Here is a 72,089-nt window from a genome sequence, read left to right as displayed (position 1 = left end):
ACGGCGGAAAGCTGAAAATAAAACTTTATGCACCAGTAAAAGTGGTGTCCAATCCTGTTTTCTTCCGATTTGCAAGAGGACACGTAAATTCAGGAGTCAAGTGATATATATATATATAGGCTCTGACTTCCTTGGGACGAGTTTCACTGATTGCTCTCCCAGTCGGTCCTTGCTCCCAGCGTCAGACAATTTGTTGGTAATTCCCAGATTCCGATATGCAAATGTGGGAGGCCGTAGTTTTGTGCTTGTTGCATCTAGGCCATGGAATGCTCTTCCTTTACACATTGAAACCCTGCCCAATCTATTGGCCCCGGGGAAGGCTTTAAAACCATTGTTCTTCTCTTCCTGTAAAATTATCTTCCTTTGCTTCTCTCTAGCTTTTGTTTACACAGCTAGTTCCAAGATGCCCTTTTTAGGTATATGACCACTTTATAAGATTTTTTTTAACATACTATATATATATATATATATATATATATATATATATATATATATATATATATATATATATATATATATATATATATATATATATATATATATATATATATATATATATATATATATATATATATATATATATATATATTACCTACTGGCAGTCGCCAGTAGGTAGTTATAGTTAGGACCTATTTTCCATAGGAAATCCGCAACATTCTATTTGGAATAACGTTGGCGCCGATTGACGAATCTTTGCGAAAATGTCCAAACTTTTGGCCAGCTCTGGTCTGCTCCTATCCTGAATATTTCACGGTGATTCGTCAAGTGAGGGCCGAGAAAAGAGGGGGGTCCCAAAACGCGTTTTCCCCATGCATTTTCCCATAGGACCTGTTGACGCAGCTACAGCCCGAACTGCTGAACAGAATTACACCAAATTTGGCAAAAAGGTAGTCCTCAGTTCAGACTTGTGCCTTTTGCTTAAATGGTGTAAATCCGTTCAGTAGTTCCTGAGAAAGGTTGAGTTAAAAAGATAGATATATCTGGGTGGAGTCTAACCACACATCTCATCGTGAGATCTGATTGGCTGTCAGTACTTCATCCAAGAAGGGTTGGCAGCCATCTTGGGACCAATATACATGATAGCACCTCATTAAAAAGCATTGCAGTTAATAGAAGGTTTTAAGACTTTAGTTACATTAGAAATCATTTGTTGATGGTACCATACTCATTTTAGGAATTTTGGTATGTTCTAAGGTGACTTTACCAAGTGAAAAAGCCTTCTGCTGTGATATCATGAATCATGTTTGAGAGAAACCTATTTTCTCATGCTTTTCCCACAGAGGTTTGGAAGGTGATCTATAAGCTAAACTGAGAGCATATTTTCTGTAAATTCACATTATCTTTCTCAGTCATGTGAGAATGAAGTCTGACATTCTCAGTAAAACATGTACATCCAACAAGGGCAGAGACTGTCAGTTGATTCCTTTGTGTTCTACCGCAGCTTCCCAGAGTATTCTAAAGAACAACTAGAGTGCTAACAGTCCTACTTATGCCAAACGTATTGCAAACCTGAAGCCATCTTGATTGGAATAAAGTGGTAACTCTTAAAACATTTAATTTAAAAAGGAACAAAATGAGGGGGTTCATTTTGCCATAGAAAGTATGATTAGTGCTGCAGAAAGAAAAATTAGGGCACATTTTGAGTGACTTCTCAAATCCTCTTCTATTTCATAAAAAAATTCTGACATGAAGACTGAAACATGCACTTTCAATACCAGCAGCAGACTTCCCTGGTGAGCAGTAGCTTTACTACAGTGATCTAATAAGCAACTAGAGTGCTAACATTCTGAATTTATGGCAAATGTGTGACACATCTGAATGCCTTCTTGATGGAACCAAAGTAAAAAATTGAAAGTATTTCCTACTGAGGAGGCAGCAGTAAATGAGGAAATTAGGAAACTTCATAACAAATAAACCTCCCAAGATGGCCACCAGAGACAAAAGAGCCCAAATGTAGCCCAAATATCACCCAGATGTAGCCCAAGTTAAGCCCAATGACAGAATGTCCCAGAGTGTTCTAACGAACAACTAGAGCGCTAACAGTCTTACCTATGACAAAAGTATGGCACACCTGAAGCCATCTTGATTGGAATAAAGTGGTAACGCTTAAAACATTTAATTTACAAAGGAACACAATGAGGGGGTTCATTTTGCCATAGAAATTATGATTAGTGCTGAAGAAAGAAAAATTAGGGCACATTTTGACTTCTCAAATCCTCTTCTATTTCATAAAAAAATTCTGTCATGCAGACTGAAACAGGCACTTTGAATACCAGCAGCAGACTTCCCTGGTGAGCAGTAGCTTTACTACAGTGATCTAATGAGCAACTAGAGTGCTAATATTCTGAATTTATGGCAAATGTTTGACACATCTGAATGCCTTCATGATGGAATCAAAGTAAAAAACTGAAAGTATTTCCTTCTGAGGAGACTGCAGTAAATGAGGAAATTAGGAAACTTCATAACAAATAAATCTCCAAGATGGCCACCAGAGACAAAATAGCCCAAATGTAGCCCAAATATCACCCAGATGCAGCCCAAGTATAGCCCAGTGACAGAAGTGTGCAAAACACTTATTTTTTATGTATTTGCAGTTTTATATAGTGCAGACTTGTCAGGTATTGGAGTGCTTTACATGAGCATTGGTTACATCACACAAGATCAAGTTCATTTTGGTTGTAGACATGGGGAGATTAAGTGATTTGACCAGAATCACAGAATGTTGAGCTGAAGCAGAAACTCCAACCTGGTTCCGCAGTTGCAAAGTCTGCAGCTCTGGAAGTAACACCACATCCAATCAAGTGGTAAACTGGATAAAAAAACATAAAGATTACAAATAATTACAAGTTCTTTGTCGCTATTTGAAAACTCAGAAAATATGTCCTCATTTTAGTTTTTTAGAGCACCAACCATAATTTTGATGCAAATAAGACCCTCTCATATATGTAATTTCTAAATTATATGCTCGAGGTATTACAGTTTTGATTACATCAAGATGACGTCAGGTGTTCCACACTTTTGTAATAAATATAGAATGTTAGCAATCTAGTTGATCATTGGGATACTGTTGAGAGGCAGAGGCCAGGGGCACGGACTCTGAAAATTGAAGGCAGGTAGGAGAGTGCAGAGGCAACAATTTGACCACACTGGGCAGGCAGGAAGGGCAGTGGCAGCACAACAGACTATGGAGGGCAGTGGAAAGGGGGGCAGGGGCAACAAGCCAACAAACAGGACTGGCAAGAGAGGCTGTGGCAATATAATAGACCATTGTGGGCAGAAGGAAGAGGCAGTGGTAGTACAATCATACATGCCAACAGACCCGTTTCAGCCAGGAAACGTCCAATGTTTTTAAGCTCAAATAGGCTTTTTTTGATCTGTCTCCTGTCTACAATCTCCTCTTTTTAAATGTAACTCAAAGGGGAAAATCTCCCTCTTACCAAGTTCAAAATGTTCTCAAGTATGGTACATTGGATCACGGTAGGCATGAGTAATTGGGGTAGGGACATGGACTCGGATAACAGAGGACAGGAGGGACATGGAGAGGTGCACCAAACTGACCCTACAGGGCAGGCATCAGGTTTTGCAGCAGCACAATACAACACACAGGGCATGCGGGACGGGAGTGCAGCACAACAATCCATAGAAAGCAATAGGGAGGGGACAGGACCATGCACATGGACAACAGAGAACAGAGGGGAAAGAGGTAATTGTAGCTAGCTGACCATAATGGACAGACAGGAGAGAAAGCTGCAGCATAACAGACCTTAAAGGGAAGGAGGGATGGATCAGGGGCATTACAATGGAACAGACAAGCCAGGAGGGACGGAATAGGGGTCTGCACATGGAAACAGAGGGCTGGGGCAAGGGGGCAGGCAGGAGCAGCAAGATGACCATGGAGGTCAGGCAGGATGGGCACTAGAAACAAGACACACCATGGAGAGCAACAGTGAGACTATGATGGCATACACACAGACCATGGAGGGAAGGTGGGAGGGGTTCAGAGGCAGCTAGCTGACCACACAGGGAAGGTGGGAGGGGCCATGGCAGCACAGAAGACCATGCATGGCAAGCGGGAGGGTTAGTGGCAGCACAATGGCTATGATGGGCAAGAAGGAGGGTGCAGGGGCATGTACAAAGGACCATGGAGGATAGAAGGGAGGGTCAGGACCTGGGCACAGACAAGAGAGTTCAGGGGAAGGGGCCTCACAACAGACTGCGTGGGGCAGGCAGAAGGAGCAGTTGCAGCACAACAGACCAGGGAGGGCAGAAGGGTGTGGCAGTAAAATGGACCATGGAGGACAGGAGGAAGGGGATAGGGGCTTGGCATGTGGACAGGCACGGTGGAGGTGGCAGGGACAGGTTACAGTCATCTGACAATGCTAGGCAGGTGGGAGGGGAGTGGCAGCTCAACAGAACACTCAGATTAGATAGGAGTGGCTGGCCCATGGAACATGGTGGGCAAAAAGGATGGAGCAGGGGCCTGCACAAAGACATCGGAGAACAGGGGGAAGGAGAATAGGGGCAGCAAGCTAAGCACAGAGGCTAAGCAGGAGGTCAATGATGGGCCATAGAATTGGGCAATGGAGGGCAGGAAGAGTGGACTGGTACATCATGCTAAATGGAGGGCAGTGGCAGCACATCAGACCATGCATGGCAGGAGGGAGGAGGCTAGTCCATGGATTCAGACAACAGAGGATACGGAGGAGGTGGATGGGGCAACAAGCTAACTGTTCAGAGAAGGCGGGTATTAGGAACTTTATTGTTTTTAAAATGTGTGTCTGTGCGAACTACTTCAAATTTGAACAAGTATGCAGCATAATCTCACGTTTATTCAGGAAGAAGAGGACATTTGTGACTGTGATTCCGGGCTCACTTGGCAGAAACACCCCCTGACCCTCCACCCCCCATCGCAACATGTAATGCCCGTGAAAATGGTAGGTGGACACAGTGTTATATAGAACATAGTCCTGAGAGCACGATTGAAAATGAAAACTAGATATAGTATATGGTATAAACTATGCAACAAAAAGTGTGATATAAGATGAACTGGGGCATGAAATATAATATGCAATACATTGTGCGCAATGACAGATTCATTGGAGAGCGTGAGATAGCACAGGCACTAGCGCGTGCTATGCGATATGCACCTTGGAGTGTAATATGCACAGGGCAGTGTTGTGTAACCTAAGTAGTATCTAAAGTTGTAGTATAAAATATGTGCTGGGGAGTGTAACTTTGCATATGCACTGTGACAGAGATATGTATCCCAGATTGTAATATGTATGGCATAGCGCTGTGCGTTATAACATAGGCATCGAGGAAGGCACGTTAAATGGGGCAATATAACCCGTCCGAAGGCAAGTGTGGCATGACATATTCACTGGGTGGTGTTACAGTGCACATGGGCTAGAGAGTGTCATAGCATATGCACTAGCTGGTGGAATACAACACAGAGGTGTGTGGCACTCGGCGGGCATTGGTGGGTGTAACACAGCATTGGGCTCAGCAGGAGCACGCTGTGACTCTCAAGTGAGGTTTGTCTCCTTTCCAGAGAGTAAAATAAAAAGTATTACACATCCGTCAGTGGATGTGTGTTTTATTAACCGTGAGGGTGGTTTCTTGCATAGTTTGGTCGAATTTTTGTCGAATCCCCTTTGAATGGCTTGGTGTGCGTGTGTATTAAATGTGCCCGTCAATAGCTACCCATGTTTGTATAAATAAACGACAAGGGTCTCTACTTAGAGAGTACCCACCGGCGGGGGCGCCGGGATTAGGCATGGTAGGGCGTCAGACACGTCAGAGCTTCACTAGTGGTGTAAATACATTCCACGTGGATTCATTGTATGCATAGTCACCTTTTAATGAATATCACGCAAATCGTCATGGTGATAGGTACATACGGTTTGTCCTGCATGTCCTAGGTGTTTCTATAAATATATATTTCTTTAAAATAATAAAAAACAAAGGTCGGCCCCGGGGCTTGGGGTCCCTGGGGCCATAAGTGGCCTGAGGAGGGGGGCAACGCAGCCCCCCTCTTAAAGATTTTTTTTTTTAAATGGCCATAACCCGGGGGTTGGGGTCCCCGGGGCCGATTAAGGCCTTGGGAGGGGGGCCCTGGGGGATGGGGTCCCCAGGGCCAATAAATTAGAAAAAGAAGAGGGGCCACACAGCCCTCCTTCTTAAAAAAATAAAATGAATAAAAGACCGGCATCGCGCTGGAGGCCATGCCCCCTCCTTGCAGCACTCTGCAAATGCACCCCCTGGCCAGTTGTAAGTTGGGGAATTAATTCCCCTTCAATACTGAGGGTCCCTGAGGGCCAACTAGCCCAACAGGAATCTCCAGTATGCGTCAGGGAGCTGTGTTGCAGACAGGTGTTCTGAGGCCATGCTTCTTTTTACACCTCTATGCAACGCAGCTCTGTGGCGCTTACTGGAGGTACATAGTGGGCTAGTTTGACCCTAGGGACCCTTAGGATTCAAGGGGACTTAATCTCTCAACTTAGAACGGCCACAGGGCGCGTTTACACAGTGGTGAAGGGAGGGGAAGGGGCCTGAGGTGACGTGTGCAAACACACCCTATGGCGCGTTTTAAGTTGGGGAAATAATTCCCCTTCGATCCTGAGGGCCCCTGGGGGCTAACTAGCCCACCATGTGCTTCCAGTAAGCGCCACTGTGCTGCGTTGCAGAGAGGTGGTCCAGGACATGCCACTTTTGACACCTCTCTGCAACGCAGCTCTGTGGCGCTTACTTTAGGTACCTAGTGGGCTAGTTGGACCCTAGGGACCCTCAGGATTCAAATGAACTTAATCTCCCAACTAAAAATGCCCACAGGGCGTGTTTACACAGTGGTGAAGGGAGGGGACGGGGCCTGAATTAACGTGTGCAAACATGCCCTGTGGTGCATTTTAAGTAGGGAGATTAAGTCCCCTTGAATCCTGAGGGTCCCTACGGTCCTACTAGACCACTAGGTACCTCCAGTAAGCGCCACAGAGCAGCGTTGCAGAGAGATGTAAAAAGGGGCACGGCCTAGACCACCTCTCTGCAACGCAGCGCAGTGTCGCTTACTGGAAGCACTTGGTGGGCTAGTTGGCCCCCAGGGTCCCTCAGGATTCAAGGGGACTTAATCTTCCAAATTAAAATGGCCACAGGGTGTGTTTACACAGTGGGGAAGGGAGGGGAAGGGGCCTGAGGTGACGTGTGCAAACATGCCCGGTGGCGCGTTTTAAGAGGTAGTTTTAATCCCCTGCCCTATTATATACTATGGGCTTACAGAGGAGGTCATGCTAATCACAGGGGACGCCAACGCATAGTGTTCCCTAGTGTATGTAAACGTTTATGTTCATCCGTCACAAAAATTAAAGGCAGCAAAAGAGCTGTTACTCGAGCTACAGAGAGTAATGGAAGAAGAATCGACCTCATAGTCCTGGCTGGCGACTTCAATATGCACCTCTTAGGGACTACCAAGGAAGAAGACTCAACTCAGGACCTCTCAAGAGCATGGGGAATTACAACACAATGCCAAATGCAGCCCACTCAGCCACCAAGTATAGCAACAAACTTACTTAGGGGACTAGAACACCTAAATATGAGAGCCCTGATTGGACGAAATTCCACCAGCAGCTACATACCACTCAACTGTTACATCATCACATCTAGACTTTACCTTTATGACATTGTCTCTGTTTAATAAAATAGTCACCTTCAAGATCGGTAACAGTAATCTTAGTGACCATCTTCCACAAGAGTTGAATCTTCTAGCAAGAGCTTGCCAAATCCCAGAAACCAGTAATTCCATCTTGACGGAGGAAACGACCAACCTAAGAAGAATACGATGCAACTCTAATAACATAGACAAAATAGCAGCAGATGCCCAAGCCCTTTATAATCAAAGCCAAGCCAACTCTATCCATCCAATTGAAAGCTGGGTATCATTTACCAAATCTATAGGAGAAAAATATTCACAACGCAACGGCCAGAAACAAGGGATAGTGATAGCTGCTTCAATTGATGTATATAATAGTCCTGTCTCTAAAAAACTAAAAAAAACTATAAATCAAACTTTTAAGTGATTGCATAAAACCCCAAACAATCGGACACTGCAAGGCACACTCGGGGAGTTAAGGACAACTCTAAAAAGAAGGAGTTGGGCGAAGAAGAGAGCAAAAGATAATGACCTCTGGGCAAAACGTCATGTTTGACGCAATCAGAAAAATAGTGCTAAATTTTGGAAAACAGTCAACAAATTGCAGCACCCCAATCATCAAGGCAGTAGTTCCAACATCACTGAAGCTACCTGGGTAGACTACTTAACTAAACATTTCAATGACCAAGAACCTGAAACAACAGTCCCCCTGGTTATCCTGAGTCACGCCATTAAAATAAAAAAATAAAAAATATTCGGGAGGGCAGAAGCCAAAAGCACAAATGTGACGCGGGCACTGGACCACCTATCCTGTCACAGCAAGAGGTAGCTCCTCTGCCAAGCCATGACTGGCAAAACTGTCTAGAAGACCTGCAAAAAGAATCCTTGGTCGAAGATATACGTAAACAAATTTCCAGAGGCAGACATGCAGGAGCGCCGGGCCCGAATGGCATACCACCGATGCTATATAAGCAGGACACAGACTTCTGGAGCAACGAACAAGTCCCAGTAATAGGACACGCCCTAAGAACAACAGAAATCCCAGAGTCATGGCGAGGCTCTATTATCAGTCCTATATTCAAGCAAGGATCGAGATGCGACCCAAATAACTACCGCCTGATAGCCTTGATTGACACTGAGGCTAAATATTATGCAGGCATAGTCCTTAAAGATCTGGTCGCCTGGTCTAAAAGAAACAACATTATACCAATGACCCAAACGGGTTTTCGTCAAGGGCAAGGAACTACAACAAACATCATGAACTTAACCATGCTCATGGATGCAGCGAAGCAAGGTAAATACCCCCTATACCTTTGCTTCATCGACTACTCCGCGGCCTTCAATCACGTAGACCACTCCATACTTTGGTTAAAGCTGAAAGAATGGGGGATTCCGCTAACCCTTCTAGACCAACTCGTACAGTTGCACACCGACACATGGGTCAGAATTAAATTAGGCGCTGGAAGGCACCTCTGAAGAAAAATCACTACAAGGAAGGGCTTAAAGCAAGGATGTGTTTTGGCCCCTCTGCTCTTCAGCCTCTTCCTGGCGGATCTGCCAGCAGAACTGAGTGCTTGCTCCTCACATTTCCCGAAGCTAGGAGCCACGGCATTGACAAATTTACTTTACGCTGACGACCTAGTGCTGATTAGCAGAACTAAGATAGGACTTCAGCATTTGTTAGAATTCACCCACAATTTCTCACATCAGAACGCATTAAAATTTTAAAAAATCAAAAGTTATGAGCGTAAACCACCGTAAGAAGTCAAATTTGAGTTGGTACATGGAAGGCAAATGCCTGGACCAAGTAATTACTTATAAATACTTGGGCGTACTCCTAGATAAAAACAACTCCTTCAAACCACAACTTGAATCTTTACAAAGGAAGGGAGTAATGTCGTGTTTGGCATTAAACCCCTGAAGAAATTGTTGCCGGATTTAACACTTGACCCCCTTGTAAAGGTTCTACGAGCAAAATTACAACCAGTAATCACCTACGGGAGCGAATCCATGACAGGAAGAGGTGCCGCTACCCTCGACTGTATAATCGCAACCTCCTACCGGGCGATATTTCAGCTCCCCAAATATGTTTCACAAGCCCAAATAAGGCTGGAATTCGGAATCCAGAAACAGGAAACAGAAAGGCAGGGAGCTTTCTTAAAGAGTTGGCACAAAATCAGAGCTGCTGAAAGAGGGTCCTTGAACAACCAACTTTGGCTAGAGTTGTCCCGCACTGGCAAACTACCAATTAATGTCTACCTATAGAACTCTCTGCAGGCCCTTGGCCTGGCAGATGCCTGGAACACCCCAATGGGCCACTTGGCTTTAAAAAAAATAGTAACAAAATCGACAAGGCTCATATCGGCTATAGAGGACAAGAAATTGGTATCCAAGAGAGCTCACGGCTGGGCCGTGCTTAACAACTACGATGCTCTAAAACCCCAGCCTTACCTCAAGGTCGGAATCAAGCTCGAGCCCAAAGAAAAATTTCTAAAGTTAAGGCTGGGAGTCGGACCGATCAATCCGTTCTTGCCACTGTAGGAAAGAAGAGGGCCCGATTACTTGTGCCGCTTGTGTGCGAATGATACTGAGACTTTGATTCATAATATATGCACATGCAAGAAGCTAGATGACATACGGAAAAGTCTGTTAAAACCACTATTTAAGCTGCGCGGAGTAAGGTCCTGCAGACAGGCAGTGATGATGTGTTTTAATCCCTCCTTAGTGCAGCTAAACTGTTGCCTTTAAAATTTTTTTGATCTGACAGCACAGAGACTGAAAAACTTGTGCTGCCAACAGCAGAGACCTACTAACGACTAGGCCTGGGCGAAAATGTCATTCCGTTCGCGGAAATTGCGATAATTTGACCTTTTCGTGTTCCGCGGAGAGCGCGAAAATGTCAAAATTTCCGCATTCCGCAGCTTGGCGATAATTTGTTTCTTGCTCGCGCTGTAAAATAATACATTCTCGCGCGCGCGTGATCGCCTCACCTGAATCCCTGCGTTCGACGACAAGTTTTCTTGATCCGGTCGCGTTCTCCATGAGATGTTGTATTGTTTTTAGCCATTTGCGCTGTCTCACAACAGTTCGCGCCCGCAGTGACGTCATGCGTTGCGCGATCACGTCTTTCTTCTCGTGATCATGTACCGCGAGACAACTGAAAACAAGATGGCCGCGCCCGCGAGCAACCACATGGGTAAGTTGGCGAGCCGCAACCATGCAGAAAATCTGGCGAACATGCGGGGAAAAAAACTTCTGCATCTTCGCGATATTTCCGTGTGTTTGCGATAATTTTTAACATTTACGCGAAAATTTGCGAAAGTGGATTTCGCAAATTCCGCCCACCCCTACTAACGACTACAGCAGACTCTGAACTGGTTCGTTCCACAGGTTTAAAAAATTATGCAGTTCACACAATGTGTTTAAATGGGCCTGCAATCTTGTAACAGCAGTGTTTCTATATTTGGAACAGTTTTATGTTTTTTAACTCCAATATAAAGGTCACTTTTAATTTTGTACTAATTTTTAATAGTTTTATCTAATGTAACCTCTTTTGATATCAACATACAATGTCCTGAATGCAACAATTTTAATTAATCATGCATAATAAAAATTACTTACCTATTTACTTAGTGTATGTAGGTGTTTTCACTGTATTCTGAGTGTCTTTTAACATAGCACTGGCTCTAGGACTGGTTAGTCAGACTCAGTTACCACCAGTATCCGTCTGAAAAAGTTGAGGGTACAGGATGATTTTGCAACAAGGCTTCTTTCTGCTCTTCTGTTTGTTCTTTCTGCATGTTATCCTTCTTCCTGCACTTTTCTTCGTCTTTGAGGACTTCTGTTGCTTCTTTCTGCATTTCTTTTTTTTCTTTCTGTGCGATTTTTCTTCTTTCTTCACACGTCCTATCTCTGTAGGCATAGTTAGAAATTAGCATTTAAAAAACCTTTGAAATTCACTGAAAAAACCATAGATTTCAGGCACGTTATAGTTAGGAATTAGCATTCAAAAAACCTTAAAAATTCACAGAAAAAACCATAGGTTTCAGGGGCATTTTAGTTAGCTGGACTTTTCACTCGTACAAAACCATTGAAATTCCCATGTTATTGTTAGTTTAGCTAATTATAACTCGCGCGCCCGCAATGCACTGCTGATGACGTCACATAATACATCACCCATGAAATTGGTTAGTGACATCACTCATGACATCACTGATGACATCTCAAATTACATCACTAATGACATCACTGATTACATCATCCTTGTGATAGAGTGGCAGACCTCCTCTCCCTCTAATATAACCTTTGATACACACATTCAAAAATAGAAACTAACATTTTCAAAACAATGGACATACAAAATACCAGTTACAACAACCTATTCAGTAATTCTAAGATCCTCATCCACTCATTCACCAATAGTCCTATACAGTCACTCATACATGTACTCACTCATCATATGTACTCATACACCTATACATCCTGTTACACAATGCCACTCATCCATGGAGTTACTCACACACATAGTCACTCATGCTAATAAAGAATGAAACATCCATGTACTTGCATATACAGTTATACACACACCACCACACTTACTTCTACAGAAACTTACACATACTTAGTCTTTTATACAATCACTTATAGAAACACATACTTATTCAGACAGGAACTCTTCCAATCTCTCACTCTCACATATACTCACTTATATACACCAATAGTCACATACACTAGTTTAAAACATATGTAGTTACTCATAAAGACACTATTGAGACAGTCATTCACTCACTAACACACCCATGCACACACTCATCCACCCATACAGTCCTGCACACATGCTGTCTTCAACACATACAAACAGTGAGTCACTCATTCATGCACCTATGTACTACGTCATACCCCCCATCGAACCATACAGACACTCATACTGATAATCAAAAAACCAACTAATAACCTATATAGACACTCATGTAGCTACTCACCAACCCATGCAGCCACTTATACACAAAGTGAGAGACTGATACCGATATTTACATATTTAAAGATTACTCACTAAGCCATGTATTCACTAAGATACACTTAATCAGTCAGTTATACAATCAATTTTTCAAAAACAAATCATCCATTTAGACACTTATATACACATGTATTCTTCCATCGACCTTCAGATATACATATATAAAACAAATGTAATTTTCAGAAAAACACACATTCACTGGAGATGTCATGAGTGATGTCATGAGTGATGTCACTGACCATGTCATGAGTGATGTAATATGTGACGTCATCAGCAGTGCATTGCAGGCGCGCGAGTTATAGTTAGCTAAACTAACTATAACGGGGGAATTTCAATGGTTTTGCAAGAGTGAAAAGTCCAGCTAACTATAACGCCCATGAAACCTATGGTTTCTTCAGTGAATATATATATATTGGATTTTCCACCCCTTACCTACCTGGACAAACAACAGCATTCTGGGAACTGTGGTTCACAGGCACCGTGTGAGCTGCAGCAGGTGAGCGAAAGGCAATTGCCTTGGGGGTGGAGCGGATCACAACCAATCATCTTGTGGCAGGACATTGAAATGCACGAAGTCAGTCACACCTCCTGAATACTGTTGGCACTGAGGAAGGCCGTTCCAGCCGAAATGCATTCGCCGTTGTTGTACTTTTGAATAAAGATGCACCCGTGGTCTCCCCTACTGTGGCCTCTTCTCTTTTCTTGGAGGAGTTTACGGTGACATTTTAGCGCGCTCTCCAGCAACGCGCTTCTGGGGTCCCCACATCGTCAAGTGGTCTGGTTTTCGCTGGTCTCTGCTGCGGCAGATTTCTTTTGGTTCCAAGTGATTGGATGAACCAGTATCCACCTCCAGGTCCAGGAGAAGAGAAGGCGGCGTTGGAGTTATTACTCCACACTGGGTGGTATGGACCGCCATTCCTACCCCCGCCGGATGGATTCCTGAACCTTTGGGGGTTGATGCGGATGGGGACGCTGGGGGACGCTTTGTTTCCAGTAGTTTGAAAGCAGGAAATTGGTCTTGGTGACATCGTGGTGCCCTGCATTCCGCGCAATCATTGGATTTTCCACCCCTTACCTACCTGGACAAACAACAGCATTCTGGGAACTGGGGTTCACAGGCACCGTGTGAGCTGCAGCAGGTGAGCGAAAGGCAATTGCCTTGGGGGTGGAGCGGATCACAACCAATCATCTTGTGGCAGGACATTGAAATGCACGAAGTCAGTCACACCTCCTGAATACTGTTGGCGCTGAGGAAGGCTGTTCCAGCCGAAATGCATTCGCCGTTGTTGTACTTTTGAATAAAGATGCCCCCGTGGTCTCCCCTACTGTGGCCTCTTCTCTTTCCTTGGAGGAGTTTACGGTGACATTTTAGCGCGCTCTCCAGCAACGCGCTTCTGGGGTCCCCGCATCGTCAAGTGGTCTGGTTTTCGCTGGTCTCTGCTGCGGCAGATTTCTTTTGGTTCCAAGTGATTGGATGAACCAGTATCCACCTCCAGGTCCGGGAGAAGAGAAGGCGGCGTTGGAGTTATTACTCCACACTGGGTGGTATGGACCGCCATTCCTACCCCCGCCGGATGGATTCCTGAACCTTTGGGGGTTAATGCGGATGGGGACCCAGGGGGACGCTTTGTTTCCAGTACTTTGAAAGCAGGAAATTGGTCTTGGTGACATCGTGGTGCCCTGCATTCCGCGCAATCATTGGATTTTCCACCCCTTACCTACCTGGACAAACAACAGCATTCTGGGAACTGTGGTTCCCAGGCACCGTGTGAGCTGCAGCAGGTGAGCGAAAGGCAATTGCCTTGGGGGTGGAGCGGATCACAACCAATCATCTTGTGGCAGGACATTGAAATGCACGAAGTCAGTCACACCTCCTGAATACTGTTGGCGCTGAGGAAGGCTGTTCCAGCCGAAATGCATTTGCCGTTGTTGTACTTTTGAATAAAGATGCCCCCGTGGTCTCCCCTACTGTGGCCTCTTCTCTTTCCTTGGAGGAGTTTACGGTGATATGTATATATATATATATATTCACTTAAAAAACCATAGGTTTCACACATGTTATAGTTAGCTGTACATTTCACTCGTAAAAAACCAATGAAATTCCACGTTATAGTTAGATCAGGTAACTATAACTTGGCGCCCACAATAAACTGCTGATGACGTCACATATTACATCACTCATGACATGGTCAGTGACATCACTCTTCACATCAATGATGACATCTGAAATGACACATTGTGGATTGCGGTCGCGCAAGTTATAGTTACCTGATCTAACTATAACGTGGAATTTCATTGTTTTTTTACGAGTGAAATGTACAGCTAACTATAACATGTGTGAAACCTATGGTTTTTTAAGTGAATTTGCAAGGTTTTTTAAATGCTAATTCCTAACTATAACGTGTGTGAAACCTATGGTTTTTTCAGTGAATTTGTACGGTTTTTTAAATGCTAAGTTATGTATTTATTTTTTATTTTTTTTTCTGGTTTTTCACTGTGCGCACACCCTGCGCGCACGGTGCGCTTCACGCACCGTGCGCGCGCTGTGGGCAGTTCATACCGTGCGCGCCTCGCCTTTTTTTACACAGTAAAAACTTTTTTTTCTCCCTTGCGGGTCCTTCAATTTATTTAATAAATGTGATTGTTATTTCTTTTTTTTTTTTGCCATGCGCGTACGGTAAGCTTACCGTACGCGCACTCCGCGATTTTTTTTTAAAATTATTAAATGTATTTTTCGTACTTTTTGGTCCTTCGTGGACCCCCTGACAAACGCTAGGGGGTCTGCAACTCTCTTCGTTGCCCCCTTTTCACGTTATCCTTTGTTTTTCAGTGCGAGAGACAGAAAATGGCAGCCGACACTTTCTGATTTCGACCGATTCGAATGTTTACAGTCATGTAACCACCAATCAGAATTGAGCTTGCGCACGGCACCGTACGCGTACGGTAAGCTTACCGTAAGCGCACGGAGCGCGCTCACAGACATATATATTGCTTTAAATGCTTTTTTCTCAGGAACTACTGAACAAATTTACACCAGACCTACAAAAGGCACTTCCTTGACCTTATGGCTACCTCTCTGCCAAATTTCAAGTAATTCTATTCAGCCGTTCGGGCTGTAGCTGTGTCTAAAGGTCCTATGGAAAAACGCATGGGGAAAACGTGTTTTGGGACCCCCCCTTTTTCTCAGCCTCCGCTTGACGAATCACCCCGAGACTCTCAGGGTAGGAGCTGAGCGGAGCGCCCCATTAGTTTTGAAAATTTCGCGAGGATTCGTCACCCGGCGCCAAAGTTATTCAAAATAGAATTTTGAGATTTCCTATGGAAACACGGTCCTAACTATAACAATCTACTGGCGACCGCCAGTAGATAATCAAACCAGGAAGCTGTTTTTCATGCAGTGACAGCAGTCGCGGACAACGGCAATAAATGTATTAAGGGGTTGTACCCGAAACGCGTCGAGTTGCTGAAAATTCTGCTTAAATAAATTTATTGCTGAAAGTTTACCGTTGTCCGCGACTGCTGTCACTGCATGACAAACAGCTTACTGGTTTGATTTACGAGGCTCGCCTCCTCGTCGCGGACCGCCGTCGTAAGAGGAAAGGGAACAGCGTTGTTCGAGTGGACTGCACAAGAACACAGGTTAGGATATATATATATATATATATATACATATTACCTACTGGCGGTTGCCAGTAGGTAGTTATAGTTAGGGCCTATTATCCATAGGAAATCTGCAACATTCTATATATAGAATAACTTTGGCGCCGGATGACGAATCTTCGCGAAATTTTCAAAACTCGTGGCCCGCTCCGGTCCGCTCCTATCCTGAAAGTCTCAGGGTGATTCTTCAAGTAGGGGCTGAGAAACAAGGGGAATCCCAAAACATGTTTTCCCCATGCAATTTTCCATAGGGACCTTTAGTCGCAGCTACAGCTCGAACTGCTAAACGGAATTAAACCAAATTTGGCAGAAACGTAGACCTTGGTTCAGAGTCGTGACTTTTTCTTAAATGGTGTAAATCCGTTCAGTAGTTCCTGAGAAAATCAAAAGTAATCTCATCGTGAGATCTGATTGGCTGCCAGAACTATATCCAAGAAGTGTTTGCAGCCATCTTGGGACCAATTTACATGATAGCACCTCATTAAAAAGCACTGCAGTCAATAGAAGGTATTAAGTCTTTAATTACATTATAAATCAGTTGATTCCTTTGTGTTCTACTGCAGCTTCCCAGAGTGTTCCAAAGAACAACTAGAGAGCTAATAGTCCTACTTATGATAAACGTATGGCACACCTGAAGCCATCTTGATTGGAATAAAGTGGTAACTCTTAAAACATTTAATTTAAAAAGGAACAAAATGAGGTGGTTCATTTTCCATAGAAAGTATGATTAGTGTTGTAGAAAGAAAAGTTAGGGCACATGTTGAGTGACTTCTCAAATCCTCTTCTATTTCATTAAAATATTCTGACATGCAGACTGAAACATGCACTTCCAATACCAGCAGCAGACTTCCCTGGTGAGCAGTAGCTTTACTACAGTGATCCAATGAGCAACTAGAGTGCTACCATTCGGAATTTATGGCAAATGTGTGACACATCTGAATGCCTTCTTGATGGAACCAAAGTAAACAAGCATTGAAAATGCAATAGGTCTCACCCTCATTTAAGTTAAAGCAATTCTGTTTGTAATTAGGTGGCTTTTTAGCATTGGTTTTATTAGTGGTTTTCAAACTTTCTTGTACATAATTTGCATATGCATGCATATATGTATATGTATGAATGCATTTAGTTTTGTATTTATATCGATATGCCGATTAAATATATGTTTATATACGTATGTATGTATATATGCACATACACACACACATATATATATATATATATATATATATATATATATATATATATATATATGTATATATATATATATAAATGCATATGCATATATATGCATATATATGTGCATATGTATTTGTGTTCAGAGAGGTAGAGAGAGGTAGAGAGGTAGAGAGGTAGAGGTAGAGAGGTAGAGAGTAGTAGAGAGAGAGGTAGAGAGAGGTAGAGAGGTAGAGAGTAGAGGATGAGTAATAGAGAGTAGAGAGTGAGTAGTAGAGGGTAGTAGAGAGTAGTAGAGAGAGTAGCAGAGAGTGAGTAGTAGAGAGTGGTAGAGTGAGTAGTAGAGAGTGAGTAGTAGAGTGAGTAGTAGAGAGTAGTAGAGAGTGAGTAGTAGAGAGTAGTAGAGGGTGAGTAATAGAGAGTGAGCAGTAGAGAGTGAGTAGTAGAGTAGTAGAGAGTGAGTACTAGAGAGTGAGTAGCAGAGAGAGAGTAGTAAAGAGTAGTAGAGAGTGAGTAGTAGAGTGAGTAGTAGAGAGTAGTAGAGCTGGAGTAGTAGAGAGTGAGTTGTAGAAAGTAGTAGAAAGTAGTAGAGAGTGAGTAGTAGAGAGTAGCAGAGAGTGAGTAGTAGAGAGTGAGTAGTAGAGAGTAGTAGAGAGTTAGTAGTAGAGAGTAGTAGAGAGTGAGTAGTAGAGAGTAGTAGAGAGTAGTAGAGAGTGAGTAGTAGAGAGTAGCAGAGAGTGAGTAGTAGAGAGTGAGTAGTAGAGAGTAGTAGAGAGTTAGTAGTAGAGAGTAGTGGAGAGTAAGTAGTAGAGAGTAGTAGAGAGTTAGTAGTGGAGAGTAAGTAGTAGAGAGTGAGTAGTAGAGAGAGAGTAGTAGGGAGTAGTAGAGTAGTAGAGAGTGAGTAGAAGAGAGTAGTGGAGTAGTAGAGCGTGAGAAGTAGAGAGTAGTAGAGAGTGAGTAGTTGGGAGTAGTAGAGAGTGAGTAGTAGAGAGTGAGTAGTAGAGAGTGTGTAGTAGAGAGTGAGTAGGAGAGAGTAGTAGAGAGTGAGTGTAGAGAGAGTAGTAGAGAGTAGTAGAGTAGTAGAGAGTGAGTAGTAGAGAGTAGTAGAAAGCAAGTACTAGAGAGTGAGTAGTGGAGAGTGAGTAGTAGAGAGTAGTAGAGAGTGAGTAGTAGGGGTGGGCGGAATTTGCGGAATTAACCTTCGCAAATTATCGCGAGAATGTTTAAAATTATCGCAAACAAGCAGAAATATCGCGAAGATGCGGAAGTTTTTTTCCGGCATGTTCGCGAGATTTTCTGCATGGTTGCGGGTCGCCAACTTACCCATGTGGTTGCTTGCGGGCGCGGCCATCTTGTTTTGAGTTGTTCTCGCGGTGCATGATCGCGAGAAGAAAGACGTGATCGCGCGACGCATGACGTCACTGCGGGCGCGAACTGTCGCGAGACAGCGCAAATGGCTAAAAACAATACAACATCTCATGGAGAACGCGACCGGATCAAGAAAACTTGTCGGCGAACGCAGGGATTCAGGTAAGGCGATCGCGCGCGCGCGAGAATGTATCATTTTACAGCGCGAGCAAGAAACAAATTATCGCCAAGCTGCGGAAACCGGAATTTTTGACATTTTCGCGCTCTCCGCGGAACGCAAAAATGTCAAATTATCGCAATTTCCGCGAACGGAACGAAATTTTTGCCCAGGCCTAGTGAGTAGTAGAGAGTGAGTAGTAGCGAGTAGTAGAGAGTGATTAGTAAACAGAGAGTAGTAAAAAGTGAGTAGTAGAGAGTAGTAGAGTGATTAGTAGAGAGTGAGTAGTAGAAAGACAGTAGTAGAGAGTAGTAGAGAGTGAGTAGTAGAGTAGTAGAGAGAGAGTGGTCGAGAGTAGTAGAGAGTAGTAGAGTGAGTAGTTGAGAGTAGTAGAGAGTGAATAGTAGAGAGGGTTGTAGAAAGTAGTAGAGTAGTAGAGAGTGAGTAGTAGAGAGTGAGTAGTAGAGAGAGTAGTAGAGAGTAGTAGTAGAGAGTAGTAGAGTAATAGAGAGTGATTAGTAGAGAGTGAGTAGTAGAGAGTAGTAGAGAGTGAGTAGTAGAGAGTGAGTAGTGGAGAGTGAGTAGTAGAGAGTAGTAGAGAGCGAATAGTAGAGACTGAGTAGTAGAGAGTGAGTAGTAGAGAGTGAGTAGTAGAGAAAGAGTAGTAGAGAGTAAGTAGTAGAGAGTAGTAGAGTGAGTAGTGGAGAGGGAGTAGTAGAGAGAGAGTAGTAGAGAGTAGCAGAGAGTGAGTAGTAGAGTAGTAGATAGTGGGTGGTAGAGAGTAGTAGAGAGTAGTAGAGTGAGTAGTAGAGTAGTAGAGAGTGAGTAGTAGAGAATAGTAGCGAGTGAGTCGTAGAGAGTGAGTAGCTTAATTTAAAAGGAACACAATGAGGGGGTTCATTTTGCCATAGATATTATGATTAGTGCTGAATAAAGAAAAACATTGGCACATTTTAAGTGACTTCTCAAATCCTTTTTTTTTCATTAAAAATTCTGACATGCAGACTGAAACATGCACTTTGAATACCAGCAGCAGACTTCACAGGGGAGCAGTAGCTTTACTACTGTGATCTAATAAGCAACTATAGTGCTAACATTTCGAATTTATGGCAAATGTGTGACACATCTGAATACCTTCTTGAGGGAATCAAAGTCAAAAACCTGAAAGTATTTCCTACTGAGGAGACTGTAGTAAATGAGGAAATGTGGAAACTTCGTAACAAATAAGTCTCCCAAGATGGCCCCCAGAGTAGAGTAGTAGAGAGTGATTAGTAGAGAGTGAGTAGTAGAGAGTAGTAGAGAGTGAGTAGTAGAGAGTGAGTAGTGGAGAGTGAGTAGTAGAGAGTAGTAGAGAGCGAGTAGTAGAGAGTGAGTAGTAGAGAGTGAGTAGTAGAGAAAGAGTAGTAGAGAGTAAGTAGTAGAGAGTAGTAGAGTGAGTAGTAGAGAGGGAGAATTCGAGAGAGAGTAGTAGAGAGTAGTAGAGAGTGAGTAGTAGAAAGAGAGTAGTAGAAAGTGAGGAGTAGAGAGTAGTAGAGTGAGTAGTGGAGATGGAGTAGTAGAGAGAGAGTAGTAGAGAGTAGCAGAGAGTGAGTAGTGGAGTAGTAGAGAGTGTGTGGTAGAGAGTAGTAGAGAGTAGTAGAGTGAGTAGTAGAGAGTAGTAGAGAGTGAGTAGTAGAGACTAGTAGCGAGTGAGTAGTAGAGAGTGAGTAGCTTAATTTAAAAGGAACACAATGAGGGGGTTCATTTTGCCATAGATATTATGATTAGTGCTGAAAAAAGAAAAAAAATTGGCATATTTTAAGTGACTTCTCAAATCCTTTTCTATTTCATTAAAAATTCTGACATGCAGACTGAAACATGCACTTTCAATACCAGCAGCAGACTTCCAAGGTGAGCAGTAGCTTTACTACTGTGATCTAATAAGCAACTATAGTGCTAACATTCGGAATTGATGGCAAATGTGTGACACATCTGAATGCCTTCTTGATGGAATCAAAGTAAAAAACCTGAAAGTATTTCCTACTGAGGAGACTGTAGTAAATGAGGAAATTAGGAAACTTCATAAGAAATAAGTCTCTCAAGATGGTCAGAGACGAAAAAGCACAAATGTAGCACAAATATCACCCGGGTATAGCCCAATTATAGCCCAATGACAGAAAGTCCCAGAGTGTTCTAAACAACAACTAGAGCACTAACAGTCTTACTTATGACAAAAGTATGGCACAACTGAAGCCATCTTGATTGGAATAAAGTGGTAACACATAAAACATTTAATTTGCAAAGGAACAAAATGAGGGGGTTCATGTTGCCATAGAAATTATGATTAGTGCTGCAGAAAAAAAAATTAGGGCACAGTTTGACTTCTCAAATCCTCTTCTATTCCGTTAAAAAATTCTGACATGCAGACTGAAACATGCACTTTGAATACCAGCAGCAGACTTCCCTGGTGAGCAGTAGCTTTACAACAGTGATCTAATGAGCAACTAGAGTGCTATCATTCAGAATTTATGACAAATGTGTGACACATCTGAATGCCTTCTTGATGGAACCAAAGTAAACAAGCATTGAAAATGCAATAGGTCATGCCCTCGTTTAAGTTAAAGCAATTCTATTTGTAATTAGGTGGCTTTTTAGCGTTGCTTGTATTAGTGTTTTCAAAATTGCATGTACATAACATGAATATGTATGCATATATGTATATGTATATGTATGCATGCATTTATATTTGTATTTATATAGATATGCAGATTATAAATATGTTTATATATGTATGTATATATATATAACACATACATATATATAAATGCATGACCGAGTGACTGAGTGATTATTGAACTTAAAGCTCTGAATAGAACAGTTCCCTTTCAATTACGACAGAGGGATTACCGCAATGGACAATACCACACTCTAATTTCGAAATTGCAAAGAAATCCTAATCTCATCATTAAGAAGTCAGACAAAGGAGGGAATATAGTGTTATGGTCCCGAAATGACTATCTGGCAGAAGCCGATTGACACTTATCTGATACTTCCTGTTACAGACAAGCGACCAAATTTGAAATGAGATCTGCGGAGGATAAAACAGGTAAAAAAATCTACCTTTGGAAGAGAACTGGTTTGCCAACTAAAGAAGAAATGAACTTTTTAAATATCGAACATCCAGTCACCCCCATGTTATATTTTCTACCAAAGGTACACAAGAAAATAACTCCGGTACCTGGTCGCCCCATTATCTCTGCTCAGGGCAGTATGAATGAAAATCTATCTAAATATGTTGATTTTTTTCTGCAGCCTCACATGACCTCTCTACCGTCTTACATTAGAGACACCACAGATTTTCTGAATAAAGTAAAAGATATTTCATTGTGTTCTGGTTATCTGTTGGTAGTGATGGATATTGAATCCCTCTATACGAGCATCAATCATTGTCATGGTATGAATGCCACAAAATATTTTCTGGAAAATAGGGATATCAACATGAAAGACCATAACAGCATGCTTCTAGAAATGATTGAACTTTGTCTATCAACTAACTTCTTTCTATTCCAAAATGTTATTTACTATCAGGCGCGCGGGGTGGCAATGGGGGCTTGCTTCTCCCCTAGCTACTCATGCTTGCATGTAGGTTGGTGGGAGAGGCATGTCCTCAGAACAACTCACCAGCGCTGGTGGAGCCATGTGGTCCACTGCTGGCGTTATATTGATGACATATTCTTAGTCTGGAATGGTTCTAAGGATGATGCAATTAGATTTGTAGATGATATTAATTTCAACGATTTGAACCTCAAGTTTACTGCCTCTATTGATAGCCTCTCTGTTGAATGTCTTGATGTTTTGGTGTATATAGACAAAAATACACTTTGCACTAAGTTACACAGAAAAATCACTGCAGGGAATTCAATTCTACATGCTGACAGTGCACATCCACGTCATCTTATTAACAGCATACTATATGGCGAATTCATTCGTATCCGAAGAATTTGTAGCTCTGAAACTGTCTCTACTGAATGCCAGAAGGCAGCGTTCTGTAGATTTTTGGACAGGGGCTACAAAAAACATCTCTTGACCCGTGCCCTTAATAAGGCTAACTCTGTACCTAGAGTTATTTTGCTACAACCCAGCATCAAAACTGCAATGAAAACTCTAGAACCAGATACACAGTCTATTCGCCTGATTACGACATTTAGCTCTCAAGAAAATGCTATTCGCAAGATCATTTATTCAGAATGGCCTATCATTTTAACTGATAACATTCTTGGCCCCATCCTACCTAAATTACCATGTATTACCTTCAGAAAGGCTCCTTCCATGAGGGATGCCCTTGTGAGAACCATGCCTGCAGTTAATACTAAGGGCACTTGGCTTACTAGGACTGGGTTCTTTAAATGCAACTCTTGCCATGCTTGTACTTTTGTTACCAATAGCACTCACTACAAAACAGCATTCAATGACAAAGAGATAGCTATTCAAGGACATTTATCTTTTCGTACTGAGTATGCTATTTACAAACTCAAATGCACTTGCAATCTGGAATATATTGGAAGTACCAAACTTCCTGTGCACAAACGTATCTTACAGCATGTCAGGGCCATTGTTAATTCTGACCCTAACTATCCGGTTGCTAGGCACTTCAAGTCCATCCATGACAATAAATTGAAGGATTTGGAGTACACTGTCATAGGGTCAGTTGCCAACCCCGGACAGGGTGGTAATCGAGATAAGCTATTGAGACAACGAGAGTCTCACTTCATTCTAGCCCTAGTACAAGAGTCCCCTATGGCCTTAACATCAATGAAGATCTGCACAACTTTTTATGATTGATTTACCCCCCTGATGTATCTTCTACTCTTTTCGTGCATAATGAATGAGTTTTGAAATTTAGCCATTTATTTATTGTGTTTTTTCTGTCTCAACATCTTCGGACTGTAGTAGAGAGAGAGTAGTAGAAAGTAGTAGAGTAGTGGAGAGTGAGTAAGAGAGAGTAGTAGAGTAGTAGAGAGTGAGTAGTAGAGTGAGTAGTAGAGAGTAGTTGAGAGCGAGTAGTAGAGAGTGAGTAGTGGAGAGTGAGCAGTAGAGAGTAGTAGAGAGTGAGTAGTAGAGAGTGGGTGTAGAGAGTAGTAGAGAGTGAGTAGCAGAGAGAGAGTAGTAGAGAGAGTAGTAGAGAGTTAGTAATAGAGAGTAGTAGAGTGAGTAGTAGAGAGGGAGTAGTAGAGAGAGAGTAGTAGATAGTGAGTAGTAGAGTAGTAGAGAGTGAGTGGTAGAGAGTAGTAGAGAGTAGTAGAGAGTGAGTAGTAGAGAGAGTAGTAGAGAGTAGTAGTAGAGAGTGGTAGAGTAGCAAAGAGTGAGTAGTAGAGAGTGAGCAGTAGAGAGTGAGTAGTAGAGAGAGTAGTAGAGAGTAGTAGAGTAGTAGAGAGTGAGTAGTAGAGAGTGAGAATTAGAGAGTGAGCAGTAGAGAATGAGTAGTAGAGAGTAGTAGAGAGTGAGTAGTAGAGTGCGTAGTAGAGAGTGAGTAGTAGAGAGTGAGTAGCATAGAGAGAGTAGTAGAGAGTAGTAGAGAGTGAGCAGTAGAGTGAGTAGTAGAGAGTAGCAATGAGAGAGTAGTAGATAGTGAGTAGTAAAGAGTAGTAGAGAGTGAGTAGTAGAGAGTGAGAATTAGAGAGTGAGTAGAGAGTGAGTAGTAGAGTGAGTAGTAGAGCGTAGTAGAGTACTAGAGAGTGAGTAGTAGAGAGTAGTATATAGTGAGTAGAAGAGAGAGAGTATTAGAGAGTAGTAGAGAGTGAGTAGTAGAGTAGAGAAGTAGAGTGAGTAGTAGAGAGTAGTAGAGAGAGAGTGGTAGATAGTGAATAGTAAAGAGTGAGTAGTAGAGTGAGTAGTAGAGAGTAGTAGAGAGAGAGAGTAGTAGAATGTGAGTAGTAGAGAGTGAGTAGTAGAGAGTGAGTAGTAGAGAGTAGTAGAGTAGTAAAGAGTGAGTATTAGAGAGTGAGTAGTAGAGAGTAGTAGAGGGTAAGTAGTAGAGTGAGTAGTAGAGAGTAGTAGAGTAGTAGAGAGTGAGTAGTAGAGATCAGTAGAGAGTGAGTAGTAGAGAGTGAGTAGTAGAGAGTAGTAGAGAGTGAGTATTAGAGAGAGAATATTAGAGAGTGAGTAGTAGAGTGAGTAGTAGAGTGAGTAGTAGAGAGTGAGTAGTATAGAGTAGTAGAGAGTAGTAGAGAGAGAGTAATAGAGAGTGAGTAGTAGAGAGTAGTAGAGAGTGAATAGTAGAGAGAGAGTATTAGAATGTGAGTAGTAGAGAGAGTAGTAGAGAGTGAGTACTACAGATTGCGAAGTAGAGAGTGTTTAGTAGAGAGTAGTAGAGAGTGAGAAGTAGAGAGTGAGTAGTAAAGAGTGAGTAGTAGAGTGAGTAGTAGAGTGAGTAGTAGAGAGTGAGTAGTAGAGAGTAGTAGAGAGAGAGTAGTAGAAAGTGAGTAGTAGAGAGTGAGTAGTACAGAGTGAGTAGTAGAGTAGTAGAGTGAGTAGTAGAGTGTAGAAGAGTAGTAGAGAGTGAGTAGTAGAGAGTAGTAGAGTGTGAGTAGTAGAGAGAGAGTAGTATAGAGTAGTAGAGAGAGAGTAATAGAGAGTGAGTAGTAGAGAGTAGTAGAGAGTGAGTAGTAGAGAGAGTAGTAGAACGTGAGTAGTAGAGAGAGTATTAGAGAGTGAGTACTACAGAGTGAGTAGTAGAGAGTGAGTAGTAGAGAGAGTAGTAGAGAGTAGTAGAGTAGTAGAGAGTGAGTAGTAGAGAGTGAGTAGTAGAGAGTAGTGGAGTAGTAGCGAGTGAGTAGTAGAGAGTAGTAAAGAGTGAGTAGTAGAGTGAGTACTATAGAGTAGTAGAGAGTGAGTAGTAACGAGTAGTAGAGAGAGAGTAGCAGAATGTGAGTAGTAGAGAGTAGTAGAGAGAGAGTAGTAGAAAGTGAGTAGTAGAGAGTGAGTAGTATAGAGTGAGTAGTAGAGAGTAGTAGAGTAGTAGTGAGTGAGTAGTAGAGAGTGAGTAGTAGAGAGTAGTTGAGTAGTAGAGAGTGCGTAGTAGAGAGTAGTAAAGAGTGAGTAGTAGAGTGAGTAGAAGAGAGTAGTAGAGAGTGTGTAGTAGAGTGAGTACTAGAGAGTAGTAGAGAGCAAATAGTAGAGAGCAAGTAGTAGAGAGTGTGTAGCAGGGAGTGAGTAGTAGAAAGTTTTAGAGAGTGAGTAGTAGAGAGAGTAGTAAAGAGTGAGAAGTAGAGAGAATAAGAGAGAATCGTAGAGTAGTAGAGAGTGAGTAGTAGAGTGAGTAGCAGAGAGTAGTTGAGAGCGAGAATTCGAGAGTGAGTAGTGGAGACTGAGCAGTAGAGAGAAGTAGAGAGTGAGTATTAGAGAGTGAGTAGTAGAGAGTGAGTAGTAGAGTAGTAGAGAGTGAATGGTAGAGAGTAGTAGAGAGGAGTAGAGTGAGTAGTAGAGAATAGTAGAAAGTGAATAGTAGAGAGAGTTGTAGAGAGTGGTAGAGTAGCAGAGAGTGAGGAGTAAAGAGTGAGTAGTGGAGAGTGAATAGTAGAGAGAGTAGTAGAGAGTAATAGAGTAGTAGAGAGTGAGTAGTATAGAGTGAGTAGTATAGAGTGAGTAGTGGAGAGTGAGTAGGAGAGAGTAGTAGAGAGCAAGTAGTAGAGAGTGAATAGTAGAGATTGAGTAGTAGAGAGTGAATAGTAGAGATTGAGTAGTAGAGAGTGAGTAGTATAGAGAGTAGTAGTAGAGAGTGAGTAGTAGAGAGTAGTAAAGTGAGTAGTAGAGAGTGAGTGTTGGAGCCGGCCTCGTGGTGTGGTCCTGTTCCCCTCGCCAAGCCGCACGAGGTCTCCTGCACCTCGGGGCTCCTCCATTTTGGATTGTACGTGACTCTGCGCACCAGCCTACGTGACCCCGCTCAACCCGGCCTCGGCCCCAGCAAGCCCCGACATCAAGGCACCAACAACTGGCCAGGGGGTACCACGTGAACACTTCCCCACTCCCGGCGGAGGGCAGTATCGATGGGACCCCCAACCGTCCTCCCACACCTAGGTGCGATCGCCCCACAGCTCTCCTGGGCCTGGCGCCTCTCCTGCTGAGCGTCTGGCCGCTCCCGACCCGGCCTCTCCGCCCCCCCCGGGCGCAAGGGTCCGGACATCAAAGGGCTCCAGATCTATATCTGGGGCGACCCTGCAACAGGACAGCAGTTGTATCCCGGAGTCAAGAGCCCTGCTGATCGGATCGCGGCTGACCCTATGGAGAAAGACTCACCCTGGAACCACGCTCTGAGCCCTGCTGACTACGTCGCGGCTCCACCGTGCTTAAAGACCTTCACAAACCTTTTGGGGCCCTGCTGACGCTGTCCCGGCCCGACCTTGTTGAACTTGCCATCAGAGCCCAGCTGACTGTGTCGCGGCTCGACTGAAGCGGAACTACCACCCGAGCCCTGCAGACACCGTCGCGGCTCTCCACGTCCGAGCTGCTTTGAGACCAGCACCTGCCGCTCTGGTCCCTGGAGCCTTCGGCCTAACGCAAGGTCTGGCGCAGAGCTTCCCCGTACCAGGCTGGTACTAAGACTGTCCCGCTACCCTGTCCCTACAAAGACATTGAGACTCTTTCTGGATCTCTCGATCCCCCTGTAAATATTTCGAATGTGCTACTATTGATAAAGTACCAAGATAAGCAACTGATACGGAGTCCTGTGTGGTGGTGTTACTGGGCCTAGTACGATCATAGGAGAAAGACCTCTCCTAGGAGGCTTCTCAGCGGCGCTCGGCTATAACTTTGCGGTAGGAAGGTGCCCCGGAGTGGTCCCCCTGACTCCCCGGTGGTCCTCCCTCCAACATTTGGTGGCCAGCGATGGGATCCGAGCCAGACGCAATCGTACAGGTAAGTAACGCACCCGCTGCCTAACCAGACGGAAAAAGAAAGAGAACCATGAGCAGCCAAGAAACAACCGTGGCCGCAACCTTCCAGCAAGAAAGGCTGGAAGAATACACCCACAAATAATTGAAACAATTCTGCAAGGACAAAGGGATCCCAACCACAGGATTGGGCACCAAGGAAGAAATGCAAAAAGCCCTGAAAGCCTGGGCAGAATCCGAGGCCACTCCACCCCGAGGCGAAGGGGCCTCGGCCCGGGACGAAAACCTGCTGCCGACCATGACCCCGGCAGATGGGGGGCGAAGCATCCCGGAAGCCGGCCTATCCCACGAAGAAATGCGAGAACGGGAGAGGGTCCGGACACACGAATTGGAACTTGCACGACTCCGGCTGGACGGTAAACTCCTGCTGGCGGAGAAAAAGTTGGCCTTGGAGCAACTACGGCTGCAGGAGGAAATCGAAGAAAAGAAACGGCATCGAGAACTAGAAGAGAAACGGCTAATCCTCGAGCACGAGAGGGGCCTCAAGGAACTCGAACTGAAATCCAAAACGGGGGAGACCAGCCCCCCCGGATCCCGGGACGCTCTGCCACTGACCGAGCCAAAGGTTCATATCCCCAAGGATGTCGTCAAGGAGTACTATCAAAACAACGACATCCAGCAATGGTTCCGAGCATACGAGGTAGCCATGACCTCCCATCGGGTACCCCGGAAGGATTGGGGTGCCGGCCTATGGGGGAGGTTCCTCAGCGAGGGCCGGGATACCCTGCTGCAACTCCCCAACGCGGTAATGACATCGTACGACCACATGAAAGAGGCCCTACTCACCGGCTACGGACTATCAGCCGAGATGTACCGGCAGCGCTTCCGGGACTGCAAGAAGCTCCCCGGTACCACATGGGTCGAATACGTGGACTTCTTCAGCAGAGCCTTTGAAGGGTGGATAAGAGGGAGCAAGGTCACCTCGTACAACGAACTGTTTGACCTCATTATCTGGGAGCACCTCGCCAACAACTGCTTTGTCGAACTAAGGCAACACCTCCTTGACAGCAAGCTGACCGAGCCCCGGAAGCTCGCTGCCGAAGCTGACCGATGGGTAAACACCCGGGTCCCCCGGAACCCAGTGGGGGACTACCAATGGAGTACCACGGGACCTCCTCGCCAGCGGGGCGGAGGAGGAGGGTCCCACCGCAGTCGAGAATTCCCGGCCGGGCCGCCCCGAAGCCCGCCACGAGGCCAAGCCACCAACCACACGTCCCCAACCCTGGTCCGTAGGGGGACCGCCATCGCCAGGCCTGGACCCCAACCAACAGTGACCTGCTTCGGCTGCCAACAGACAGGCCACTATGCGAGCGACCCGGCCTGCCCCGTGAACCGACGAAACGGGACCGCTGGGCCCCCTCCCCGACAAATAGCCGCCGCAGCCCTGGGAGAAGGAGAAGAAGAGGAGGAAAACCGCGACGTCGGGTCCCCCGAGTGGGAACCGGCTGCCATGTCACTTGTATGCCTGGGCACCCGAGAAATGGTGCCCCGAGCCCCCATCCCGAGCAACACCCAGAAGTACCAGCAGTGGGTCACCATCAATGGGCAACGGGCCGAAGCCCTCCGGGACACTGGGGCCAGTGTGACCGCTGTCCGCTGCCACCTGGTGACCCCCGAACAGATCCTGCCGCATGTCCTATGCCCTGTCCGGACCGCGGACAACACCGAAAGCATGTGCCGGATGGCCCGGATCCCCTTCAAGTGGGGAGGAGTGTCAGGCACCCTGAAAGTAACTGTCCGCGACGACGCTCCAGTGGACTGCCTCCTGGGGAACGACCTGGAAAGCTGCCCCTGGGCCCAGGTGGAGCGCCGAGAGCATCTGGGGATGCTAGGGCTGCCCGAATGGGCCTGCGCCACCACCCGGTCCATGACCGCCCAACCAGCCACTGCAGCGGCCCCCAACGAGCCTGCGGGTCCAGAACTGCCACCCTCCTCCGGCACGGAGGAGCCTGACGATGAGGCCGGGCCATCCGAACTTTCCCCCGACGAGGCCGCCTCCCTCAGCGAGATCCCCGAGCTGGCCCAGAGGCGCCACGACGGGGGCCCCACCCGCGAACAATTCCAACAAGAACAGAAGGCCTGCCCGTCCCTCGAGGGGGCCCGACAGCAAGCGGCCGCCCAGGCCACGGGGGACCCCACGGGAACCCACTGGATCAATTGGGACAATGACTTGTTATATAGCGAACAGAAAGTCGCCGAACTAGGAGCCGGCCGTGTATTGGTGGTTCCCCTCCGATTCCGAGAGTTCCTCCTGAACCTGGCGCATGACGTGCCCCTCGCAGGACACCTCGGGCGAGACAAGACCTACAGCCGCTTGGTGACCCATTTCTATTGGCCCCGAATGCGGTGAGACGTGGACCACCACTGCCGGTCCTGCCAGACCTGCCAAGCCAGCGGGAAGACTGGGGGTCGAGTCAAGGCCCCCCTCCAACCATTTGCAGCCGTCCACACCCCGTTCGAACGGGTAGGGATCGACATCGTGGGGCCCCTCGACCCCCGAACCGCCCTGGGCCACCGCTTCATCCTGGTACTGGTCGACCACGCCACCCGATACCCAGAGGCCATCCCCCTCCGCACTGTGACAGCTCCAGTGGTTTGCCGGGCCCTGATGGGCATCTTCTCCAGGGTGGGGTTCCCCCGAGAAGTGGTGAGCGACAGGGGTACGAACTTCATATCGAAATACATGAGATCCCTCTGGCAACAATGTGGGGTCACCTACAAGTTCACCACCCCTTACCACCCCCAGGGGAACGGACTGGTCGAGCGGTTCAACAGAACCTTGAAGGGAATGATCAAGGGCCTGGAAGAGCCCCTGAGGAGGAGATGGGACGTCCTGCTGCCATGCCTCCTGTTCGCCTATCGAGAGGTTCCACAGAAATCCCTGGGCTTCAGCCCCTTCGAACTGTTGTATGGGCACCCCGTCCGAGGGCCCCTCAGCCTGGTCAAAGAGGGCTGGGAGGCGAGCGTCCAAGATGCCCCCCCCGACGTCTACAGGTACCTCTTGACCCTGCGGAACCAGACTCGGAAGTTCCGGGCCCTGGCAGAAGCCAACCTCGAAGCCAGCCAAGAAGACATGAAACGCTGGTATTACGAAAATGCCTCGACCATTGAGTTCGAGCCGGGCCAGCAAGTCTGGGTCATGTCGCCCGTGGACCCCTGCGCCCTTCAGGAGAAATGGACCGGGCCCTTCAAGGTGGTTGAGAGGAAGAGCCCCGTCACCTACTTGGTCGACATGGAGTCCCCAAGGAACCCCCTCCGGGTCCTACACGCCAACCGGCTCAAACCCCACTTTGCCCGAACCGAACTAAGCCTGCTGCTGGCTACTGACGATGGGGGCGAAAGCGACTCCGAGCCCCTACCCGACCCCCTGGGGTCATCGGACCAAGTCGGCTCCCTGGAGGGCATCAAACTCTCCACCACCCTGACCCCAGAACAGCGCCATGACTGCCGGCAGCTGCTGCAACCCTTCGCTGCCCTCTTCTCTCTCACGCCCGGGGTGACCCCCTGGTGTGTCCACGACGTGGATACCGGGGACAGCCCCCCTGTGCGACACCGCGCCTACAGAGTGCCCGACCGGGTCCGAGCTGCATTCAAACTGAGGTCTCCAAGATGCTCGCCCTCGGAGTCATCGAGCCATCCGACAGCCCGTGGGCCAGCCCTGTGGTCTTGGTGCCGAAGGCCGCCGCCCCCGGCACCCCCCCGGAACTCAGATTTTGTGTGGACTACATGGGCCTAAACGCAGTCACCAAGACCGATGCCCACCCCCTGCCACGGGCAGACGAGCTGATCGACCGCTTAGGGGCCGCCCGCTACCTAAGCACTTTTGATTTCACCGCTGGGTACTGGCAGATCAGGCTCACCCCCGGCGCCCAGGAACGATCCGCCTTCTCCACCCCCGATGGGCACTACCACTTTCGGGTGATGCCCTTCGGTATGAAGAACGCCCCAGCGACCTTCCAGAGACTGGTGAACAAGGTCCTGGCCGGGCTAGAAGCCTTCAGTGCGGCCTACTTAGACGACATTGCAGTCTTCAGCAACCACTGGGCCGCGCACCTAGGACACCTCAGAGAAGTCCTGGCCGCTCTCCAAAGGGCCGGGCTCACGATTAAGGCCAGCAAGTGCCAGATCGGTCAAGGATCAGTGACCTATCTGGGCCATCAGGTGGGGAGTGGCCAGGTGGCGCCCCTCCAGTTGAAGGTCGATGCCATCCAGGCGTGGGAGCCCCCCGCCACCCAAACAGCTGTCCGGGCCTTCTTAGGCCTCACAGGCTACTACCGGCGATTTATCAAAGACTATGGCAGTATTGTGGGCCCCCTCACGGAGCTCACTTCCAAAAAGCAGCCCAAGACGGTGCACTGGACACCCCGCTGTCAGACCGCTTTTGAAACCCTCAAGGCGGCAATGTGCGCTGTCCCTGTACTACAGGCCCCTGACTACGGCAAGGAATTCGTGGTTCAGACAGATGCCTCGGAGTACGGGGTTGGGGCGGTCCTCTCCCAGATGGACACCGAGGGCCTCGACAGACCTGTGGCCTTCAACAGCCGCCTACTGCTGCCCCGAGAACAGAGGTGGAGCACCATCGAGCGGGAGGCCTTCGCCGTGGTATGGGCTCTCAAAAAGCTCCGGCCCTACTTTTTCGGCACCCACTTCAGAGTCCAGACTGACCACCGGCCCCTGCGGTGGCTAATGCAGATGCGGGGCGAGAACCCCAAATTGTTGCGATGGTCCATCTCGCTGCAAGGGATGGACTTCACCGTAGAGCACCGGCCCGGCAACGACCACGCCAATGCCGACGGCCTATCCAGATTCTTCCGCCTCGGCGAGGAGAACCCCCAAGGAGATGGGTGACTCTCCCTGCCTTCAGCTGGGGGGGACGCTTGTTGAAGCCGGCCTCGTGGCGTGGTCCTGTTCCCCCTCGCCAAGCCGCACGAGGTCCCCTGCACCTCGGGGCTCCACCATTTTGGATTGTACGTGACTCTGCGCACCAGCCTACGTGACCCCGCTCAACCCGGCCTCGGCCCCAGCAAGCCCCGACATCAAGGCACCAACAACTGGCCAGGGGGTACCATGTGAACACTTCCCCACTCCCGGCGGAGGGCAGTATTGATGGGACCCCCAACCGTCCTCCCACACCTAGGTGCGATCGCCCAACAGCTCTGCTGGGCCTGGCACCTCTCCTGCTGAGCGTCTGGTCGCTCCCAACCCGGCCTCTCCGCCCCCCCGGGCGCAAGGGTCCGGACATCAAAGGGCTCCAGACCTATATCTGGGGCGACCCTGCAACAGGACAGCAGTTGTATCCCGGAGTCAAGAGCCCTGCTGATCGGATCGCGGCTGACCCTACGGAGAAAGACTCACCCTGGAACCACGCTCTGAGCCCTGCTGACTACGTCGCGGCTCCACCGTGCTTAAAGACCTTCACAAACCTTGTGGGGCCCTGCTGACGCTGTCGCGGCCCGACCTTGTTGAACTTGCCATCAGAGCCCAGCTGACTGTGTCGCGGCTCGACCCAAGCGGAACTACCACCCGAGCCCTGCAGACACCGTCGCGGCTCTCCACGTCCGAGCTGCTTTGAGACCAGCACCTGCCGCTCCGGTCCCCGGAGCCACCTTCGGCCTAACGCAAGGTCTGGCGCAGAGCTTCCCCGTACCAGGCTGGTACTAAGACTGTCCCGCTACCCTGTCCCTACAAAGACATTGAGACTCTTTCTGGATCTCTCGATCCCCCTGTAAATATTTCGAATGTGCTACTATTGATAAAGTACCTAGATAAGCAACTGATACGGAGTCCTGTGTGGTGGTGTTACTGGGCCTAGTACGATCATAGGAGAAAGACCTCTCCTAGGAGGCTTCTCAGCGGCGCTCGGCTATAACTTTGCGGTAGGAAGGTGCCCCGGAGTGGTCCCCCTGACTCCCCGGTGGTCCTCCCTCCAACAGTGAGTAGTAGAGAGAAAGTAGTAGAGAGTAGTAGAGAGTGAGTGGTAGAGAGTACTAGAGAGTAGTAGAGTGAGTAGTACAGAGTAGTAGATAGTGAGTAGTAGAGAGTGAATTGTAGAGAGTAGTAGTAGAGAGTAGTAGAGAGTGAGTTGTAGAGAGTAGTAGCGAGGGAGTAGTAGAGAGTGAGTAGTAGAGAGTAGTAGAGAGTGAATAGTAGAGAGTGAGTAGTAGAGTAGCAGAGAGTGGGTGGTAGAGAGTAGTAGAGAGTAGTAGAGTGAGTAGTAGAGAGTAGTAGAAAGTGAGAAGTAGAGAGTGAATAGTAGAGAGTAGTAGAGAGTAAGTAGTAGAGAGAGAGTAGTAGAGAGTGAGTAGTAGAGAGTAGTAGAGAGTGAGTAGTAGAGTGTGAGTAGTAGAGAGTAGTAGAGTAGTAGAGAGTGAGTAATAGAGAGTAGTAGAGAGTTAGTAGTATAGTGAGTAGTAGAGAGAGAGTAGTAGAGAGTAGTAGAGAGTGAGTAGTAGAGTAGTAGAGAGTAGTCAGTCAGTGTCAGTCAGTGTCAGTCAGTGTCAGTCAATAAGTGTCAGTCAATCAGTCAGTGTCAGTCAGTCAGTGTCAGTCAATCAGTGTCAGTCAGTTTCCATCAATCAGTGTCAGTCAGTGTCAGTGTCAGTCAGTGTCAGTGTCAGTCAATCAGTGTCAGTCAGTGTCAATCAGTCAGTATCAGACGGTCAGTGTCAATCAGTCAGTGCCAGCTAGAGCAGCTCTGCTGACCTGGTTCTCTGGCTCTAAAGCAGCTCTGCTGACCTGGTTCTCTCCATCTAAAGCAGCTCTGCTGACCTGGTTTCTCTGGCTCTACAGCAGGTCAGCTGACCTGGTTCTCTGGCTCTAGAACAGCGCTGCTGACCTAGTTCTTAGGCTACAGAACATCTCTGCTGATCTGGTTCTCTTGCTCTACAACAGCCCTGCTGACCTGGTTCTCTGGCTCTAAAGCAGCTCTATTGACCCGGGTGTATGGCTCTGAAGCAATTCTGCTGACATGGTTCTCTGGCTCTAGAGCAGCTCTGCTGACCTGGTTCTCTCCCTCTAAAGCAGCTCTACTGACCTGGTTTCTCTGGCTCTACAGCAGCTCTAGTGACCTGGTACCTTGGCTCTAAAGCAGTTCTGCTGACCTGCTTCTCTGGCTCTACAATATCTTTGCTGACCTGGTTCTCTGGCTCTAAAGCAGTTCTGCTGACCTGGTTCTCTGGCTCTAGAGCAGCTCTGCTGACCTGGTCCCTTGGCTCTAAAGCAGCTCTGCTGACCTGGTTCTCTTCCTCTAAAGCAGCTCTGCTGACCTGGTTCTCTTCCTCTAAAGCAGCTCTGCTGACCTGATTCTCTCGCTTTAAAGCAGCTCTACTGACCTGGTTTCTCTGGCTCTACAGCAGCTCTGCTGACCTGGTTCTCTCGCTCTAGAGCAGCTCTGTTGCCCCGGTTCTTAGGCTCTAGAGAAGCTCTGCTGACCTGGTTCTCTGGCTCTAAAGCAGTTCTGCTGACCTGGTTCTCTGGCTCTAGAGCAGCTCTGCTGAACTGGTCCCTTGGCTCTAAAGCAGCTCTGCTGACCTGGTTCTCTTCCTCTAAAGCAGCTCTGCTGACCTGGTTCTCTTCCTCTAAAGCAGCTCTGCTGACCTGATTCTCTCGCTTTAAAGCAGCTCTACTGACCTGGTTTCTCTGGCTCTACAGCAGCTCTGCTGACCTGGTTCTCTCGCTCTAGAGCAGCTCTGTTGCCCCGGTTCTTAGGCTCTAGAGAAGCTCTGCTGACCTGGTTCTCTGGCTCTAAAGCAGCTCTGCTGACCTGGTGCTATGGCTCTAAAACAGCTCTGCTGACCTGGTTCTCTGGCTCTAGAGCAGCTCTGCTGACCTGGTTCTCTGGCTCTAAAGCAGCTCAGCTGGCCTGGTTCTCTCCCTCTAAATCAGTTCTACTGACCTGGTTCTCTTCTTCTAGAGCAGCTCTGCTGACCTGGTTCTATGGCTCTAAAGCAGCTCTGCTGACCTGGTTCTCTGGCTCTAGAGTAGCTCTGCTGACCTAGTTTCTCTGGCTCTACAGCAGCTCTGCTGACCTGGTTCTTGGCCCCTAGAGCTGCTCTGCTGACCTGGGTCTCTGGCTCTAGAGCTGCTCTGCTGACCTGGGTCTCCGGTTCTAGAGCAGCTCTGCTGACCTGATTCTTAGGCTCTAGAGCAGCTCTGCTGACCTGGTTCTCTGGCTCTACAACGGCTCTGCTGACCTGGTTTCTCTGGCTCTAGAGCAGCTCTGCTGGCCTGGTTCTCTGCACTCACGATGCACGCATCCGACCTCGCAAAAATATATTTAAAAATAATATAAGTTTATTATAAGTACAAATATATTATTTTTAGGAATATCTTAGATAATCTCTTGCCCTAATATGTATATTACAGACACATACATATCATTTTGGAACATAATTTTTTTTTGCGGGAGTCGTGCACCCAGCGCGCCCCAGCACGTATATGACGTCACGCGGGGCCCACAACCGTGCAAGCATCTTGTACCGTGATGCGCATGTGTCGCGAATGCGCGGGAGCAGGAGTCACGGACTGGTCGCATACCAATCGCTCACATCACTTAATATTAAATGTATATGATGTAATTGAAAACCACGCAGCTGTTGCACACCATACGCGGATCCTACACCACTTTTCGAATATGGCGGCTAGAATGTGCGCACCCACCGTGATGTGTACGCTTTGAGTGCGCGACTCCGAAAAAAATTGATTTTTTTAAAAGAAAATAATATCAATTTATTAAAAGAAAAAAAGAAAACAAGAAAATTAATCAATATTTTAGTTTGATTTTTGTTTTTACTTTTTTTGTGCAATTTTCAGAAAAATATATAATGTTATTTAATGAATACAATATTTATAAATAAACAGTTAAAAAACTGTAGAAAATCATTACAAAAAAATAGGTATAACTACTATCACATTTAAAAATTTGCATTTAAAAAACCTTTGTAATTCACTGAAAAAAACTTAGGTTTCAGAGATGTTATAGTTAGAAATTAGCATTTAAAAAAGCTTTGAAATTCACTGAAAAAACATAGGTTTCAGAGACGTTATAGTTAGGAATTAGCATTTAAAAAACCTTAGAAATTCACTGAAAAAAACATAGGTTTCAGGGGTGTTACAGTTAGCTGGCCATTACACTCGTACAAAACCATAGAAATTCCTCCGTTATAGTTAGTTCTGCTAACTATAACTCACGCGCCCGCAATGTACTGCTGATGATGTCACATATTGCATCATTCATGACATGGTCAGTGACATTGCCTGTTGCGGTTCTGTGGCGGACGGTCTTTGCGTTCGCTGCGGTCGCAGTCTTGATCCCACCTCCATCGTAATCTGGTGGTGGGAAAATTGTGTTCCAATATGGGAAGGACCGCCACCGCCCAGCAGGCGGTGACTGTCCTTCTGCAATTGAAATCGGGCCCCAAGTCCGACTCTGTTCAATATTTATGTCACTGACCTAGCACGAGTAATCAAATCGTTTAGATTGGATCTCATGTCATATGCAGATGACACTCATGGGTGCTCACCAGTCATTAAAACAGGGACACAGTTTCGGCTAGCTTTCACAATGGCATGCTGGCCATTATTACCTGGATTTCAAGGCACTGCCTTAAATTGAACGCATCCAAGACAGAAGTTATGGTCTTTGGAAATGTATCCCTGGAGTGGTCTGCAGGCTGGTGGCCAAATATATTGGGATCACACCCAATCCCGGTCACTAAAGCCAGGAATTTAGGTGTTATGCTGGATGATAAGCTATCTTTTCATTATCATGCTAATGCAGTAGTCTCCGCATTCTTTTATATCTTAAGAATGATAAAGAAATTGCTGCCATTCATCCTGGCTGGTGCCAGTGGAAAGCTTATTTCCACCCTGGTGATGTCCAAAGTTGACTAGTGTAATAGCCTTTTAATCAATGCACAGGAAAGGGTCCTTAGTAATCTGCAGTTTGTGCAGAATGCGTTTGCTAGATACTGTCGGGCACTCCCAAATTTAAGTCCATTTCTAATGTGGGGCGACAGTTCCAGTGGTTGCCCATAAGAAGCAGAACTAAATTCAAAGCTCTCTGTATTGCCTATAAGGCCATTCAAAATACAGGACTGGAATTCCTGAAGAAGTAATGTTAGGCATACACTCCCATCAGATATCTTCGTTCTGCAGGTGCTAATCTTCTTGTCGTCCCTAGAATCAAGAGAACCAACTGTGGCAACAGATGTTTCGTAGTTGCAACTGCTAAATTGTGGAACTCTCTTCCCCAACAGATTAAGGCTAGTCCTACTCTGCTATTATGCAGGAAACAAATAAAAACATGGCTTTTCAAGTAATAGGTTTCTTTACTGCCTTAAGCCTACCTTCTGCAGCACATAGCGCCCAGAAACCTACAGGTATTTGCGCGCTTTATAAGTTGTTTTAAATAAATAAATCAAATTTAGTAGCTTAATATAAATACAATAAATATTCAGGAATCAAGGACTTCACAGAATGTGATTTTCCAAAATATGCCTAAACTGGCCAAAAACTTTTCCAAACTACATTAACTGTAACTCATGCCCCATGTTATTTGTCACAACACAGTGCATGGTAGAGTGGCAAGGGATTGTTAGTGTTGTCTGGTTAGCGAGCTGAAAATAGTGTGTAAAATGGTCCACTACTTATAATAATTTGAAGGTGGCAGATAAATTGCAAATTAATTTTTAAAGTTTGTGTAGTTTAAATTTGGTTTGTATTGGAAAAATAAATTTTCCCAACTATAGCTAAGTTTATACCTTTGTTTTTTAAATTAATTTTCACAGGTTTAAGAAAAAATGTGTATTAAAAATGGGTTTTCATTCATAAAGTCCTGTGTTGCAAGTGGAAAGTTGATATGTGGAGTGTTGTACAGTACAGTTCAAGAGAGTATTGTAAAGTAGAGTGTACTAGCATATTGAACACCGTAGTAAACGTTTTATAGTGTAGTGGAATGGTGTCTCATATAGTTGAGTTAAGTATTGTAGGCTGGAGTAGTGAGTTGTACAGTGATCTGGCATTTTGAACAGTAGAATAGGGTGCCATAGACTGTCATAGCGTTGAGTAGAGTGTTTTAGAGTGAAATTAGGGTGAAATAGAGTGTCACAGAGTGCAGTTTCGTCAAGTGGAGTGTCACAGAGTACAGTGGAGGAGAGTGTTGTAGAGTGGAGTGCCGAGCCATGTGCTGGAGTGGGTATTGCAGAGAACAGTTGAGTGGCATGTCGTTGAGTGTCATAAAGTATAGTATAGTGGTGTAGAGTGGAAGGGCATATAGAGGAGTAGAGTATAGTACAGTGCTTTCAAGTGGAATTGCGTAGAGTGGAGTAGAGTGTCGGACAGTGCAGGAGCGTGGAGTGGAGTGTAGTACAGTGGTGTGGAGTGGGATTAAGTGTAGCAGAGTGGAGTGGAGTATACTGGAGTGGGGTATTGCAGAGTAGAGTAAAGTGTCATAGAGCGGAGTGGCGTACCATACACAATAGTGGTGTGGAGTGCAGTGGAGTGGAGTAGCATACAGTTGAGTAAAGTGTCATAAATTAATGTATCGTGTTGCACAGTAGAGTGTAGTGGGGTGTCGTACAGTATTGGAAAGTGATGTTGTCTACAGTAGAGTAGTGTGGCATACCGTCTAGTTGACTTTTGTAGAATGGAGTGGTGTGAAGTACAGTACAGTACTGTAGACTGTGGTACAATTGATTGGCATACAGTGTTTTAGATTGCAATGGCTTGGAGTGGCCTGGAGTGGCTTACAGTGGAGTATAAAGTAGAGTTCTGTGTCAGAGAAGAGTGAGTAAAGTGGCGTGCAGTGGCATGCGCAGAGTTGTGTACAGTGTTGTATAGTGGACTAGAGTATCATAGAGTAGAGTGTTGTACAGTAGCATATGTAGTACAGTGTTGCCCAGTGGAATGTAGGGATATAGACAGAAGTAATGTGTTTATAATTTGTTGCTTAGGGGTGCATAAGAAAGATGTTTTTTGTTTGAGGTGTTGTGACAGTTTAATTTTGTGAGTCAGAGAGCATGCACAGCTCTGGGATTGTTATGAAACGGCTGTGTTTCAAAGGCAGACTAACAGACTAAGATCACGTTTGTTTGCACCATTTAGTGCTGCAGGGATAAATATACACATATTTATATTTTAAGAAATCGACAGTAATAAACGTTGCACCTTTTGTTTCATTTTTTGTGCAGCAGTAAACTAAGCCTTCGATCCTGGACCTCCAATCTATAGATCACAGACCCAGAAGCAGCAGCAGCAAGCGCTTAGCATGGCTATCATGTCTGGAGATCTTAGCACACAAATTGCTAGAGACCGCCAGGGCAGGCAATGGCATTGCTCGTGGCAGTGGCCGAAATGAGTGTTGATGGACACGCAGCCCCGAGGCAATGAAAATACCGTCTGACAGATTATAAGATCACGATCAAAGTATTTTTCAACTGCCTGAGATGAATTAAAACACTTTAGGGCTTGACTAAGCCCACAGTGCAAGCTATGTTTTTGACACTTCGGCAACGAAACCCAATCCATGTATTCTCTAGGCACTGAAGATAAGCACTAATGAGGTCTGCAGTGCAGAGCGGGCAGAGCGCTCCATCAGTAATCTCTTTGCAAGGATATTTAATTCCACAAAGCAATGTTTGTTTGTTTTTTTATGGACGAGGAGGCTGAGAAATTTTTCCCATGAAACTGTGCATATAGATTCACGATACAAACCACAATCCTTTCATATGAAAGTATGAACTTGCAGCTAAAATCTTAACTACTCCTTGAAAACATTTTGCAAATTATTCTGATTTCTTGATGTGTTTTGCATTGGGCATAGTAAATATTGTTGGTGCTACTTCGCCTATCACAGAAAGATAATACTTTAAATATTAAAATGAACAATATTACCAACAGTTGCTGTTCGTGAGTACCAGATTTCAATAAGTTACATTTAACTCAAACGGTTACAGATTATTTTTTTGTTTTATAGTAATATGTTTTTTTTATTATATAGGAACCGTAAAAGCACACGGGCAGCCGTTTTTATTTCATATCTGAATAAAATAAAACAGGGCAATTTGTTCTCAAGTTAAATAACTGTTATAGCTCAATACTGCATCGTTAATAGTATGCATCTGTTTCAATTGTAGAAAGCTGCCCAAAATAGGTAGATACAGCTGCCTTTAGACAATGAGCGGCATCAAAAAACAATGTTATCTGGCACTATTTTATATGCTTTATGGTAAGTTAATGTAATGCTTGATGTGAACACCTTTCACTACCGTGCAATGAGAGCAGGTGTCTGGAGGTCGTAATGTGTAACTAGAATATTTGGGGCTTATTTATGAGCCCTTGCGTCACTTTTTGTGATGCACCAGCGGTGTAAAAAGTGAGCCTTGTTGCACCATATTTACAAAGTGACGCATCTACCTAGATGCATCACTTTGTAAACCCCTGCATCACATTATACCTGCGCCAGATATAATATATGCGGGGGGCGTTCCGACGCAAGAAAGGGTCGTAGAAGTGAAGCAATGAAATCTTTGAGCTTTCACTGCGTCACTTCTAGGACACAAATGCGTCAATATCTTACGCCTGCCTCACAGCAGGTGTAAGACTGACGCAGCCACATTTCACATGGTACTTGCCCATGTGTAATCATCCATTGCTGGAGTTGCGTCACTTTTGTGACAAACTCCAGCAATGCGTCATTTTTGCGCCTACAGATACGTCAGAAATACTGTTGAATCTGTAACTCCTTGCGACATGATGTGTCATACTGTAAATATGATGCATCATTGGTATCGCAAGGAGGGCACAATGAAAAGTGAGGCATCGCTGTTTTCTCGCAGCAATGCATCACTTTTCATAAACGAGGCCCTTTGTGCATATTTGTTGTGTGGATCTTTGTTGTGGTGATGTGTTCCGTTGTTTTGGTGCTGCCGTGTTTTCGTGCTGCACTAATACAATGTTGAGTTGTACTGCAGTTTTTATGCTACTTTCTGTTTGAATACATTTTATAGTGTTCTCAGTTTGTTTAATTGTATTGTTCTGTGGCAGTGCATATTAATTTTGAGTGTTTACTTTAGATATGTCAACAAATTGTACTAGGTCTTGAGACAAGCAGCCATTTAACACTGTCACTCGAAATTGCAACTTAACTTAGCGCTCCCAGTGCTCATTTTAAGTGACATTGATATGCTTTGAACAGTGACCAAAGTATTTCCTAATATGTAATTATGGGCCAGTTGCCTATGGGGCAAACAAAGTGATATTTTGGCCAGTCTCACGTCTAATTTAATATTGTTTCTACTAGAGATTCATCTCTATGTGTTTAAGGACAGGCTAAAGCTGTAGGAGAGTAGGATCTCCTTCACATGGTTAACCACACTTTCTGCTGCTGTAAAACTGTTTTTCAACTTTAGTCTGGCCGGGGACCTGCTGTTCAGGAACCCAGCCTAGCTACTTCCACTCTAAATTGATTCCATGTACCTTAGGTACATCACAGATTGGATTCTGAGGTGCCCTTACAAGTTCCTAGTATATGGTATACTATATACCCAGGGCATAGGCTACCCCAGAGGCCTCCCAGGGGCTGAAGTATGTATTATGCCACCTCTTGAAAGCCCTCCAAAGTGACATTGCAGGTCTGCTACTGCAGCCTGGGTAAGGTGGTGCATGCACCCCTTACTGAGATATAGGGTCACTATATCTCACCTATCACTGCACAGAGAAACCTATCAGTCACCCCTAAGGCATTCCTAATCAATCCTGAAGGCAGGGTGCTTGGTTATATGTGAGAGGGGGCCCAGGCATGAGCTGAGCTCCTCTGCAGCCTTCGGAATCTATCCTCCGGGGTTATCAGTAGTGCAGCCTGACCATGTACTCTAAAGTGCATTATAACTAAATGGTTAATGCTAACTTTGGACTGGCTGCACGTAAACATGTCATGTTTGGTCCCTGGCATCACAAAATGGATGCTGCAGCCCCAGACATGGGTCTGGCCTCCTGATGCTGACTGAAACTCCGGCAGGGGATGCCTGGACAATAGGTTTCCTGTCAAAGGGAGGCGTAACCACCTCCCAGACAGGCTGATGAGTATTGGGGCTGGGTGGGAGCACTCTCACAGTGCTTTGAAGGCCTGCACTGGGGGCACATTTGGTGTACCCATGCATAGTCCAGCTCAAACCAGTTCAGGGGCTTCCAGCCCCTGCTCTGGCGCGAAACTGGACATAGGAAATCGGTGTAGCCACCCCTTTTTCCAAACCCTCCCATAGGTGGGTCCCCTGAGTTAGTCCAACCCCTTTCTTAGGTATAAGTGAGGAACCCCTGCCAACAGGACTTTAGATATCCCTGGAAGAAACACTGCAACTGAATTCTGGAACTTAGATGTTCTACTCAAGATTAAAGGACTAAAGAAATCTCCCTTGGGGTCAAGGAGTGACTTCCCTGCTTGGCAGGCTCCAACGAATCATTTGCCAACTGCATCTCCGAAGCTCCCGATGGACTCTGAAGTATCTGCAGCCCAGATTTCCAGACTTCACAGAGGCCGACTCAAGTACCCAGCAAAGCTGAGACCCGCAGCTCTTGTGAGTAATGTGGATCCGGAACTCCTGGTCACCATGCACATTTGCAAGTGCATTGACTTCTCGACGTCTCTTGAATTCATGCTTTGGGTTACTTGTAGCCCCCACCTCGAGCAAAGAATCCACTGAAGATTGTTGGCCTAGTCACCTCGAGTGACCCGTGGGCTGCCATTTTGTGATTCCTCTTGAGGTCCCTTCGCGATCGCTGGTCCGTCGACTGGTGGGTCGCTGTGAAGGCAACTCTAATTTTCCTTGGGCTTCCCTGGTTGCTCCAGACGTGCCCTGACTCCCCACCAAGTGGTGAGTCCCTTAGACCTTGTTGGTCTGCACCGAAGCATCTTTCTCCTTTCTGCATGGGTTGCTATTGCCAAGGCTTGTTGTGTCCAATCCTGGCACCAACACTGCAGCACTTGACATCCTTCATGGGATAGCTCGAATCCAGCTCCTGGTTGTCCTTGACGCCTCCTGGTCCTCGTGGCTGAAGAGAGTCAAGCTTTACCTTCTTCACCTGAAATCACCCAACATCGGTGGGCATTCGCCTATCGTGCCCCTGGTCACTGGCTAGTGACCCAGACTCTGTCCCCACTGCTTTCAGGTTCTTCTTGACTTCGATCCAGGCTTCGATCTCTTCGGACACTTCTTTTCCAGCTCCTATTGACAACAAGGACATGACCCGACACCATTTGACACCTATGCACCCGGCTTCCCTGGGTGAGGTTACCCGAGTACTCCGATGCTCCCGTGGGTGTTGACCCTAGAACTTCCTAAGTCCAAAAGGGTTTGGTCCTAGCTCATCTCTAAGTGTCCCTAATCTTTAAAAATCTAACCAAGACTTTCCCCATAGAAGCTAATGGGAGCTAGCGGCTGTGTTCTCACACTGCACACGGCGCCCGTGGGTCCCCTGTGTCACTACCTTGGGTGGTTCCTTGGGGTCCCAGCGATTCTACAGGCTCTAGGCCTTGTGTCTAGTTAAGTTGTGGTTCTTATGCCACTATTTTAGTATATGGTTTGGCTCGCCCCAAGGGCCTGATGTGTATTTGTGCTATTTTACTGTAATATCTGAAGTGTAACATATGTGTTTTGACCTCTAGTCTCATAAAGAGACTAGTACGGTGTGTTTAGAAATAAAAACATATATTTTATATATATACCTGGTGTGGTTGCCTTTCATTTAGACATTCAAGAGATTATAGACTGGTAAAACAAGCTGCTTTACATTCCTTCAAAACTTAGCCTGAAGGCTGCTCTCCATAGCTACCACTAGGATAGCTTTCAATAAAGGTTGTCTTTAACCTATCATCAATAAGGGGTTGTTTGGACTGTGCAAGGTGCGCACTATAACTAGTGGACAGCATATTCCAGGCCAACTTCTCATAAAAGGTATATATTGCCTGTTAAGTCTACGCTCTTTTGGGGAATTTCCAGGGAAATGGTGGGTTTTTGTCTTTTTATAGTCTCAGCATTGAGTGCTAGAGGCTAGATTGTTTTATTGCATCACTGGTATATGGATCTTACCACGTTAGAGAGAGAGTAACACTTTTTCTTAGCTTCTTAAGCACAGTTCAAGGATAGAGGTCAAGTAATGTTTGTTTTATTGCCATTTCCTGGACCACATTTGCTGCACTTTTCTCGCTGCAGAGGCAAGGCATGGCGAAAGAATCTTGAACGTACTCAAAAGCGCAGGCCGCATCCCAAAGCACAGGTCTGTTCTACAGCGGTTTCCCAGCCCGCATTTGCTGCACTTTTCCTGTTGCTGAAGCTGGTGTGGGACTTCATCCCCCAGCTGACACGGGGCAAGGTGGGGCCAAACACTCCTAAACATGCTCAAAAGTGCAGGCCGCATGCTGCAGCGTAGAACTGGCCTGGGCCAAGACGGGCCCATCTTCACACCTCATCGCCCAAAAGACGCTAGCCTCTTTTGTTTAAGATTTACTGGTCACTGCTATCTGACACTATATCAGTCCGAGAGGAAATCCCTGATTCATGGAGTGGTGGGTGGAGATAATCTACAAAGAGGGCGATGCTTGTACCCCTTCTGACAATAGGCTTATTTCCTTATAGATAAATTGTAGAAAGTTTTTGCAAGACAGGTCCTCCTTATATCACTAAATTGGATAGAAAAATAACATATCTTGTCTCCGCTCCAAGCTTGCTGTCATACAACACTAGGACCTCTGATCAGGATTTCAGCTTTGCCCTTCTTTATTGGAAATATGCATTGCTGTTAAAACAAAGATTATGGGCCTCATGTAGGTAGCCAAATACCGGTCGGTAACGGCCGATTTTCGGTAAATATGCCGTTACCGACCGGTATTCAGACAAGTGAGATGTAGGAGTCCAAAAACGACTTTTCGGTAAATATGAGGCGGTAAATACCGAATCATATTTACCGAATTCTAAAATACCGAATCAGATTTACCGAATACATACTTAACGAATCGGTAAATATGAAGTGGTAAATATGAAGTGGTAAAAATTAAAATGACATGTAGGAACACTCGGTAATTAAGAAATCCAAGAAAATCGGTAAATAAGAGTAGGTAAATAACACGGATTGAAAGCAGGTGGTAACCATCAACAGTGCATATTAGCAATCCCAAAATGCAACAGCGTGGACAACATGGCCGCTATGTATGTCATTGCAAGGCGCCTACGTCTACAGGCAGCAGGACTGAGGGTTTGGCGACGGGAGGAACGCATCTACAGACAGCGCATCACACTATTCCACCTGACTGATGCTGAGATACATGAGAGGTACAGGCTACACCCCGAAACCATCATGGACTTAATCAGGGACCTTCACCCACTCCTGGACCAGCCAATAAGAAGGGCGCACGCCATACCCCCACATGTGCAGGTGCTCTGCAGCCTACATCTGCTGGCATCCGGCAGTTATCAGGTGGTGATAGCTGCGGTGGGTGGTGTATCCCAGAGTTGCCTGTCACGTTTCTTCAGGAAGTTCCTGGATGCCATGATGCAGAGAATGCACCACTACATCAGCTTCCCCAACACACAGGCTGCACTGCAGAAAACAAAAACAGACTTTTATCACATGGCACAGTTCCCCCATGTCATCGGCTGTATTGATGGTACACACATCCCAATCTGTCCACCAGCTGACACAGAGCACATCTACAGGAACAGGAAGTCCACCCACTCCATCAATGTGCAGGTGATCTGTGATGCAGGGAACATCATCACAGATATTGTTGCAAAGTTTCCTGGGAGCACCCACGACTCGTACATCTTCCAGAATAGTGGGATCTACACACGACTGAGTGCCGGAGAATTTGGAGAGGGATACCTGCTAGGTGAGTAACAGTGACGCCCCTTGCAACCTGCAAATCATAGTGGAAAGAGGCATGTGACTGATGTTTCCCTTCAACTCATATAGGCGACAGTGCATATGCATGCCGGTCATTCATCCTCACTCCCTACCTACACCCAGCAACCCAGAGTGAGAGACGATACAACGTGGCACACAAAACAACACGCAATGTGATGGAGCGCACGTTTGGACTACTGAAGAGCAGGTTCCGCTGCCTCCACAAGAGCGGAGGCGCACGCCAGTACACACCCATCACCTGCTGCAAGATTATTGCCACTTGTGCAATGCTGCACAACCTTGCCACGAAAAAAGGTACAGATGTGGAACTAACATATTTCGAGGACAACGAGGATGAGTCAGGCCAGCCACAGGGCAACGCAGCTAGAGTGCCAACTGCAATCGATGGGAGAGAGAGACGGGCAGAGATCACATGCAACTATTTCTGAGTAAGTAAGGGGACACAGCCAGTTGTGATTAGTCATGACGTGGTTTTAATGTGGCACCACGCCATGAACACATGAACAAGCCAATCTGGCAATATAACATCTATACAAGGAGTATGTCCAGGGTTACGTCACCCATTGGGAAGTGGCTAAGCAGGGCCACATCAATGTTTGCGCATACGCGCTGCAGTGGTGGATGGCACGGCCTGTGCATCCTCACTAGAGCCAACCCCAAGCCGCCTGCTGCTCCTGCGTGCTTCTGGGATGGGGGGTGTGATGCTGCTCCTGCTGCTGGTGTCGATGCTCTCCGCAGCATCCCCTGCAGCAGTTGTCGACGCCTGACTAGTCAATAGCACCCCTAGTGCACTTGTCACCTGCACCATCCCCCGAGACAGGTCGCTGCAGCAGTGTGTTAGGCCCTCCTGCATCGTCACAGAGCGCCGGCACAGTAGAGAAGTCGCAGTTGCCAGACGGTTGAGTGCCCTGTTGGTAGTGTCCCTTCTCTGCCGTTCCCGGCGCCGTGCCTCGATGTCAGCATCCAATTTGCTGCACAACTGGTGGACTGACTGGGACATGTCCCGAATGCCCGCAGCCATGCCGCTGATGTTATTGTCCATGTTGAGTAATGTAGTTTTCATTACCCGCATGTGCCTCTGGACTGTCATGACTGCCTTTGTTTGCAGGTGCTGTTGTTTCAACATTTGGCCCTCGAGACCCAAGAAGACACCATGGCCGTCAATGGGTGCTGGTGGACTCTGGACACGCGACCTGCGGCGCCCTCTTGCTCCCGTCTGTGCTGCCTGTGAGGTGTGGGGCACAGTGGCATGGCTCCCTTCCTGGGGCCTGGTGAGTTCTTCAGGGCCCATGCTGTCGTCTGACGAGGTGTCTAAGGCTCGTAGCCTGGCTGCTGGACGCCTCCTCATTCCCACACCTGCAAGCGGAGATGTGGCCGGTGAATCAAACATGAGTGGCGATGCTGGCTCTGGGTGAGGTGATGCTGGCTCTGGGTAAGGTGATGCTGGCTCTGGGTGAGGTGATGCTGGCTCTGGCTGCGGCGAGGCTGCCTGTGTTGGTGGTGCGGCTGCCAGTGGGCCTGCTCCCTGGTCTGAACTTGTGCTGGCTAGAGGTGATATTTGTGGCCGGTGTGCCGTCTCTCCTGCAGCATGCCCTGTCCTGCATGATGTCACATCTGTGGACAGAAATACAACATTGGCTCAGTGTCCCCGAAGGACTGCATTGAAAGCGTCACAATAAATAATTCCACATTCCAAAATGTCCTCTGTCTCCTTGTGCCTCGAGTGCGTGACATGCCTTGTTGCCCTGTAACATTTACGTCATGGTTGGTGTTTCCCTGACTACATCTCCCGGAATGCATTGCCTGTCTGCACTGACACGTGTGGACTGCAGTGTGATTCTCGTTTCACATTGGGGGATGTGGGATAGGGATAGGGGGTGCTACATTGCTGTGCTTTCGTCTTACCTTGTTGTGTGGCGGCTCTGGCAGAGCTGTCGGCGTCCCCAAGACCCACGACGCTCTCTTGCTCGATTGTGGCCCCCACCAGCTCCTCAAGTTCGGTGAGGGCAGGTGCCCTGTTGGTTCCACCTCCAGTCTGGCTGGCCTCCTTCTGGATGTCGCCCATCTTCCTCTTGGTTACAATCCTCAGGTCATACCAGCGCTTCTTTAGGACCTCTATGTCCCTGTGGGTCACTCCCACGGCATTCACATGGGCCTGGATGGCCAGCCATATGTTGCGCTTTTCAGCCTCAGGCACTTGCAGGGATTGCCTTCCAAACAGCTTCTGGTGCTGCTTCACCACCTCCTCCACCAGCACCTGGAGTTCCTTGGGGCTAAATTTCAGCTTCCTCCTCCTTTCCCCTCCGTCTTTCTGTGTTCTCTGGCTGGACATGATGTTCGTTTTCCCGCTCGCACAGGCACCGGCTCCCTGCCTCTCCTCTGCACTCCAAGCCTCTCCAGGGTCGGCTAATTATGTACACCTGCCTGGGTGTGGCCACTTCCTGGTTGGGTGGGCTGTGGTTGCACGGGATTAGCTGTTTCGTCAAGTCATGTGATTTTATTTACCGATTCCGTACATACCGATTCGGTATTTTCCGATTCGGTAAATACCACCTCGGTATTTTCCGATTCGGTAAATACCACCTCGGTATTTTCCGATTCGGTGAATTCCGATTCGTGATTACCGAATGTTACCGAATCGGTAACTGTTACCGAATTTTTACCTACATATAACTTACCGATTCTAATTTACCGATTCGGTACGGCTCGGTATTTAAGAAACGGTAAAATTTATTTACCTACATGAGGCCCTATATGTGACTTTGGTCGATCTCACAGCTGCATTTGATCTTGTTCCCCGGGAATATCTATGGAGAGTTTTAGTTGAAATGGGGGCTCAAGGGAATTTACTCAATTATATAACGAGGCTGCATGATAGAACCATGCTCAGATCTGCGGAGGTAGCAAGGGAGAGCTGACAGACCACATCCCAATCTTGAGAGGTGTGTGCCAGGGGTGCGTTCTTGCTCCCACCTTGTTTACATTATAATTAAATGATGTGGTGAATGAATTTATGGATTGCCAAAATGGCTCGCCCATCCTAAACGTTAAGAAGGTCCCCATGCTTCTTTTTGTGGACGACTCACTTTTAATTTCTAAAATCCCTATGAGACTCCAGCTCATAAATGATAAGTTTATGGATGTCTTTAGCTGAATGTGACATAAACTAAATAAATTGTGCTAGGGATTGGTGTCATCAGAGGTTTTACAGTGAGGGCAGGCAATGAACTCTTGGAAAGAGGTCACTGCTTCGATTATTTAGGAATCACATTTTCAGATACGTTTGAACCCCAACTTAACAAAAGTGTATTGGTAACTCAACATAGATCTAAGGCAATTGTACAGCTGCTCAAAAGAATGTGTTCTAGTTCCATATACCTTGCACTTGAAGTTGACCACTCCAAAGAGCACAGCACTGCACTTTTGGGGTGCTCAGGCATGGGGTTGAGTCAGTGACACCCAGACATTGGCTTTAGCAGAAAACAACTTTGTTAGATATCCTGTCTCAGTACCAGTAGTACTCCCCTTATTCTACTTTTATGACTTAGGTATTAACAGACTTTCAGATCTGGCATCACTGAAGCCCTTAGTTTATTGGGTACACTTCTGTTCTACACCGACGTTAACTGAATATAGGGATTATCTTGGGGAATTGGTGAACATTAATAATGATATGCAGTTTCATTGTCACAAACATGTATCTAGTTGGTTCAAAATGCCGAACGCGCATAGCGCGCTTTTCTTTATCGCCTGCTATCGCTGGAATATCTCGCCAAGCTAGTGCTGTATTACCAACGCTCAGTGCTATGGCGATAAATATTCCAGAGATAGCGGGGCAACTGGCCAAACATCGCCTAAAAAACAGCGATGTCCCTCCCAAAACGACAATGATCTTGGTGATAAGGCCCTATGGCCTTAAACCCATAATCCACCTCCCATGTTAGGTATGCCCAACACAGGAATTTAGCAGACGTTAAATTCCTGCGTTAGGCCAGAGGTAGCGCGATTATTATCATCGCTACCCCTCCTTACTAATATCGCAAAGCTGACTTTGCGATATTTTCCCATGATGTTTCTGTCAGACATGCCAACTTTGCATCTCATTAACGATGCGTAGCGAGTGGTGACAGAAACAGGAGATAAATCAAGGATACACGCGCTATCGCGTCCTTGTTTATAATGCGATAGAAGTATTGCCGCTTTTTGCCCGAAAACGGGCGCTAAAGCAGCTATAGATCTATCGCCAGCCTTAGATAATATGCCCCCAAGTTTTTTCTGAACTGTTTATGGTTAGATTGTCTGAGTAACCCTGATACCTTGCACCTTGTATATGTTGCACTCTCTGACATTGCACTGGCTGTTTTGCAAACTTAATGCACTTATATGACTGAGCACTTTAATACGTTCGGCAATGGCTTCCTCTCTCAGGCTTATAAATTAACTGCAGTAAATTTGTACAGTTTTATATTGCGTTGAGGAATATTAAACCTGGCTTTGTTTTAGATCAGCTAGTATGCAAACATAATGCTTGGCCACACCATTAGTGAATAATTCCTGGTTCTCGCATGAGAAGATTTTGTTGCATAATTATTATTAACAGCCAATTTAGGAGCAAATCTGAAATTTTGCATCGTGTACATTTTGCACTTTTTGAAATGGCACTGACAGATTGTTAAACTTAATGCACTTATATAACCTTGCACTTTAGCAAACCCTGAAATTTCTTCTTATTTCAGACGTATTGATCAGCTGTTTTAAGGATATGCTGTTTTTGAAATTATGACGAGGATTTATAAAAAAAAACCTTTTCATTAAAGTTATATTGATAAACACAGAAAGCCTTGCTCAAACTATTGTATGTTGACAGAAATAACGTATGTCAATGGACAGCATTAACCACTTCATCATTCTCCCCCTCCATTGCCTTGTTAACATGCGGTTGCAGTCTTAACATTTTAGACGAATATCTTACCCGATCGCTCGGAAATACAGAGTTGCAGATAAAACCTCGCTTTTCATTCCAGTGGCACTACGTTTTAGTCCATTTCTGGGGGCATCCATGGCCTTCAAAGACCATTTTTTTTACCAGCATGCACGGGTCCATATCTTGCTTCCAGACCTTACAGAACAATTTGGGGTTGTCTTATGAGAAGCCTCTTTTGCACAATTACAATTTACAACAATTTTTTTTTAAACTCTTATATTTACCATGTGGTTATCCTATATCAATCAATCAATCAATCATAGTACTTATAAAGCGTGCTATATACCCGTGAGGGTCTCAAGGCGCTGTCGGGGGGAGGAGGGGTGCTGCTACTGCTCAAAGAGCCAGGTCTTGAGGAGTCTTCTGAAGGTTAGCAGGTCTTGAGTCTGTCGTAGTTGGGTACGGAGGGTGTTCCAAGTTTTGGCGGCAAGGAAGGAGAAGGATCTGCCGCCAGAGGTTGTTCGTTGGATGCGGGGGACGGTGGCGAGGGAGAGGCGGCAGAGCGGAGCTGGCGGGTGGGGGTGTAGAAGCTGAGTCTGCTGTTGAGGTAGGCTGGTCCGGTGCTGTGGAGTGCTTTGTGAGCGTGGGTGAGCATTTTGAAGGTGATCCTCTTGTTGACGGGGAGCCAGTGAAGTTCTCTCAGGTGGGGGGTGATGTGGTTGCGGCGGGGGACGTTGAGGATCAGTCGGGCGGAGGCATTTTGAATGCGTTGCAGTCGTCACAGGTGTTTGGCCGGGATTCCTGCGTAGAGTGCGTTGCTGTAGTCCAACCTGCTGCTGACGAGGGCCTGTGTCACTGTTCTTCTTGTCTTGGTGGGGATCCACTTGTAGATCCTGTGGAGCATGCGGAGGGTGTTGTAGCAGGAGGAGGAGACGATGTTGATCTGTTTCGACTTGGAGAGGGAGGAGTCGAGGATGATTCCTAGGTTGCGTGCGTGGTCGGTGGGTGTCGGTGCTGTTCCCAGCGTGGTCAGCCACCAGGAGTCGTCCCAGGCTGAGGGGGTGGATACGAGGATGAGGACCTCCATCTTGTCCGAGTTCAGCTTCAGTCGGCTGCCTCTCATCCATTCGTGGAGGTTGGTTTGGCGTTGTGTGGGTCCTTGGTGAGGGAGAGGATGAGCTGGGTGTCGTCGGCATAGGAGATGATGTTGAGGTCGTGCTGGCGGGCGACGTGAGCGAGGGGGGCTATGTAGAAGCTGAACAGCGTCGGGCTGAGGGATGAGCCCTGGGGTACGTCGCAGATGATGTCGGTGGCTTCTCTTGGATTCCGGCTTCTTGGAGGCGTGTCTTTAGTGTAGGGTGGCAGACTGTATCGAAGGCGGCTAACAGGCCCAGGAGGATGAGGGCTGATGTTTCGCCATTGTCTAGTTGGATCCTGATGTCATCTGTGGCGGCGATGAGGGCTGTCTCAGTCCTGTGGTTTTTTCGGAAACCGGACTGGGATGGGTCTAGAATGTTGTTGTCCTCAAGGTAGCGGGTCAGTTGCGTGTTGACGATTTTTTCGATGACCTTCGCCGGGAACTGGAGCAGGGAGATGGGCTAGAAGTCTTTGAGGTCCTTGAGGTCCACCTTATTCTTCTTGAGAAGGGCGTTGATCTCGGCGTGCTTCCAGCTTTCCGGGAAATAGGCTGTCTCGAAGGAGATGTTGATTACTTTCCTTAGTTGGGGTGCGATGGCTGCGTCTGCTTTGTTGAATATGTGGTGCGGGCAGGGGTCTGACGGTGATCCTGAGTGGATGGAGTTCATGGTCTTGCATGTTTCGTCGTTGTTGACGTTGGTCCAGGTCAGGCGGTTGATGCGGGTGGTGTTTGAAGGGGGGGTGGGGTCTGATGATGTCGGGGTGGTCGTGGTGGTGTTGAAGCTGAGTGGATGTCGGCGATCTTGCGGTGGAAGAAGGTGGCCAGCGAGTCGCACAGTTCTTGTGAAGGTGGGATGTCGTTGGCGTTGGCGCTGGGGTTGGAGAGTTCCTTCACGATGCTGAAGAGCTCTTTGCTGTCGTGTGCGTTGTTGTCCAGTCGGGCTTTGAAGGAGGATCTCTTGGCTAATCTGATGAGCTGGTGATGTCTGCGGGTGGTGTCCTTGTGGGCTGCGTGGCTGTCCGGTGTTCGGTCGTGGAGCCATTTCTTCTCCATTTTCCTGCAGGCTCGTTTGGAAGTCTAGAGTTCGTCGGTGAACCAGGTGGCTTTCTTGCTGGAGTGGCTGTTGGAGGGTTTCTTGAGCGGGGCGAGGGTATTGGCGCAGTCGTTGATCCACTGTCTGAGGTTGCGGGCGGCGACGTCCGGGTTGGTGGGTTCGGTGGGTGGGTTCTGGGCGAGGGTGGTAGTTAGCTGGTCTTCTGTGATTTTGTTCCAGCATCGTCGGGGCAGCTGGTGGGTGTGGTGGTGTTTGGTGGGCTTCTTGTAGGTGAAATGGATGCAGCAGTGATCTGTCCAGTGGAGTTCGTGGGAGCTTGTGTAGAAGATGGGGTCAAGCGTGTGCCCAGCGGCATGGGTAGGAGTAGTGACGAGTTGTCTGAGGCCGAGTTTGGCGAGGTTGTCGATCAGGGTGGTGGAGTTGGCATTGTTGTTGTTCTCGAGGTGGAAGTTCAGGTCCCTGAGGAGGATGATGTCCGTGGAGGCGACTGCGTGGGTGCTGATGAGGTCGGCGATGGAGTCGCTGAATCATGATCGGGGTCCTGGGGGTCTGTAGACTAGTGTTCCTCTGAGGGTGGTGTTGGGGTCAGTGTGGATCCGGAAGTGCAGGTGTTCGGCGGTGCTGAGGGTGTCGTCTGAGTCGGTGGAGACCTTGAGGCTGGGCTTGTGGACGATGGCTATTCCTCCTCCGGTTCCGTTGGTGCGGTCTCTGCGGGCGATCTTGTAGCCGTCCAGGATGGCTATGGCGATGTCGGGGGCCAAGGAGTAATTCCACCAGGTCTTGGTCAGGAAGGCAACGTCTGGGGTGGAGGTGTCGAGCAGGTCCCAGAGCTCGACTGCGTGTTTGCATGCAGAGCACATGTTAAGGAGTATGCAGCTGAGGTGGTTGGGTCTGGTCCTTGGTGGTTTGGTGGCTCTGTCGCAGATGAAGCTGCAGGTGCGGCAGGAGAAGGGTCCGTGGGTGTGTTTCGGGCGGCCTGGAAGCAGCTGCCATCTCGGCCGGCGTTGAGTGCATGGAGGGTGCTTGCGTCGTATCGGAGTCTGGCGTTGTGGTGTTTGCGGGGGCTAGGGGTTCTGGCGCTTGGCGCGGTCTATGTGCGGACGGGCGCAGACGAGCTTGCCTCTGGCGCGCGGCACACCCGCTGCGCATGGCCGCACAGCAGCTGCCATAAGTAGGGAGGTGGGAGGGAGGCGCGGCTGTGAGGAGGGTTGGGGCAGAAAATGGGAGCGGGGGGCGGGGCCGCAGGGGAGGCAACGGCTGGAAAGGCAAAGGAACAGAAGGCAAGGGGGCGGGGCCGCAGGGGAGGCAGCGGCACGAGAAGGGACTGCGAAAAACCGGGTCAGAGGAGGACAGTAAGAAGTACAAAAAACAATACAGTGGCAAGGCAGACAATAATACAGGAACAGTTATACTACACAGTCAGAGCGTGTACCAGAGATGAAGATAGCAGCCCAGGGGGGCCTCCAACACACGAGCAATCAGCAGCAGCAGGCACAGGCGGCCGGCGCAGTCAGGTGGAGCTGCGCAGCGAGGGGAGTAACCTACCAGACCAGGGTCAAATATTGTGATTCATTTGTATTTTTACCTTGTATGCTTTGATGTTTATGTTAAGCGAATTAAGTACTTTGATGATGAGAAGTAATGTTGCAGGTGTATCCTTTTTAAATGACGTGTACATTGTGGGGGTCCTCTTCTGTTTCCTGACTGCTGCCTGCGAAGTCTCACCTGCAAGAAGCCCTCTGTGCAGTATTGGGAGTTTCCTGTTTGTATCATTTCCTTACTGCAGGGTCTCAAAAGTGTTGTTTCATGAAAAACACTGTACTGAATATTTCTGCAAGATGCTGAACACACACTGTGGCATCATCTTACCAATAAGGCTTTCAGAAATCTCGGCACATTTCTCAAACTTTCCTCGTTCTACATTTAGACTCACCTATGAGCAGCTTTCAACACAGGTTTCAGTGACAGGAAATAGGCTCTGTAACACAGATTTCGGCAGTCTTCAATAAAATCCAAGTAGCACCTGCTAGTGGGTTTCTGAGCTCAGTGAATTCAGTATAAGTGAAATGACTCATCAAAGTATACGGTTGTTCTTTGTGGCTTATAAGTAGTACAAAAATAGACTCAATGTTAATCGTGATCTATTTATTTTACTGTGCTTCACTCTGCAAATGCACCCACAGATATTACTTTACGCTGCCTTCTGATTTGTTAGAAACTGTAGTACATAATCACTCATAAAAATGTCTAAGATTTGTGCAGAAACACGTCTTGTCTGCAGAGCACTTTTTTGCCTGATTCCTTCTAATGTTTGCTTGTTAGGTCTACTGTGACAGCTTTAGCTCGCTGAAGCATTTTTATGCGAAATTAATAACAAATACATAGAGAGACTTTGGGTCAACTCTTCTCATCCTTCTCCTGTTTGAGTGTCATATTTCAGAGAACAAGACAGAATGCATAAAATGTTACGACACTGACAATTTTTTCTCCCCATCCCACAACCAGGCTTAGTTTTGTTCTTTCTGTACATATGTTCCTCTGTAATGTTCCGCTAAGCTAGTGTTCTCTGTCTGAATAGTTTCATTACTATGCTTGAGGCCATAAACCCTGGGGAATATTTATGAATATTGTGGTGAAGGGCAGAGCAGCAATTCACCTTGCTGTGCTGCCCTGATTCACAGTGAAAGGGCAGGAATGCACTGTATGTATCCAATATGGCACATTACAGTCCTTTTTCCTTGCAGTGGCACTGTGTTGGCACCCTAGCGCCAACACATGCTCCCTGGACCATGGTGCAAAGACCTGTGCTGTAGGCAGGATTATTTTGGTTCAGGAAGGGGCACCTTCTTGCAAAACAACAATCCTGAGAGGCTTTTTCTTCTTTCTATGTGTGCAGCAGAAAGTGGATAAAACAAGGAGTAATAAAGATATTTCTCCTCGTTACGTCTCTCCTGGAGAGATGTATCTTTTTGGCACATACCAAGGTTTATCTGTTCTCTGTAAACACCCATGCAACACCCATGAAAACACCTCTCTGGCGCAGAGTACTGCATCTCAGCGATGTTCGCTGCATTGCATTTTTTGAGATGGATGAAGCCATGCAGTCCCATGCAGGAAGGCTTTGCATGGCTTCATAAATCTTATTTTATATTTGCGTTACTCTTGCACCACGTTGCATGATGCAAGAGTGATGCAAAGGGGCTCATAAATATTTTCCCTAGTCTGCCAGCTATTACTCTCCCTATACATATTAAGCTGTTTTATATTTTATATTACCATCTTCCACTGAATTGTTTCTTGCCATGTTCTTGATTAATATATATTTCGTTTGTAATTGTTTCTGTACATTGAACTTGCCTGCTGGCAATGGATTACAAATCATAAACAAGCAAATGGGACAATAGGTCAGGTGTCCGCCATTTATTTATTGATGCTGTTATTCACATTCAGTAATCAGCGTATCTCATCAAAGGCAGGTGTGAGCTTTGGGACGCCAATTAGTTAGCATTTATTAGCTTTTACAATAAAAAATGCATTTCACATATAGGGCACAGTATTTTCTAAGTGATGCAAAGAAAGACAAAAAAGTGTTTTTTGTTTGAAGGGTGCATCACACGTTTGGGCCTATTACAATCCTCAAGCTGGAAGCCTTAAGACCGACATTGTCAGTTTCAATTCTGACCGACTGATTATGATTTAGCTGGTCGGAATTCAAACTAGCCGGTCATTCTGGCTGGCTTCCAATGGGCTCAAGGTGTCCGTCAGATAGTTGGAACTGGCCCGTAATCCAATCATATTGTGCACACATACTATTTCATTTGTGGACAAGTATGGTGATGTTGGATTTACTCATAACAATGTCACCTGTTTGTCAATGGTTGAGTTGCTCAAAATCCCACTATCTTCTATGTACTCCTTCCTGCTCTCTGTGAATGTGCCAATGAGAGGAAGAGGCAGAGGTTGGTGGCAGATAGTGCGCATCCGGAAACTATTGCTTGATGCAGTTCTTCCAGCTTTTGCTCCTCCTCCTGTCTTCTCTGTAGCTTCAGCTGTAGAGTATTCTTATTTGGTATTATTGTTTTCAGGCATGGCAACTCTTCTCCTGAATGAAAACCGACTTTCCAAACCTCCACAAAGAGCCTTGGGGGATATGTACTTGGAAGTGGCGAAGCATGTTGTTAGCCTCCTTGGCTTAACGACACTCTCCGCCACTCATGAAACGCAAGGCTGCACCATATTTACAAGAATGTGGTGCAGTCTTGCATTTCCCCCTGCTATGGTGCAAAGTTTAACAACTTAGCGCCAACGCAGGCAGCCTTGCACCAGAGTGCAAGGGTGTCTGTGTGGAGGGGAGGATTGTTTATGTGTAGGAAGGTGTCCCTTCCTGCAAATAAACAATCCTAAAATGCAGTTTTGTAACTTGCATGCATGCTGCTTCATGCAGCACACATGAAAGTTACAAAATGGCATTTTTTTAAAAGGTAAGTTTATGTACAGGAAGGAACACCTTCCTGCACATAAACAAACCATGGCATTTTGCTTTTACCATGTGTGCTGCACAAGGCAGCACACATGGAAAAAGTAAAAACGAGGAGAAATAATGCATTTCTCCTCTTTTCGCCAACTTAAGACCAGGATTCTCCCGGTCTTAATTGTTGTGCTGGCTCCTATGTACAACACCCTTGTACATAGGGGGAAGCGTCAAATACAATGGGTGTTGCGGTGAAACGCCTACCACTACACCCACTGCACGCCTCTTTCAAGCTACCCATAGTATGAAAGGGAGCCTTGTACATAAGGTGCTGCCCCATCACTACCACAACATCCGTATAAGTGACGTTGTGGTGGCGTTAGGGGCTTGTACATATGCCCCCCTTGTCTTTCTGATTAATCCCCTACACTCTAGTGGCAGCTGGCAATTTTGCCAGGGAGAGGGAAGAGGTCTGCACAAATATACACACTCACACCCGTGCATTCACACACACATGCACACACAGACACACACATACCCATTCACAACACTTACTAATACACACACATTCATGCATACACACATTGCTTCACCAAACATACATAAAAAACATAAAACATACCTTCACTGTAGAGAGTGAAGCCTCTGAGTTCCCATAAAGACTGGGACTGCTGACTGCTGCCTTCTCTCATTGACTGACCTCAGGTCAGCCAATGAGAGAAGGCAACAGTCCCTGACTCATCAGAGTGGGATGTGGTGAGTGAGGCTGCTAAACCCCTTCACCCCCTCTCTCTGACAAGTGTCACTAATTCACACTCGGCCCTCAGCACTTCAGGGCAAAAAACTGAGGCACCCAGGTACAAGGCAATCAGTGATGCTCCCCCTTATCATGAGGGGGAGAGTCTTGAGTCACTTTTGCCAGGTTGAGGCGGTCACACCCACAGGTCTATGAAATCTTCAACAAGGAAAAGTTCAGCTTAGGAAGTCAGGAGCATGCGCATTTAGAGCATGTCCAGCTCTTGGCTGCCTGATCTGTGCAAGAAGAGTGCCTGTCAGGCTGACCATTGCTGAGCCTGAGAGACATTCTTCTTGAAGAAAAAAAGGTAGAGTGCTTGGCCCTTCAGCCCAAATGGATGGGCGACTGCTGATACATGCATCGTAGCACTACTTTTAAAAGCTGATGACAATTCAAAATTACTAGATTCAGTTTCTATGAGAGAGAATTCTGCATAATAAGCATGAGCTGCAGTTCTGGCACTGAAGCTGTGAGTTTGTCAGTTAAAATGTCCCTCTGTTGGTGGTGTATTGACATATCCGGAGGAGTGCTGTGGCTTGTCTCAGGATCCTTACCGTTAAGCACAGTTGGCCTTGCAATGTAGAAGAAAACTATAAACTATATCCATGCAAAGAGATCCTTTTTTTATGACATGCACTGTATAGCCATCTTGTAGAAGGTCGTGCAGTGTACTAGCACATTTGCGGCAGCTATTATTATGAAGACATCTTTGACAGGGCTTCTGTTTTCCTTCACTTCTTTTCACACAAGAGTTAACAACCATTGACAGGGCTAATGGGTTTGATGTTTCTATTGCATTTAGTTTGCAAATGTGCATGCCATATCAATTTTAAACATACCGATTTTGCCAGTGCTCCGGGGTGTAGTGAAAAGCCAACTCAATTTGGGCTCCATGTTGATTCTTGAAGTGGCAGTTGTGAAATTTTAAAGCAATCATAAACTATGTCCAATATAGTGCCAACTTCACTGATCTAGAAGTGGTAATGCAATAATAAAGTATGAACAAAACAGTTCCACAATGGCCGTCACATTTATAATCTTTCAGTAAGTGGCCTGGATGTATGTGGTGAGCACTGGCAAACACATCAGATAAATCGGTGTTATAGGAAAAAGCGTTGAATTAAAGTGTACCTTTCAGATTTAAAATGTCCCCTCATGCATTTTCAATTTAAGCCAAAATGTAGATACACCAACATAGAGTATAAGAAACTGTGAGATTAAAATACTCCCGAGGACTTATTCAAAATGTAATTGACAGTGTTAGAAGTCAGTAGCAGAAGGTTCCAGATGTAGGCACTGACACAATTTCCATTTAAGTATGTATTGAGTATCAGATTTTCGTCATGAATGGTGCAAGCATAATTACAAATGAAAATTGAAATAGTATATTTCTAACAATTGACAAGTGACTGTGGTTGTTGAAAAGGAAAGTTTCTTTTTTATACATATTCATCATTTTATTAAATGGTTATGGTTATGTATTACAATTTGGTTTATGTTTAGTTTGGATTTTCTTTTTGTTTGACATTTTTTCTTGTTTTTTTCATAACATAATGTATCATTCTGTATGAGTTTTTGTGAAACAAATTATGTTTTGGTACTTTAAGTTGTGTGTTTGTTTATTTGGTAATTTTTTTAATGTTAAAACTTGCTTAAAAATATTTTTGCATATTCACAATTTCTAAAAAATAATTTGACATATTTGAATATTATAAGCACCATTTATTTATAACATACACAATTTTATAATTAGATATATAGAACTCTATATTTCTTTACATTTGTATACATTTTTTAAATATAATGTTTGCAATATAAAATATTTGTAATTTGGTACAACTACATGTAAAATACACATTTTCGAAAAAGTGTTGCAATTTCTTTTTCAATTTCAATTAAATATAGTTGCCATTTTTAAATAATGAACTTGTTTTATCCACCATTTTGGTTTTCAATATTTTTGTTAGTGTTGTTTCCATTATAAAACACAATATTACTGCAAACGTTATCTTGCAACAGACATTTTTTATTTTTAGATATTTTTATAGTTTGACATTTTTGCGCTCATTATTCAGCATTACAATCACGGCTTGTGGGCAGATCATGAGCTGAAAATGAAAAAGAATCTTTAAAATGAATGAAACCATGTTGTTAGCATGGTCTCTATGTACATTTTTAGAACATTTAGGAATAGTCATACAGAGGTCTAGATGCGAGCAGTCACAAAACCAGGACTCAAAAATGCTAGATCGGGTTGTAGGTCCAAAAACAATCTCTCAATGCAGTACTATTTTGTACCCAAAGAACCTAAGACTGTGCGCTTACAACTGCTTCAATAGTATTTAAGCTGATGGGTTGCGCCCAATTTTGACCATCCCACCTGAGATGTTAATGTGCTACATTGTATTTAGCACTGTAAGAACCTCTTTAAATGGAGCGCTGATAACAGTTTAAATGAGTCATAAATGCAGGTGTGTGTGAAAATTTCATAATCTGCCATAGCATAATTACCAAAAATGACCACAAAATGATGCTTAATTATACAAAATGCATCTTGCCTTCAAAAAAGTACCTGAACGGTTCGCTCGCATTTGCATTTGTAGTTTTGTATACAAGAATTACCACAATGGTTCCCTCAGGAAAAAAATCTACTTGAAAAGTTAAATGTACGGCTACTCAGATTCAAAATACTGTTGCTCATGTTAGGATTTGTAGTATCACACTAAAAAATTACCAGAACAGTCTGCTCAGGTAAATAATCTACCTTAAATGGTGTTCGCATTCAAAAATTACTTAAACTGTACAACTCACATTGAAATTTCTCGCCCAAAATTACGCGATCTGTCATAATGGAGTAATTTCTTTGATTTCACATGAATTTAATTGCTCAATATTATGAAAATTAGAGCAATTATGCTGGAGTAAAAATGTTGCCTAGATCAATTTAGCCGTTTACAGATGGAGCACTCATGTCATGCCGCCCTTTATTCACCTTGACGGCCAAAACTATTTGGGTGCCCAGGTCTTTTGGACAACCTCTTTTGCATAGCAGATTTGGGCACAGAAAGACTCTATATGCTTTCCATTCAGTTATTCATTCCTTCATTCATGCAGTCAAATGTTGTTCCACACTTTACTGCATGATAAAGCAAAACAAGAGCAAATGTTGCATACTACATACAAGCATGTGTATGTTACTTCTTTAAGATCAAACATTCTTTCCACTATTCCCTATTACTCAAGTAGTATAATTCTGTAAAGATCATTTGCCTGGGTTATGCACCAGTGGAAAGCTTAAGTAACAGAAATTTACTTTTTCTCTCAACCCTCCAACTGTCACATATCGATTGAATAAGCCCGATGAGGTGTGAAAACTGTTCCCAGAGCAGAGGCAGTGGCTTCAGTGTTAGGAGGTGTTTTTGCAGGAAGACCAGTTGGGTTGTTCAAAGGAACTTAATTTACCTCAAAGAGGGCTCCCCTGTCAAAAGCAGATGTCATATGACACCTGATCAGGCTCTTTCTTTGTTATCCCAGTCAGACAGGCACAAAACCCCATGGGGGAAATCTATCCCAAGAAATGGTTTAGAGAGGCCACAGAGGAGGGACTGCGTATTACCCTGGCCACACGCCTCGGTGTACAAGGCTCTGCACAAGGAAAGAAGGGTTTCGCCATCTTGGATTTTGTGAACGAGGGGTACTGTGCCATTGTTTGTTATAGGGCATGCAGCAACTGCTGCAAAAGGAGTTAGGGTCAACTCAGGGATCTGCTCCCCATTGGTTGTATAGGGAGGGGCAGTATTCTCCTCGACTTCAAGCTAGTGCCAGGTGTATGTAAGACATCCCTGTGAGTATTCCCCAGAACACTCTGGACCTTGGAAGAACAGAACAAATATTGTGCCTGCTGCTTGAGACCAACAGGGATATCTAAAGGGATTTAAGGGGTCAATTGGCTGACCTTATGTGCAAGCTACATAATCTGCTTGAGGGTTGTTTCTTTTTTCGGAAGTGCCAGCTTACAAGTACAAACTCTGCCTGACCTGGACCTTGCTTGTGTTGTCTGCTGAAAGATAGCCTCGACCCCCAAGTGGTGTTCCTGAGGTGGTAGGGACCTTGGCTGTGTCTAACTGGGCCTCTTCTACCATTCCTGAAAACCTGCGAATCATTTGGACTTCAAGACCTCCATTGGACCTAGAAAACGTGCAAAGGGGACCCACCCAAGATACCTTAAAAAAGATAAAAAGCTTTGAGAAGTACAAATGTGTTTTTTTTGACTAGGTTGGGTGCACCCATCCTGGAGAGCCCTGGACATTGTGTTTCCATAATCCAGTGGTGGAAAAAATATTCCATTTGTATCCAATTACTGGAAAAGTTGTGTTATTGTCACTCCTACAGAACCTGCCTCTCAGGGCAGTCCTCTAGTTACCATCTCTTTCTCACCCCTGGTCTTAAGTCCTCTGTGGTGAGCTTGATCTTCTTAAAGATGGCAGTTCTTCTGTTATTGTGTCACTATCATAGGAGAATGTTGGAAGCGGCCCTCTCTGCATGTTAACCCTAAAATGTTTTGCCTCACCCCTTCTATTTTCTTAGACAGTTGTCTTTTAGACCTCTGGGCACTTTGCAACTGCTAGACATTGCCAAAGTGCTTGTGCTCTTCCCCTAAAACAAGGTACAATTGGCTTCCATATGATTGGTCCTATCAATGTACTTGTAAGCCCCTCATATATGTCACTAAAGGCATAAATTGAATGCTATTAGTGGACAGCAGCACTCATAATGTCATCCACTACTAGTAGCATGTCTCTAGCCTTCCATTGCAGCCGGTTGTGTAGTTTTGAACTGCCATGTGAACCTTGCCAAACCTAAGGCTTCCTTTTTAATATATATAAGCCACGCCTGAAGTAAGCCTAAACAGCCCTTGGGTAGGGTGCATTATATTTAAAATGTAGGACATGTGTTTTGTAACTTTGACGTGTCCTGGTAGTAAAAAAGACCCAAATACGTTTTTTACTACCGTATAGGCTATATTTCCCACTGGACACTTTTGGGTTTCCTTACTACATTTAATTAGTGCCTTACATTGTAAACAGGTAGAAATGGCATGTTTGGTCTCAAACAAATTATAATTTAAAATCCTCTTTAATGTTGATTACAAATTAGAAAATGCCACTTTTGGAAATCTGGCTCTTTGCTGCCCTAAACTTTCTGAGGCCTTCTAGGAGTTTCCAGCTGATTTGACCTGCAAATTGCTCCCCCATAAGGAATGCATATTGTGCCCATATAGAGACATCAGGGCTTGAGTTTAGCTAGGAGAAGGCTATTGCCTCAGTTTCATTTCAACGAGCTGCCTCCAGCACACTCACAAGGGAATTGGCACTAGCCTTTTGTCATTCTAGACTTCTTGGAGCCTGGGCAGAGGCAGAAAGGGGAAGAAAGGAACTTTCCAAAACCAGATGTAGGGATGGACTAGACGTTTCCCCCACTTCAAAGGGTGTGCCAGGTATAAATACTGGACCTCATGAGCACTCATCAGTACACTGCTGGATCTGTTGAGGACTCTCCCGGACTGCCTTGTACTTCAGAGGAGAGCCCTGCAGGTATAAGAGGATTGCACTGCTATATGAGGACTTATTCCCCAGAGAACTGACTTGCTGCTTGAGGCCTACCTTGTTCTTCGTATTACTGCAGTCCTTGTTTGACTCCCGCTCTGGTTTCTGGGCTACAGGGACACAACATGCTCCAGAGGCCTCCCTGTAGCTTTTCAGCAGACCTGCTATAACTGCCCCTTCCTTGACTTACTATAGCTGGCCCTACTTGGAACTGCAACTGGACCTGCATGGACTTCCTACTGGGCCTGTCTGGATCTGCAACTCACCCTACTTAAGCCTTGATGACTCTTGCTGGAATGAGATTGTGATCCCCAAGAGGTGCCTTTCCAGGTCCTGGACCCTCGTCTGGAATCAGGTGAGCTCCTGCTGTGAAATCCTGAGCTTTTATACTTTTGGCATTGCAATTTGAGAAAGTAAAAGTTTCAGTGGGACTAACCTAGGAGCTGATTAGAATGGCGGTGTTAAGCACATCCGCGGTGCCGGCGGAAAACATCAGTTTCCGCACTCCTGTGGCGGTCTTCCCGCCCGCCATATTACAATGGGCAAAGATAGCCCATTTCCCGTCCAGGATCCGCCAGAAATTTCCTTTCGGAAAGTGGCGGAGGGAGCCAAAAGAGAAAGACTGCCGTGTGGAATGACTTTACGACCGCTGGACGAATCAGGATGCCTCAAACAGCCCAACACAACACAGCGTAGAAACCAGCCACTATGAGACGGCAGAAGCACTACTGCGGAGATCGAAACTTGAATTCTGGGCACCTCCACGCGTTCCTGACCATTATGGATCCAGCTCTTCAAGCCCTTCCACTGCTGTACCTGATCCACTACCAGCATATAAGACGTCGCCACGGTCAGCACCGCAAGTACGTAAATAACACATCTCTGCATACAATCACAACACACATCTCCTGTGCTGAAATACAGTTCTTGTCCACATCAGACACTCTGGCGGGGACAGGAACATATACCTCAGTGTAGTAGCGCATGTCCTGCTTGCTATAAATCCACACCTCCGCATCAGGGTCACCCATCAACATCGAAATCACTTCAATGTCCCGGTCATGTCACCGCAGTGGTGAAGACGCGGGAAAACCTGCGTACAATGTAGTAGGGAGGGCCGGTGCCAGGCATGGACAGTTGGGGCAGCTTCCCAGGGCTCCACCAGCACCCTACTCACATGGTGGGCCGCATAAGTTGGCAACAGCCCACAGCACACTTCCCACATACATTTCTGCACATGCTGTGTGCCCCTTTTGTGCTCCCCCCAATGCACTATTTAGCAGCCAGTTGTGGCTCAAGCTTGCACCTCACACATCAAAGGGCAAGGTAGATTGACTGGGAAGGTGGGGATGAAGATGAGCACCCTGCACAGAAGATCAGGGGCTGGACAAACCTCCTCCTCACACCTGCCTTCCACTCATGTGAACCAAACGGAGTAAATCAAGAAATTAAGACTCACTCTGCATATTAGCAACTACTGAACTGTTCACACTGCATGTCAAGTCCCTCAGACAGATCCCACACTGACACTCTGCCACATACACATACCATAGGTCATCAGCAATGTATGACGATGAATGGACTAGCACAAAGTGGAGTGCACAGTGCTGGAAAACGTTGGATCAAGCCACATAGCATATGCACATGACATGCAAGAGGAGGCAAATATCACACTACCCTTAGGCCATCAAATCAGACATGGGTGGCACAGTGATTGAAATTAAACCAAAATGAGATCTGTGCAATATCGCTGGGAAACAGCAATGCAAGCTATGCATAGACAGGGGAATGAGAGTAAGTCATACATTGACCAGCCCCACATCTGTGCCAACAACCTTGACATTTGTATGCCACCAGCACAACACACATGGCTCATTGTCACACTCCCTGACAGTCAAACCCAAGTAGGACCTTCATACATACCACTCATCTACCCATCTCACACCTGCACTACTCAACACCTGTGAGAAACACTCATAAAGGTGCAAATAGGGTCTTGTGAGTTTCCTGACATCCAATCGCACACCCTAGTGTGTATCTACAAATGTCAGACTCCCACTCAGGGATGCCTGAACCAATGCTGATCAAAAACCAATAGCAAAACACAAATCTCACAAACAACATCCATAGAAGTCTAACAAGCGTAGCCATGTGCAAGCACACAGTGGATAGGCAATGTGACCCAAGACAGAAGAGGAATACACAACATTTTCACTCTGGACAAATGCACAGACACCATACCCCAACCCAATCAAAAATTGCATTATTAAATGTCAATCATGAACACTAACTGTGATCAATGGGACAAATCAGTTAACATAGACACAGACACCACACCAGTTATTAAGTGAGCATGGTGTCAATGTGTACCACAAGCATGCACATGCACAATCCTGACAAGTGACAGGTCAAAAATAGGAGGATATAGCACTATTGTGCACTCAAAACAAGCTCATGAACAAGACTCCACATTGCTGCATGTGACATTCACACAAGAAATGCACACTAGACTTTCAATCCACATCTGAATGTAGTCCAGTACACAAACTACCCTCACACAATGTCATGCAAATAGAACATCACACACACATGCCACTGTCAGTAGACAGAGCAAAAACTGGCCAAACACTGCATCCATCAACAACAAAAACACAACATATGCAAAAAACAATTATCACATAGTCACCTCAGCTGGACATCATGGGGATGCACCCCAGGCAAGTACAAGGCAACATACACTGACAGCACTGCATGCACAGTAAGCAGTGTGTGAACACCAACAAAACCAGTAGCAAACATATCTGAGCGCGACCCCCAGGGCCAGACTGGGAACCAAAACCAGGGGTAGGGGATGCGGCCGAGCTCTTTGCCAGGGCCGGTTTTCAGACGATTTTGTTACATTGATGATTTTGCAGCTATGCTGCAAAAACAGCCCTGTAACAAAAATTCCCCCCAGGGGCCCAAAACCGGCCCCCACCTGTGCGACCCGCAGTGGGATTGCACAGTGCCCGCTACGGCCAGTCCCGCCCTGGCTCCACCATGCACCTCTACACCACACATCATCACAGCACACAGATCACACTTAGAAAGGGTAGCAGTACATCAGCAAACAGACATACAGCTTAACCATCACCCACAGCTGCACAACTCAGGAAAGCCTAGGTGCAAACAACAGGACTAGAGGACTGTGCTGCGCAAACATATGCACTCGACATGACCAACCATGACTGCAACCAAGTAGAACAAAATAATACATAACTAATTGTGAAACACTCCTGAGTGGCACATTGGTCCTGTACACAGATCATCCTCCCGCAGTATAGTGTCACACTATGAAGTGGTGGGGAGGGTCACACACTGGCAAAACATGGGGTGGAAGACATAAGACTGAAGTGGTGTGTACATTAGTATTGTACAGTTGAGGAGTGTACGGTACAAAACACACATAGAGGAGTAACTCGCAATGTGTAGGCATCAGAGGCACCTACAGGGGATGGTATGACTCCTCATACCACATACTATACTTGTCCTAAAAATGCATCAAGTGACAGAAATGCATGAGAAAGCTCACAAATAATATCAGTATGGCTGAGCAGGTCAGCACAGTGAGCACAAACTTAAACAAGACCTATGGATGATCAACAAAACACAACAGTGACACACTCTGAATACTCACAACGGACAGCGACAACAAGTAGGTTCCCCCCAGGAGAGCAAGGACACACCGACACACTGCACAGTGCTCAACCTACAACTCCTGCATGTGCCCGCAATCTGAAGCACAAGTCTGACAATGTAAACAAACAGGCACTCATTATCTGGATCATACATTTGATTAGTTGGCATGTGCAGGGGCACATACACCTCAACACAATTGACAATGACAGGCCAATCACACTGTATGACTACTCAAGTGTACACATTCAAATGTACCCATCTGACTATGAAGACAGGTCTACACAAGATGACTACACATCAACACTACTCTTTACACATCAAGAAAGATCCCGCAGATATGACAGACCCTGGCCACCCAGCAAGTAATCCTGTGGATAGAATTTACCTGTTGTGGTATTGCATCCTAACAGACAAATGTACAATTTAGCAAACCTGACCATAGCATGATTAGGATAAGGGTAGATCATCACAGACAACCATCATTGCACCCTCAAGCCTCAGAGTCAAGAAGAACAAAAGTGCCTGTCACCGCTGGCAACCTCTGAAAAAGTAAATCAAGTAAATGCAAATGTGGGAGTGGCATACAGAGCCTCTGTCACATGAACCTATACTCATACACATAACTTTTTATTTGGCAAGGGCAGCGACAAAGCAGACAACATGAGTAACAGTCTTTAATACAATATATCAGGACAGGCATGAAACAAAAGTACAAGACAGCAAGCCCATTGGCCAGTACAAATTCCCAGTATGCACATGTGTGCATGACAAACTGCATGGGCAATGGGCATCAAAAGTGCAAAACATCAAGGCCAATGGCCAGTCCAAACTTCTAGTACGCACATGTGTGCATGAGAACTTGCACATCAAAAGGGTAACACCACCCACTGCCATGGGAATCACCACAGCTCAGGGGCTACATATGGGCAGTCCAGGCATCGCTGTGGGAGAAATGATGTGGGAAGGAGGACCTGGCTTCAACTTTGACTTTAAATTGAACTGGGAGGGGGCTGATTGTCGGACTAGTTGGAGAACTGGAGCTGGGAGAGTGAGAACTGGCTGAGGTAGAGGCATTGGTGGCTGTGGGAGCCTGAGGGCTGCTTCGACCAGGTGGAGTGGTGGCACTGGGAGGTGGAGACATGCTGCGTGGAAGCACAGTGGATGTGGAGGGCTGGGTCTCAACTTTTTGGGGATCTTAAAGCCCACAAGTGTCTTGGCCAGAGTGGGAAGTGAAGTGGGCACAACAACCTCACTCTCCCCCAAAGGTGTAGCAGGTGCAGGTGGCTCTCCCCGTGAGGATTTGCTGGACCTGGTGATATGCTTGGGGTGGCTTTGCCTCTTCCCCTGCATCCCCTGTTGTCGAAGTAAACCCCCCACTTTCCTCTCTTGTCCCTGCTTCACAGAGGGTGGGTGGGAGTTGACGTTGTGGGTGAATCTGCCTTTGAAATGTGTTTGGGCTCAGTTGTTGCAGGCACCAGGTTCATAGCAGACAGGGCAACTGTTTGTGGGTCTTTGGGAGCAGGTGTGTGGATGGGAGTACCCTTGGATGGTGGTGATGTTGATGAATGTGATGTTGATGCCTTGTGCTTCTTGGCCTGATGCCAAGTGATGGGCTTTTGGTTTTGCGCTCCTGTGTGCCTGTTTTTGGTGTGGTGATGGGGTCTGTGGTCTGGTACACTTCGAGTGCTGCTGTTGTGTGCTGCATGTGGAGGACTTGGTGCCTGAGGGCCTTGGAGTGTGGACACTCTCTTCAGGTGGTGCCATTGGCAGGTTTGTTGCTGAAGGGACAGGAGCTGGACTGGGAGCCTGTGACTGCTGAATGGCTGCTGTCACTGTGGAGGACAAAGACTGGACAGTTCGGTGTAGGCCACCCACGTCAGAATGAATGCCCTCCATGAATGTAACTACCTCTGCCAACTTCTTGTCATGATCCAGGAATGCATTCAGGAGAGCAGTCTGACCCACACACAGCTGGTGCAAAAGGTCTACCGCCTCCACACTGAGGGCAGCAGGGGAGACAGGGGCAGCGGTGCCTGGGGGAAGGAGACTCTACCCTTCCTAGGGCTGCATGCACGGACAGCACTTGTGGGAGTATTGGGAGGGTGGGCACTGGACAATGTGTGGTGGAAGAAGAGGCAGATCTGGAACTTCCTGCGCCCGCCAACATCAAGGAGTCACCGCTGGAGTCTGAAGATGTGGAGGTTGTTGTTTCTGGGTGTGAATCATCCAGGGCACTCCTGCCGAGGTGCTGGTCACATCAGTGTCAGTGAACTCATGTGTAGCAGTCGTGCCAGAAGCTTCCCCACTGGTGTCCATACCCCATCCTTCCCTGCCCTCGGTAGATGCTGCAAGGAACAGATAAATAGGTTCAGTATAATGCCATACTCACAAACATCATATGCAAGCAAAGTACAACATTTTACAATGATACTCCCATGTTGGACTCCTCCATGTACATTCAGCACATGCTACATTTATGCAATCATCAGAAGATGCGTGGAAACATGCATAGTTGATAGTAATACTCCATATGGCGTTGACACACCCAAGTAGCTGGCCCTGTGCCTCCCTGTAACCACACATACTATTCTCTGTAAGCATACCTACGTGCCTGTAGGTGAGATAGCTAAACATCAAAACATGTTGTCTCTGTTACATATGGAGTCTCTTTAAGGGAACACCACAGATACAAACTCCAAATTGTCATTTTGCAATGTCTACAAGCTCCTGATCTCCACCATGGTGTGCTTTGAAGCCCAACTACAGTTGTACATTGTTGTCAGCTGTGTAGATGTCACAAATTATCTGTTGTGCGCAGCACACTTCTATGAATGCACACTAACATGATGCTCACTGCTGTTCACTGCCAGGTGATGTCTATGACTCATACTGCAGCATATGTCACAAGGCCACATCTCATCTGTCAATGACAAGGGTCGGTTTTAAACACATGAGAAACCAAATGTGTTACAAATGCATAACTGCTGCACTCAACACTGAGGCCACTTAGAAACCATCGCATCACACTAGATACATCACAGAGCTTCCCACTGGCTCACGGTTTGGATTCATGCAGTCACTCACATCCAAAGTCACACTTAGCTGAATACTCACCCCCAACTTGCTGCTGATGGGCCCTCAAGCATCCATCCAGCTCTGGCTGTGTCACTGCCAAGATGCGTGCCATTAGTGGTGTCATGCTCCTGCACGCCAACCTGCCACTCTGAGGAAGCACGCCTAGTGTCATCTCTGCCATGTTTTTGCTCAGTGAGCAGATGTCATCCCACCTCTTGTGAAAGTGTGTGTGCCGTTGGTTGGAGACACCCAGAGCCTGCACCTTGTGTGCAATGGCCCTACATATCGCCTTACGCTGGTGGACCATAAGCAGCAGGCATAGGAGACAAGAAGAGACATTTTCGGGGACACTGTTTTATGTACCACTGTGTGTCAGTACGGGAGCATGAAAATACATAGCACACTAATACATACATGTTGAGCAGAGGTCATACAGCATAACATGCAGTACACTTGCATCAAATAATCTCATAGAAATGTATACATGT

This window comes from Triturus cristatus, chromosome 6, assembly GCF_964204655.1.
Source record: "Triturus cristatus chromosome 6, aTriCri1.1, whole genome shotgun sequence".
NCBI classification, from domain to species: Eukaryota; Metazoa; Chordata; class Amphibia; order Caudata; family Salamandridae; genus Triturus; species Triturus cristatus.
The sequence above is the reverse complement of the archived record's forward strand: the minus strand, read 5'-3'. Positions refer to the sequence as shown.